General features: G+C 38.7%; 1 long non-coding RNA gene across 2 annotated transcripts; it reads right to left on the reverse strand.

Annotated features, from left to right (window-relative positions):
* Positions 1 to 10,814: 10,814 nt before the first annotated feature.
* LOC128206705 (uncharacterized) lies at positions 10,815 to 52,499 on the reverse strand. Of its 2 annotated transcripts, none has more exons than XR_008256551.1 (7): positions 52,468 to 52,499; positions 48,744 to 48,824; positions 44,333 to 44,456; positions 36,727 to 36,834; positions 34,747 to 34,850; positions 31,351 to 31,563; positions 10,815 to 13,380 (listed from the first exon to the last, which is right to left on the reverse strand). It is a non-coding gene; the product is annotated as an uncharacterized LOC128206705 (long non-coding RNA). The 2 variants fall into 2 exon arrangements; XR_008256550.1 differs by lacking the exon at positions 52,468 to 52,499 and adding an exon at positions 51,766 to 51,802.
* Between the last annotated feature and the right edge of the window lie 19,590 nt (positions 52,500 to 72,089).

The following is a 72,089-nucleotide window of genomic DNA, read 5'->3' on the forward strand; positions in this document are numbered from 1 at the left end:
GTGTATAGTGACAACGCAGTATCCGACACAGGGAGTGTGTATAACGACAAAGCAATATCTTACACAGGGAGTGTGTATAGTGACAACGCAATATCTGACACAGGGAGTGTGTATAGCGACAACGCAATATCTTACACAGGGAGTGTGTATAGTGACAACGCAATATCAGACACAGGGAGTGTGTATAGTGATAACGCAATACCTTACACAGGGAGTGTGTATAGTGACAACGCAATATCCGACATAGGGAGTGTGTATAGTGACAACGCAATATCTGACAAAGGGAGTGTGTATAGTGACAACGCAATATCCGACACAGGGAGTGTGTATAGTGACAACGCAATATCCAACACAGAATGTGTATAGTGACAACACAATATCCGACACAGGGAGTGTATATAGTGACAACGCAATATCCGACACAGGGAGTGTGTAAAGTGACAACGCAATATCCGACACAAGGAGTGTGTATAGTGACAACGCAATAACCGACAGAGGGAATGTGTATAGTGACAACGCAATATCCGACACAGGGAGTGTGTATAGTGACAACGCAATATCTGACAAATGGAGTGTGTATAGTGACAACGCAATATCCGACACAGGGAGTGTGTATAGTGACAACGCAATATCCGACACAGGGAGTGTGTATAGTGACAACGCAATATCCGACACAAGGAGTGTGTATAGTGACAACGCAATATCTTACACAGGGAGTGTGTATAGTGACAACGCAATATCTTACACAGGGAGTGTGTATAGTGACAACGTAATATCTTACACAGGGAGTGTGTATAGTGACAACGCAATATCCGACACAGGGAGTGTGTATAGTGACATCGCAATATCTTACACAGGAAGTGTGTATAGTGACAACGCAATATCCGACACAGGGAGTGTGTATAGTGACAACGCAATATTCGACACAGGGAGTTTGTATAGTGACCACGCAATATCCAACACAGGGAGTGTGTATAGTGACAACGCAATATCTGACACAGGGAGTGTGTATAGTGACAACGCCATATCCGACACAGGGAGTGGGTATAGTGACAACGCAATATCCGACACAGGGAGTGTGTATAGTGACAACGCAATATCCGACACAGGGAGTTTGTATAGTCACAACGCAATATCCGACACAGGGAGTGCTTTTACTGACAACGCAATATCCGACACAGGGTGTGTGTATAGTGACAACGCAATATCCGACACAGGGAGTGTGTATAGTGACAACGCAATATCTGACACAGGGAGTGTGTATAGTGACAACGCAATATCCGACACAGGGAGTGTGTATAGTGACAACGCAATATCTGACACAGGGAGTGTGTTTAGTGACATCGCAATATAGTGACAACGCAATATCTTACACAGGGAGTACGTATAGTGACAACGCAATATCTGACACAGGGAATGTGTATAGTGACAACGCAATATCCGACACAGAAAGTGTGTATAGTGACAACGCAATATTCGACACAGGGAGTGGTATAGTGACAACGCAATATCTGACACAGGGAGTGTGTATAGTGACAACGCAATATCCGACACAGGGAGTGTGTATAGTGACAACGCAATATCTGACACAGGGAGTGTGTATAGTGACATCGCAATATAGTGACAACGCAATATCTTACACAGGGAGTACGTATAGTGACAACGCAATATCTGACACAGGGAATGCGTACAGTGACAACGCAATATCTGACACAGGGAGTGCGTACAGTGACAACGCAATATCCGACACAAGGAGTGTGTATAGTGACAACGCAATATCCAACACAGAATGTGTATAGTGACAACACAATATCCGACACAGGGAGTGTGTATAGTGACAACGCAATATCCGACACAGGGAGTGTGTATAGTGACAACGCAATATCCGACACAAGGAGTAAGTATAGTGACAACGCAATATCCGACACGGAGTGTGTATAGTGACAACGCAATATCTGACAAAGGGAGTGCGTATAGTGACAACGCAATATCCGACACAGGGAGTGTGTATAGGGACAACGCAGTATTCGACACAGGGAGTGTGTATATAACAATGCAGTATCCGACACAGGGAGTGTGTATAGTGACAACGCAATATCTTACACAGGGAGTGTGTATAGTGACAACGCAATATCTGACACAGGGAGTGTGAATAGTGATAACGCAATATCTTACACAGGGAGTGTGTATAGTGACAACGCAATATCCGACACAGGGAGTGTGTATAGTGACAACGCAATATCCGACACAGGGAGTGTGTATAGTGACCACGCAATATCCGACACAGGGAGTGTGTATAGTGACAACGCAATATCCGACACAGAATGTGTATAGTGACAACGCAATATCCGACACAGGGAGTGTGTATAGTGACAACGCAATATCCGACACAGGGAGTGTGTATAGTGACAACGCAATATCTGACACAGGGAGTGTGTATAGTGACAACGCAATATCCGACACAGGGAGTGTGTATAGTGACAACGCAATATCCGACACAGGGAGTGTGTATAGTGACAACGCAATATCCGACACAGGAAGTGTGTATAGTGACAACGCAGAATCCGACACAGGGAGTGTGTATAGTGACAACGCAATATCCGACACAGAATGTGTAAAGTGACAACGCAATATCCGACACAGGGAGTGTGTATAGTGACAACGCAATGTAAAGTGACAACGCAATATCCAACACAGGGAGTGTGTATAGTGAAAACGCAATATCCGACACAGGGAGTGTGTATAGTGACAACGCAATATCTGACACAGGGAGTGTGTATAGTGACAACGCAATATCCGACACAGGGAGTGTGTATAGTGACAACGCAATATAGTGACAACGCAATATCTTACACAGGGAGTACGTATAGTGACAACGCAATATCTGACACAGGGAATGCGTACAGTGACAACGCAATATCTGACACAGGGAGTGCGTACAGTGACAACGCAATATCTGACACAGAGAGTGCGTACAGTGACAACGCAATATCTGACACAGGGAGTGCGTACAGTGACAACGCAATATCTGACACAGGGAGTGTGTACAGTGACAACGCAATATCAGACACAGCGAGTGTGTACAGTGACAACGCAATATCAGACCAGATGGAGTGGGTTTGAAATCATCCTCTTATAGAATGGCTTCATTATGTTTTTACATAACAAAGGACACGTGACTTCACAAGCTGTTAGTCGAATTCTGCAAAAAGCAATAAGAATCAGATACTACCCAGATAACGAGTATGCGCAAGTCAATTGTTACTAGCCCGGGGAATATCGGGGACTTTGATTTTCGGTCCTCCCGGATCGACGGGGCCAACTGGAAGGTAAAAACACGTCCGATTTCCCCGGATATCCTCTCGGACCTGTTGGGGGCATGGTAACGATTGACTGGTGCATTACGACCGCAGTACTTATAACTCTTTTTGGATAAAATTATTGTTTTTAATCACAATCGCAATATTGTCTTTTTATATGACCTGATAATAATAACGCTTGAAATATCACTTCATTAAAAAAACGCTATATGACCTGTCTGTGTTAAGATCGGAAACAGGATATGTCGTCATTATATATCATGCGCAGTCGCAACAGCTCGGCTAGTATCCAACAGAAGCTTGCCGGAATTGGTCGAGTTGTTACGAAGAATAGCATACGGTTTCATGACACAGCTTTCGTCCCGGCCAAGGATTTCTTGGTCGATATGACATGATATTTCACAGTTAATAATTGCATATTGAACTACACCGATTAAAATTCGGTAAAATTTATCAAAAACTAAGGAATACAGTGCATGGACGTCCAAATGCGTTCGTGTTCGTGCGCTTTGCGCGACTGATATGGAAGGCATAGAAATGATAACCTTATAAAGAAATGACTACATATGGGCTGTGACAGTTCCAGGTCAACCTGGTGCATAACCTTCAAACTCATTGGTGATACGGGTATTACCTTTCAGAAGAACTCTGTAAAATATAAGTCAACGTCTTTAAATCTGCAGATTCATTCCATACACCCAGATTCGTCTGTGCACATCAGGACTTCCGTTGAGGGAAGTTTGGAAGTATAATACTCCCTAGAAAAGTACATTCGAGAGACTTCAAACTTTCAGTATTCATACATCCAGTTTCAAATACAAACAAGAGGGCCATGATGGCCCTAAATCGCTCACCTGAGTAAAAGAGTTTAACCTTTGTAATCAATATAGCTTAATATTTGTTCTCAAAGAATATTGGCTGGTCACTTTTCATTAAGTTAAATGGATGTTGCACTAATTAGTACGCCATTCAATATCTCTGTACGGTTCCATCAATATGCAAATATGAAAATAAAAGAGACCACACAAAATTATTTTAATACATTTGAGAGAAGTCTATGCAAGGGTGCTTCAGACCAAATTTGGTAAATATCCATCAAGAGGTTCACAAGAATAATCGTTTTTTTACTCTATTTTTAGCTAAAAGGGGCCAAACAAAATTATGTGAACAAATTTAAGAGAGGTCCATGCAAGGACACTTCAAACCAAATTTGCTGAAGATCTATCAAGGGGTTCATGCGAAGAAAATGTTAAGTTTTTTTTTTACTAATTTTAGCTCTGGTGGCCCTTAAAAGGGGCCAAACAAAATTATTTGAAAAGACAGAGGCCCATGCTAGGATGCTTCAGACTTGAAGATCCATCAAGCAGTTAATAAGATCAAGTTGTTTAAAGGTTTTTCTATTTTTTGCTCTGGTGACCCCTAAAAGGGGCCAAACAAAACCATTTGAACAAAGTTGAGAGAGGACCATGTAAGGATGCTACATATCAAGTATGGAGTCATTCTGACCTTTACTTTCAGAGGAAAAGATGTTTAAGTGACAAGACAATGTAAAAACAAATGACCCCTGAGCAAGGCCAATTTGACCCCGGGACAATAATTTGAATACCTTTGGTGTAGGTCCACTAGGTAACACTATATACCAAATATGAAAGCTCTAGGTCTTGTATTTTGGAGAAGAGGATTTTTAAAGTTTTATTATATAAGACTATATAAAAATATTGAAAACCTAAGCCTATGAACACGGGGCGTGGCCAATTTTGACCCCAGGGCTAAAGTTTGAACAATCTTAATAGTGGTCCGATAAACAATGCTTCATACCAAATATCTAAGGCCTTTGCCTTTTGGTTTCGGAGAAGAAGATTTTATAAGTTTTCATCATATACATATATAAGGAAACCCATGATCGCCCGGGTGGGGCCATTTTTTTTACCCCAGGGCCAAAGATTGAACAATATTGGTACAAGTCAACTAGATGATATATCATGCCAAATATCTAAGCTCTTGTCACTACTTGATTTTACGTGTGTATCTATATATGTATATTTGTTATTAATTGTTGTATGTGGCCCATATTGAAAATTGGTATGTGTACTAAATATGTTATCCAGTTTAAATTAAGACGTTACTTGTCTTTGTGAGTTCAGAGGAGAAGATTTTTTAAGTTTTCACTATAACACATATAGAGAAGTCCCTACCCCCCCTGGGCGGGGCCAATTTTGACCCCAAGGCCATAATTTGAACAATCTTTGTAGAGGTCCACTAGACGATGAATCAAGCCAAATATCTAAGCTCTAAGCAATGTAAGTTCAGAGGAGATTTTTGATTTTCTTTTAATATAAACATATAGAGAAAACCCATGACCACCCAGGGGCGGGGCCAATTTTGACCACAGGGCCATAATTTGAACAATCTTTGTAGAGGTCCACTAGACGATGAATCATGCCAAATATCTAAGCTCTAAGCCACGTAAGTTCAAAGGAGATGATTTTTGAAGTTTTCACTATACACATATAGAGAAAACCCATGACCCCCGAAGGGGGTGGGGCCAATTTTGACCCCAAGGCCATAATTTGAACAATCTTTGTAGAGGTCCACTAGACGATGAATCATGCCAAATATCTAAGCTCTAGTCCAAGTAAGTTCAGAGGAGAAGATTTTTGAAGTTTTAACTATAAACATATAGAGAAGTCCCTACCCCCCCTGGGCGGGGCCAATTTTGACCCCAAGGCCATAATTTGAACAATCTTTGTAGAGGTCCACTAGACGATGAATCAAGCCAAATATCTAAGCTCTAAGCAATGTAAGTTCAGAGGAGATTTTTGATTTTTTTTAATATAAACATATAGAGAAAACCCATGACCACCCAGGGGCGGGGCCAATTTTGACCACAGGGCCATAATTTGAACAATCTTTGTAGAGGTCCACTAGACGATGAATCATGCCAAATATCTAAGCTCTAGTCCAAGTAAGTTAAGAGGAGAAGATTTTTGAAGTTTTAACTATAAACATATCAAGTATACCCATGAACCCCCGGGGCGGGGCCAATTTTGACCCCAAGGCCATAATTTGAACAATCTTTGTAGAGGTCCACTTGACGATAAATCATGCCAAATATTTAAGCTCTAGTCCAAGTAAGTTCAAAGGAGAAGATGTTTGAAGTTTTCACTATAAACATATAGAGAATACCCTAACCCCCCGGGGCGGGGCCAATTTTGACCCCAAGGCCATAATTTGAACAATCTTTGTAGAGGTCCACTAGACGATGAATCATGCCAAATATCTAAGCTCTAGTCCAAGTAAGTTAAGAGGAGAAGATTTTTGAAGTTTTAACTATAAACATATCAAGTATACCCATGACCCCCCGGGGCGGGGCCAATTTTGACCCCAAGGCCATAATTTGAACAATCTTTGTAGAGGTCCACTAGACGATGAATCATGCCAAATATCTAAGCTCTAGTCCAATTAAGTTGATAGGAGAAGATTTTTGAAGTTTTCACTACAAACATATAGAGAAAACCCATGACCCCCCGGGGCGGAGCCAATTTTGACCCAAGACCATAATTTGAACAATCTTTGTAAAGGTCAACTAGACGATGAATCATGCCAAATATCTAAGCTCTAGTCCAAGTAAGTTCAGAGGAGAAGATTTTTGAAGTTTTAACTATAAACATATAGAGCATACCCATGACCCCCGGGGCGGGGCCAATTTTGACCCCAGGGCCATAATTTAAACAAACTTTGTAGAGGTCCACTAGACGATGAATCATGACAAATATCTAAGCTCTAGGCCAAGTAAGTTCAGAGGAGAAGATTTTTGAAGTTTTCACTATAAACATATAGAGAAAACCCATAACCCCCCCGGGCAGGGCCAATTTTGACCCAAGGGCCATAATTTGAACAATCTTGGTAGAGGACCATTTGGTGATCCTACCTACCATATATCAACGGCCTAAGCCTTGTGGTTTGGGAGAAGAAGATTTTTAAAGTTTTTCCTTTCCATTGCCATGGCAATCAGAGTTCTGCATGGAATTCAATTCTTTGAACAATTTTCAAAGGGGACCACCCAAGGAACATTCCTGTGAAGTTTGGATGAAATTGGCTAAGCGGTTTATGAGGAGATGTCGTTTAAAGTAAAAGTTTACGGACGGACGGACGGACGGACGCCGGACAAATTGTGATCACAAAAGCTCACCTTGTCACTATGTGACAGGTTAGCTAAAAATGGAAGCTTTGCACATATTTCCCAAGCATTTCCTTGATAACAATTGGTCGTTTAAGTCTAGACTCGGACTCTTAATAATAAAAATACTTTTTTGAAGAATAAACAAATCTTTAATCCATTTTCTATTACATATTAATATGTAATTTATAATAACACATTCAAATAGCAACATAATTCAGCAGCCTTGAACATTAGAAAAATTATTGTTCAAGTAGCACTCAAAACACGTAACATAAGGAAAGGATAAGCTAGCTAAACAAACAACATTAGAATGTGGTGCTGACTCGCAATTGAGTTCAGTCGAGCCCCGTTTGCAAACATCGCGGTCTGTGATTCGAACCAAACTAGAACGCTTAAAGCACATGTACATCAGATTGGCACAAAAAAGTTTTTGTAGGGAATCTCAGGAGAATTATTAGATTAAATGTTTTACTCTTTGATATCATAATTGTAAAAAACACCAAACTGATAAAAATCAAGTCGGGGACCGGGTTCAAACCGGTGTCGCCGAAATTGAAGCAAAGAGCTGTATCCACTGTGCTACGAAGGCTTACCATAAACTGTTGGAATATTTAAGCCATATACCTAACTTGGTAATCTCACGTGATAACATCGACTAACAAATCACGCATACGATATGAATTCTACTAGGTAGACATACATAGTAATCATTTAAATGGAAAAAATATGAAAAAAACTGCGAAAAAAATAAAATAAATTATAAACCATGTGGTAGTTCAGTAAGTAAGTTTCAATGTATTGTAAACATCGATACCAAGATTATGTCAATTTTCGACAATTTTCTTTTTTTCGCTATTTCATCAGTATGAAGATATCGGTCCTTTACATCCACTTTGATGAAACGAGGAATTCGAGTCAAGCGAGTTCGAGCAATCGGGGTTCGACTGTATTTCAAAAGAAAATTGAAACAGTGACTGTCCCAATAGTTTCTCCAAGGCCGGTCCATACATATAAATAGTGCCGTGATGACGCGTTTTTAGAAACACTTAAAATGTTACATTAGTTAAATGTTTACCCCATACCGAATATTTCCTCACAGCACATTAAACTGAGCAAACCATTAAAGAAAGCCAGTTTCCCACATTTTTGCACAATCAAACAGGGTTGAAGTTTAGAACTTGAACGTATTGTTTTGAATAGGTCGACGTCTTTCCCATAATGCTATGTAACCTAAAAACTGTAATGCCACAGAAAGTCAATCATAGTACCGTTACTCTCAGTTAATGTTCACAGCAAAATTCTTGAACTATTTCCATGCCCACTTATAATGTATTTTAGGACACAGCAAAGGGAAGTAACGGCTATCACTACAGTATGCAGATTGCAAAGTAGTTACCTTCCTCAAATAACCACTAAATAGTTTTCACCTATTGACTAGAATTTTTAGGAAATATGTGTAATTATTGACAATAAATGTGGTATTAACATAGTCGGAGTCAAAATTAATCAGTTCATCCAGTTCTGATAAATATCTAAGCTTTATAATATCCAAAATATATCGGTACTCTGGTTAAGTAGGAGTCATAGTTTCCCCGCGATTTTAAACCTGGGCAGACTTACCTGCTTTGCGTGGCTATATGCACAGTATTAGCAGTTTACTTTATCCTGCAGAGCCGTCTTCAGTCTAAAGTAACGATTCTTAATAAATACGAAACATTTTAAAAATCTAGCCCCCTGATTGGCTGACAATGTTGGGTAAACACTATCTTTTGGCTATAAAACTAGTCTTAGCTATAATGCCCAAACACATTCTGACAAACTATGTATACTTGTTTAAAAAGCTACAAGGGGCCATAACTCCTACATTATTTAAGTTGGATTATATAACTTGTACAAAAGAGCACATTGTTACTGTTCAGAACTTGAATTAATCAAGTTTGAATTTGATATATTCAATGATTGTTAAACAATAAATGGATTGTATTTAAATTACATATGAAAAAACCTGTTTGATAAGTTTTTGACCTAAGGTGACCGTTATTGACAACCGTTCAGAACAACATATTGGCCCGGTTGTTGGAACATTCGTTAAATACATAACGATGAAATTTAGCGTTAAAATGACTAAAATTGCTAAAAATTCCTTAAATACCTTCGTTTAATTTATTTCGCTAAATTTCGGTTGTTGGAAATTTTAACGATAACGAAACCGTTAAATCAGTCGTTAAGTTAACGAATCAGTTAATGAAAACCAAAATGGCTGCAGTAATTGGCCGTTTAGTAAATAATATTTACACCTCAACTTCCATTCCTTAAATGAACTGCCTTTCGGCAATTGCGTTCATCAATCGATGAACGCAACATCTTCGGATATGTTCGGATCGCAATTCATCGCATAACAATATACATGGAAACTATTGATCTTGTTATTGTTTGTATCGTGTCAGCAGGCCCCGTAAAATATGAATCAACATTTTAGAAAATGTTAAGTTATTATATTTTAAACGTATTGTTGCCAAAAGTGTTTCAATTTTACGTTTAAAAGTGATTTAAAGTGGTTGATCTTTTCCCGTTATTGTGACGTCATTTAAAAAAATGTTTCCGGTAACAGTCGGGTCCTCCTATTTACAGAATGGGTAAGAAAGGATTACTGAAAGATAATCCGAAATGAAATGAAGTACATTTTTAACGTTTCTTGAATAAAATAATGAACTATTAGTGTAAATATAAGGAATTAATTGCGGGGTTGATGTCATTATCGGGGATATGAACGCAATTGGGCTGGTCAAATTACACGTGGAGTCATTCGGACTCCACACACACATCAACTCCGCAATCCGTTCCTTAATTGGACCACTTTTATCGAAATCTGGATAAGAACCACCCAAGGAACATTTCTGCGGAGTTTAATTGATCTTGTCGTAGTGGTAAAGTTGTTGTTACGATAAAATGTTGACGACGAACAATCCCTCTATCGCAAAAGCTTAAGCTCAAAGAACTTTGCCAGATTTGCATTATATGCAATCCAGAGTGAGCAAACTGTATAAGGTTTCAAAACAATACATGTATTAGATGTTAGATTGAATTTCATATGCTAACAAGCAAAACCGTAAGCAAAATTATGACTGTTAGGGCGTCTTTTTTATAAAGTGTAGTACATGATGTAATTGCTGAGCTATTGAATTAAATGTGATAACATGCAAAACCTAAACCAGACGGAAGAAATTGAATAAAAAAGGAACAAACACTACCTTAAAGACAGTATGGTACCTTTGTATTAAGTTTCAATGCAATTTATCAAGTATGCTATGTTTTCTTACATGCACAACTTAAACAATTTGTTTTGACGTACAAGCCATAATCAACCCAAAAGAACTATAAAATTGGCCTAATCAGAGGTTGGATAGTTAAGTACAAATGTCACAAATAAACTTGGTTATTTGATTGGGATGAACGGTTGAGTATCATTGTATAAAGTCGAAATACAATCAATGCATCAACTAATGGCTGATATGTGTGCTTACATGCAAAACCTTAATCAGAATGTCCATGTCAAAAGAAAAAGGTCCATAATTTGCTTTGTTTTCCTATACGTATAATCAAACAGAATCATTAATAATTATTAAATAATGTTGGGAACACATATATTTTTTTTCAATCAATACATGATATACTTGCTTAGATCTTGAATGCATTGTTGCTATTATGCAAATCCTTCAACAAACTGAGTCAACAACCGGCGCTAGGGAAACAAGTGTAGCATTCATTATTATTCTAATATTCCCTAAAACAGAGTTGTTAATTAAATTCCATCGAGTAGTATTTAAGTTTTCCGAACAAAAAAAGTGACAAAGGGCAGTAGCTCTGCACTGAGCTGAAATAGAGTTATGCTTTTCATACAGTGCATTTCCGCTCATTGTGCTTTAAAAAATGTTTCATAAAGTTTCATCAAGTAGTTATGTTCCGGACAGGGGAATAATGCCATCTTTATAAGGTATAATAGTGTTATGTATACTTTACTTCCTATCACTGTGCTTTACAATTGTATGTAGTTTAATTAAGTTCTAACCATCACTGTGCTTTACAATTGTATGTAAGTTCTAACAAGTATTTTTAAGTTATGGACAAGGAAAAATGTCATACATGGCAATAACTGCGAAAAGCTTAACTTGACTGATAGTTCTTATATAATATACTTACTCTCATTCAATTCTATCATTGAATGAAGCTCCACTGAATTTGATCTAGAAATGTTAAAGAAATGCTCTGGCCCCGAATTCTCGAATCTTTTGAAGTCCCTTTAAACAGGATTAAGCTAAGCTCACTATTTTTGGATTACAATAAATTGCGTAATGTTTACTTCTTTAAGATATTTTATACTTGAGAAAGGAATTATCATCATGATTATCAGAAGAGGTTTTTATGATTTATCAAAATCTAGTTAAGTATATATTTTGGCATTTTGAAATAAGCTACTTAAGCCTGTAAAGCTTAAGTAGTTTCGAGAAATCGGAGCCAGTTGGTTATGAAAAAGTTACAAAGGGCAAACGATCTGTTAGTAGCTTTAACAGTTTCTTGTACACTCTACTTATTCTCATTGTGCTTAACTGTGGTGTGTAGACAGTAGTTGAAATACATCCTGTAGTTTTCAAAAATGGTTCTGATCAAGAAACGTAACACAGGACAATAACTCAATTTGCTGAAAGGTCCTCAGGAATATGATATGGCTGTTTGTGTGTCACTAAATATTGAGATGTAAAGGTCTCCAGGAACATGATGTGGCTGTTTGTGTGTCCCTCTATGTTGAGATGTAAAGGTCCTCAGGAATTTGATGTGGCTGTTTGTGTGTCCCTCTACGTTGAGAGGTAAAGATCTTCAGGAAAACGAAGTGGCTGTTTGTGTGTCCCTCTATTTTGACCTGTAAAGGTCCTCAGGAATATGATGTGGCTGTTTATCTGTTCCTCTATGTTGAGATGTAAAGGTTTTCAGGAATATGATGTGGCTGTTTGTGTACCCCTCTATGTTGAGATGTAAAGGTTTTCAGGAATATGATGTGGCTGTTTGTGTGTCCCTCTATTTTGAGATGTAAAGATCCTCAGGAATATGATGTGGCCGTTTGTGTGTCCCTCCTTGTAGAGATGTAAAGGTCCTCAGGAATACGATGTGGCTGTTTGTGTGTCCCTCCTTGTAGAGATGTAAAGATCCTCAGGAATATGATGTGGCTGTTTCTGTGTCCCTCTATTTTGAGATGTAAAGGTCCTCAGGAATATGATGTGTCTGTTTGTGTGTCCCTCTATTTTGAGTTGTAAAGGTCCTCAGGAATATGATGTGATTGTTTCTGTGTCCCTCTATTTTGAGATGTAAAGGTCCTCAGGAATATGATGTGGCTGTTTGTGTGTCCCTCCTTGTAAAGATGTAAAGGTCCTCAGGAATATGATTTGGCTGTTTGTGTGACCCTTTAGGTTGAGAAGTAAAGGTCCTCAGGAATATGATGTGGCTGTTTGTGTGTTCCTCCGTGTAGAGATGTAAAGGTCCTCGGGAATATGATGCGTCTGTTTGTGTGTCCCTCTATATTGAGATGTAAAGGTCCTCAGGAATATGATGTGGCTGTTTGTGTGTCCCTCATTGTTGAGAAGTAAAGGTCCTCAGGAATATGATGTGGCTGTTTGTGTGACCCTTTATGTTGAGATGTAAAGGTCCTCAGGAATATGATGAGTCTGTTTATGTGTCCCTCCTAGTAGATATGTAAAGGTCCTCAGGAATATGATGTGTCTGTTTGTGTGTCCCTCCTTGTAGAGATGTAAAGGTCCTCAGGAATATGATGTGGCTGTTTGCGTGTCCCTCTATGTAGAGATGTAGGGGATCCTGAGGAATATGCTTATGAAAGTATAAAACAGATGTATTATTGAATCAAATTAAGTGTTCACTTCGAATATACATTTATCAACAATATTTAATTAATTACTTTTAGTTTGAAACAGAAGAAGACACAGTGTTTTTCTTTATATATAGAAGAAAAAACAACAACATATAAGTGAAGAAATTGTACCTTTTAATATTTTTTGTTAAACCAACCAAACGCCCACATTTTCCAAATGTAAGAATGAACAAGAAACGCCGCAATGCGACGAAATCAGGGTTTTAATGATTGACAGAAGAACTTCAGCCTGTGTCTGTTTTCCTATTTTTAATAACAGTGACCTTGACCCTAGGGGCCCAAAATGCAATCGATTGAAAGGTATCCATAAACGCTTCCTTTATACTAAGTTGGGTCAGGATATGTCAACCCTAACTTAAGTTATTCAGTTTCAACCATCTTTCTATTTTTAGTAACAGTGACCTTGACCTTGAATCAAGGGACCCCAAACGCAATCTCATGAAAGGTTTCCATAAACTCGTCCTTTATACCTGGTTTTGATTAAGATATGTTAACCCTTACTAAAGTTATTCAGTTTCAACTGTTTTTCTATTTTTAGTAACAGTGATCTTGACCTTGACTCTAAGGAACCAAAACGCAATCCCATGAAAGGTATCCAAAAACTCTTTCTATAGACCAAGTTTGATCAAGATATATCAACCCTTACTAAAATTATTCAGTTTCAAATGTGTTCCTATTTTTAGTAACAGTGACCTTGACCTTGAACCTAGGGAACCCAAACGCAATCCAATGAAAGGTTTCCATAAATTCTTCCTATAGACCAAGTTTGATCAAGATATGTCATCCCTTACTAAAGTTATTCGGTTTCAACCGTTTTTCTATTTTTATTCTATAACAGTGACCTTGACCTTGACCATAGGGACCCCAAACGCAATCCCATGAAAGGTCTTCATCAACTCTTCCTAAAGACCAAGTTTAGTCAAGATATATCATCCCTAACTGATGTTATTCAGTTTCAACCATTTTTCTATTTTAATAACAGTGACCTTGAACCTAGGGACCCCAATCGCAATTCCATGAATGGTCTCCATAAACTCTTCCTATAGACAAAGTTAAGTCAAGATATGTTATCCCTTACTAAAGTTATTCAGTTTCAACCGTTTTCTATTTTTAGTAACAGTGACCTTGACCTTGACCTTAGGGACCCCAAACGCAATCCCATGAAAGGTATCCATAAACTCTTCCCACAGACCAAGTTTAGTCAAGATAATTATGTCATCCCTAACTAAAGTTATTCAGTTTCAACCATTTTTCTATTTTTAGTAACAGTGACATTGACCTTGATCCTATGGACCCTAAACGCAATTTCATGAAAGGTACCCATAAACTCTTTTTATAGACTAAGTTTGGTCAAGATATGTCAACCCTTACTAAAGTTATTCAGTTTCATAGGTGAGTTTGACGCCGCCCGGATGCCGGCCCGAACAACGACGTTCGTCATTCTAATAACCAGGTTTCACTATGTAAAAGCCCTGGCTATGAGAACAGTGATACAGTACCTAGACATGTAAAAGCCCTGGCTATGACAACAGTGACACAGATTCTAGATACGTTGAAACCCAGGCTATGATAAAAGTGACACAGTACCTAGACATGTAAAAGCCTTGGCTATGATACCGGGGGTAACAGTGACACAATACCTAAGACATGTAAAAACCCATGCTATGGTAACAGTGAAACAGTACATGTCTAGTTAGTTATGTTGAAACCGAGGTTATGTTAACAGTGACACAGTAAATGTCTAGTTATAGGAAAAGAAGCTCAGAATTTGTTTATACAGATTTCAGATGCCATTCATGTTTTCAATGGCTACAACTCTGTATAAAAATGTTGCAATTAAAACAAATCTTTACTGATAATGATGCCTAAATTTATATTTGTGAAGGGTCATGCAATAAAGCTACCTGTATAGTTTATTAAATTTGGAGTATGATGCAATAAGGCTTCCTGTTAAGTTCCAGTGAATATGGCCCTGTAGTTTAAGAAGAAAGATTTCTTTTAAAGCAAAACAAGAAGTTTGCCAGAATGTTGTTTGTATTTAATAAATCTCGACACCTTAAATTTTTGTAGAAGGTTATCCAAAAAGGTTACCCTAGGAAGATTCCTGTATAGTTTCATTGAATTTGGACTGGTAGTTTTAAAAATGTTTTTTATAAAGCAAACAGGAAGTTGGTCATTTTGTAAATGTTGTTGGTGATCAATCGTGACTCTTTGTTGTATTGTTTGTAGAAGTTTTATTGAATTTGAAGTGTTAGTTTCAGGGGATATGCTTTTTTAAGCAAAACAGGAAATCAGCCATTTTGATGTTGTTGCTTTTGATGTTGTTGATAAATCATGATTCCTTGTGGTATTTTTGGGTCACCCAAGGAAACTTTCTGTAAGGTATAATTGAATTTGGAGTGTAAGTTTCAGAGGAGATGCTTTTAAAGTCAGTCATTTTGTTGTTGTTGTTGTTGTTGTTGTTTATCAATCGTGATCCCTTGTTGTATTTTTGTAGAGGGACACCCAAGGAAGCTTTTTGAAAATTTTAATAAATTTGGCCTGGAAATTTCAAAGGAGATTATTTTTTAAGCAATTGTTAATTTTGGACGGACAGACCACGGACAAAGACTGATATGTGATCACAATAGCTCACCTTGGGCACTTGTGAGCTAAAAGGATTGGTATATCAATGGTTTCTTTTGAAATAGGTCTATCAACACAGCAAGTTATATAAGTGTGTGACATTATGATCTAGGAATATGCATGCAATTACTTGAATAAAGCCACAGCAGCACAAAGAAAGGACATTTATATTTTAGGCTTTTCAGAGTGAAGTGGAAAAACATGAGTTCACTATATTGTGAACTAAATTCAGAAATTCACACGATTAAGTTTAAATATGTCGAAACTTTGTTTTGACATACATTTATTTTATAAAATGGCTCCAATCATCTAATGGATATTTTGGCTTTTCCCTACTCTCAACTCTAGTTGTGAAGATGTAGGTAGGATTGTTATTTCACTTCCTAACTTCTTTATTTCACAATGACCAACACAATTAATATAAGCATTGAACGTTATTTTCTGTTGGATGGTATAAGGCATACAACAAGAGCTGTCACAGAGACAGCGTGCTCGACAATTCCGCCGCTTTTCAGTGTAAGGATTGAAAAGTTTTGGCCAAACATGCATGGATCACTGTTAGATTAGATTTCAATGCAATTCATGATGTGCTGAGATAATAACATAAATGTGGTCACATGGAAAATTTCAACCACATTTTTAAGTCTAATAATAAAGGGCAATTATTTGCAAAATACAGTTATATATCTTGGTTATTCAATTAAGTTGAGTGGTTGAATACCATTCTATAAAGTCTCAATTCAATACATCGAGTAGTTGCTTAGAAATTAACCTATGTGTGCTTACACGCAAAACCTTAACCAGAATTTCTATGTCGAATAATAAAGGGCAATTATTTGCATAAAATAAAACTAGAGTTATCTTACATGGTCAATTGAGTAGGTTGGATGGTTGAGTACCATTGTATCGAGTCTCAATGCAATACATCAAGTGGTTGCTTTAATATTGAAATAATGTGTGCTTGCACACACAACCTTAACCAGAATTTCGAAGTCGAACAATAAAGGGCAATTATTTGCATTAAATGCAAAGTAGATTATCTAACTTGGTTAATTAATTAGGTTGGATGGTTGAGTACCATTGTATCAAGTCTCAATGCAATACCACAAGTAGTTGCAGAGATATTAACCTATGTGTGCTTGCACGCAAAACCTTAACCAGAATTTCTAAGTCGAATAATAAAGGGCAATTATTTGAATTAAATGCAATGTAGAGTTATCTAACTTGGTTAATTGAATAGGTTGGATGATTGAGTACCAATGTATCAAGTCTCAATGCAATAACTCATGTAGTTGCTGAGATATTAATCTATGTGTGCTTGCACGCAAAACCTTAACCAGATTTTCTAAGTCGAATAATAAAGGCCTATTATTTGCATTAAAGGCAAAGTAGAGTTATCTAACTTGGTTATTAAAGTAGGTTGGATGGTTGAGTACCATTGTATCAGGTCTCAATGCAATACCTCAACTAGTTGCTGAGATATTAACCTATGTGTGCTTGCACGCAAAACCTTAACCAAGGGGTGACGCCGACGCCGACACCTACGCCGACGCTTTGGTGAGTAGTATAGCTCTCCATATTCTTCGAATAGTCGAGCTAAAAATGAACTTTTTAGTAAGGATTATATCTTTTTCAAAACAGGGTACTTATATGTAGGCTTTTTTTCAAATGAAATATTTCGTTTTCTATTATGCTTTATGTAAAAAAGTTATTATCATTAGGTAGGAGTGTTCAAGTAACTTTAACGGTTTCAAACTATGTGTTTAAACACACTTATGAACAGGAGGCCAATAAAGGCCTATGCTCTAACGGCATGGCTCTTGTGATAATTTTTAATCCAGAGCATGTATGCATGGGTAAAAGGCAACATACATATAGTTCACGTTATGTGTTTTGGTTACATAAAAATGTTGCACGATCAACATCTGAGGTCAGTTAGTGTTGTTAGCAGATCTCTATTTTTCTCTCTGCATAAACTATTTGAATATGTGCCAAGTAAAGGTCATCTGACAAAAAAATGCTTAATATTACTGTATTCATGGTCAAATTTTCTGTAGTTTTAAAAATAAGAAGTTGGTCAAAAGGTCAATTATTAAGGGCATTCGAGGACAACATTGGTTCTCATTTGCAAAACTGTAGACATGGTCTAAATATCATTGCTGTAGCTTTAAAAATTAAAACATCAAAAGGGGTGGGTCCAGCTTTAGCTCAATGGGCATATTTTCAAATGCTTTGCTTGACAGTCATCATATGATGCTCCACAACAAATATCAAAGGTACGAGCTTTGTGGTTTGAAACAAGAGGATTTTGAAAATTTTCTTAAATAAGTTTCTAGAAAAATTGTGACCCCATGGGGCAGTGCCAGCTTTGACCCAATGTTCATAATTTGAACAACCCTGGTAGCAGATCACTAAATTGTGCCTTATTCAAAATAGCAAGTCCAAACCTTCGAACACGTTGGATGACCAGTTATAACCCCAGTGGCATAATTTGAACAAACATTCACAGGCAATTATGCTGAGATGGATGCGCGAAAACACGAACACTTTTTCAACATTTCCCAAATTAAGTGTACAAACTTGTGAACACTTGGTGTGGGCAGTACTGACCCCGGGTGCATAATTTGAACAATTTGCGCGAAATACAGACAATAGAGCTAATAAATTGGCCTTATGGCTTTCAGCAAGAACAAGGCGGAGTAATTGACAAAATCAACTGCAGAACCAAAAAGCAAGTTGTCTCCCTTTGATCCTAGACTTGACTTTACATGTTAACATGGCTACAAATAGAATTCGCTCATGCAGACCTGACTAAAACTAGGTTAGCTAAAATAGCATTTTTTAAACTATCAAGGGCAATAATCTTGGCATTGTTTTGAAAGGAACCAAGCTCAAATATATATTTAAACACTGTACAAGTTTCATAGAAATACAAGCAAAACTGAAGATTGTATCGTGTTCACAAGCAATTGTTTACAGACGCATATACTACGTACACATAACCATCTCATAAGCTCTTTGGCCAGTAGATCTAAAAACAACAAAGTATAAAAAGGGAAAGGTCAGTGCCTATTTGGTATGTTGGGTTGGGTAGGCAAAACTAATGGGTTGGGTTGCCAAAACTAAATGTTTTTTTTTGTTTTTTTTCCGAGGCCTAATTGGTCAGGAATTCTTGTGGGCTTATTTGTTTTTAAATAATAAGGAGGTTTTTTTTATATGTTTTGTGGCCAAGCTGACAGAGAATGTTCTAGTAGAAGAGAATGTGTAGTAGACATATATAGGACTGCAGGGACACACCCACTACATGGAAGACACACGTTTAATGCAATCCAATTACCTTTTAGTTCTTGAAAGAAAATCTAAATATATAAAGTGTTCTTTTCTAATGGAGAAATATAAGTTAAAGCAGAATGGTTGCAAAATCACTCAATATATGTTTCAAAACTAGGACAAAAAAACAAAAATATGGCAGTGATTAAAAATATATTAACAAATTACATAGACCATGGTTGCCAAAGACTATTAATATTAACTAATGCTTAAAAGTCACACAACTGCAAAAATGTAAATAGATTTATAGCTTGTTACCTATTACATAAAACAAACAAAACATTTTATTACATAAAACAAACAAAACAATGTCATATAAATCTCCAAACCAAATAATAAGAATAGCAAAAAGAACAGGCTTCAAACAAATAGCAGAACTACCAAAAAGAGCCAAAAACAAACCTTAAAACACTGACTTCACACATTTAACATGTCATACATAAAAGAGCGTAAACCAAACTAAAAATATACCAGACTTCATATTTACAGCATGGTTGCCATGGGGAGCCAAAAACAAACTAACAATACAACAGACTTCACATTTATAACAGGGCTGCCACGAAGAAACAATAGAATCTAACAATACAAATGGCTTTAAAACCATATGAATTTTACAACAAAAAGAGAAAAACAAACTAACAATACACAATAATCCATACATATAGCAAGACAACCATAACAAACAGCAACCAACAAACAATCTTACAATACACCAAACCATACATATAGCAATCGAGGCTACCAAAAAACCAAAACCAAACTAACAACACAACAGTCTTCATACATATAACAAGAATTAACTAAAACAATCAAATTACTTTAAACATATATAAAGTTAACAAGCAGACCATTAAAACACTCTAACAATACAACAGAACGTGTGTATAAAGCATGGATTCTGTAAAGAGCAAAAAGCAAAAACAAATACTTCATAAATTATATGGCATGGCTACTTTACAATTACAAACACAAATTGTGATGCATCAGCCTACAATTCCATAAAATGACAACCATAGAAAAATAACAAAGAAACAAACAAAAACAATACAGAGCCAAAAGAAGACAAAAAGTTCAACTACATACAAATAGAATTGCTATAATTAAAGACTTAATTTCCCAGATTTCATACAACTAGAATGGCGCACTACTCTAAAACAACACTTAAAAATAGTTACAATTTCAACACACTTCATACCCATCATGGGTACCATAACAGACAAAAACAAACTAATATTACTATATGCTCTAAGCAAGGAAGCTTACCATAAAAAAAAAACATAATAAAAGTACCAACACATTTTACCCGACACATGTGGCCATAACAGGGGAAAAAACAAACTAAAAAATCACAATACACATACATATAAAAAGACTTCTATTTCATGATCAGATTAACAATACAGTGTCACACACAATAAGGTACAACAAACCTTATGCATGAAACATGGTTTTAATAATGTTACACCAATTAACTAACAATAAATCAGACTTCATACTATTTGCATGGCTTCTTCAAAGAAAACAAACACTAAAATACATACAACTTCATATATAATTGTTTTAAACAAAACATGGCAATTTAACATATCAAATACATAATTATGGTTTTGCTACTAATAAACCCCAAAACAAACTTAGATTACACACACCTTTTACATATAGAAAAGCTATCATAAAAAGATAAAGAAGCATTTCTCAAGACTTCATTCAAATAGCATGGCTGAAATAAAGAGCCAAAACAAACTTACAACACAGCATACTTCATAAATACAGCATGGATATAATAATAAGAATAAACAATAACAATACAACACAAGTCATACACAGAGGAAGGCTTTCACAAAAATAGCAACACAACATATTAAATACATGTTACATGGCTACGAAAGACACTATAACAAACTAACACTACACCAAACTCCATACACAGAAAATGGCTTTCATAAAATACAAACAATATAAAAATACAACATATTTAACCCATGTTACTATGAAGCATGGCCACCATAAAGATAAAAAGATAACAATACATAAGCCTTCATACGTTTAACATGGCCACAATGAAGAGCCAATAAGAAAACAACAATACACATATTGCAAAAATAGGGCATCCAAGAAGGAGCCAAAAATAAACAAACAACAAAATCAATACATGTAGCCTGGTTATCATAAAAAATAAAAACCTAACAATGCATCATCCTCCATACATATAGCATGGCTGACATAAACTGACAATAATCAAACAGACAATACACCATATTTTATACATAAAGCATGTATACAATAAGAGCAAAAACAATTCTAACAGTATTCCAGACTTCATACATATAGCCATAAAAATCAAACTAACAATACACAGGCACTTATATAAATATATAAATGTTATTATATATTAAAACACAAAATAACTAACAACACAACAGATACCAAAGCATGGCTACCATAAAGAGCCAAAACAAGCTAACAAGGCTATAATAAAGAGATAAAAAACACGAACAATACACCATACTTCATACATTTGATGTAGCATGGCTACAGTGAAAGGTCAAGCACAACCTATCAATACACCATACTTCATATATATATATATATAACATGGTTATATATAAGAACCTAAAACAACCTAACAGTACACCAGACTTCATTCATTTAATATGGTTACAATACAGAACCAAATACATGTACAACCTAACAATACCTCAGACTTCATACAGGTAACATGGCTACCATGAAAAGCCAAACATAATCTATCAATACAACATATTTCATACTTAGAGGAAGGCTATAATAAAGAGCCCAAAACAATCTCATATTACCCCAGACTGAATACATGTTGCATGGCTTTAATAAAAAGCCAAAACAAACAATACACCAGGTTTAATAAATAAAAACGATAACATTCTAATAATACAATATTATAATACTTCATACATATAGCATGGCTGCAATAACATGACAATTGTAGTCAAACTTGCACTACAACAGACGTTATATGCATAGCATGGCTACAATTCATAGTTTTTAAAACTTAAAAAAAAACAATACACCATACTTTAAACATGTAGGATGGCTACCATATAAAGCCCAAACAACAAACAATATGCCAGAATCTATACATCGATATTGCATGGCTACAATGATAGTACAAAAGCAAACTTACAAGACAACATACTCCATCCATTTGATATGGTATTAAGGTAAAAATAAAAAAAACCTGGGAGGTAGTTTTAAATAATCAACATAAATCAAAACATATACCATAACATATAAAGATATAAAACAATCAGTATGGAGCCAAATCAAACGTAAGAATAATGTGTATAAGTTGTAATGGCCTATGAGAAGATACAAAGAAAAACTTACAGTACATCATACTCAATGCATAAAGCTTGGCTTTACAAAGAGTAAAAACAATACTTAAGAGTTCAACAGACTTCATACATATGGCATGGCTTCAACGAGTAAAGCCAAACTTACGATAAAACAGACTTCATACAAGCATCCGCTTAACAAAGAGTAAAAACAGACCGACAATACAATAGGATTCATAAATATACATGGCTAAACAAATGGAAAAAACAACAAATTTACAAAACAGCAGATTTCATAAACACAACATGGCTTTACAAAAAGGAAAAACAAACTAACAATACAACAGACTTAAACAAACAGCATGGCTTAACAAACAGTAAAAACAAACTACAATGCAAAAGATTTCATACATACAGCATGGCTTTACTAAACAAACTTACAATACAACAGACTACATACAAACAACATGGCTTTACAAACAGTAAAAACAAACTTACAATGCAAAAAAATCATACATACAGCATGGCTTAACAAAGAATAAAGAGAGTACATTACAATACAAAAGACTTACAATACAAGAGCCTTAATACATACTAAACATACAACATGGCTTTACAAAGAGTAAAAACAAACTTATAATACAACATACTTCATACATACAGCATGCCTTATCAAAGACTTTACAAGGAGTAAAAACAAACTCACAATACAACAGACTTTATACATACATCACTACATACATATATACTTCATTCATACTATTTACATTTATAATACACAATAAATTAAACGAGTACACTAAGCTTACATTACAGCATGGCATCACATACAGTAAAAACAAACTTACAATACAATAGGCTTCATAAATAAACATGGCTTTACAACAAGTAAAAACAAACTTACAATAAAACAATGTTCTAACATAGAGCATGGCTTAACAAAGAGTAAAAAACAATCTTACAAAAATACTACAAATGTTATACATACAGCATCGGTTAACAAAGAGTAAAAAACAATCTTACAAAAATACTACAAATGTTATACATACAGCATGGCTTAACAAAGAGTAAAAAAAACAATCTTCCAAAAATACTACAAATGTTATACATACAGCATGGCTTAACAAAGAGTAAAAAAAGCAATCTTCCAAAAATACTACAAATGTTATACATTCAGCATGGCTTAACAAAGAGTAAAAAACAATCTTACAAAAAAACTACAAATGTTATAAATACAGAATGGCTTAACAAAGAGTAAAAAACTTAACAAAGAGTAAAAAACAATCTTACAAAAATACTACAAATGTTATACATACAGCATGGCTTAACAAAGAGTATAAAAACAATCTTACAAAAATACTACAGATGTTATACATACAACATGGCTTAACAAAGAGTAACATACAATCTTACAAAAATACTACAAATGTTATACATACAGCATGGCTTAACAAAGAGTAAAAACAATCTTACAAAAATACTACAAATGTTATACATACAGCATGGGTTAACAAAGAGTAAAAACAATCTTCCAAAAATACTACAAATGTTATACATACAGCATGGCTTAACAAAGAATAAAAAACAATCTTCCAAAAATACTACAAATGTTATACATACAGCATGGGTTAACAAAGAGTAAAAAACAATCTTACAAAAATACTACAAATGTTATACATACAGCATGGGTTAACAAAGAGTAAAAAACAATCTTCCAAAAATACTACAAATGTTATACATACAGCATGGCTAAACAAAGAGTAAAAAACAATCTTCCAAAAATACTACAAATGTTATACATAGAGCATGGCTTAACAAAGAGTAAAAAAGCAATCTTCCAAAAATACTACAAATGTTATACATACAGCATTGGTTTAACAAAGAGTAAAAAACAATCTTACAAAAATACTACAAATGATATACATACAGCATGGGTTAACAAAGAGTAAAAAACAATCTTCCAAAAATACTACAAATGTTATACATACAGCATGGCTTAACAAAGAGTAAAAAACAATCTTCCAAAAATACTACAAATGTTATACATACATGCAGCATGGGTTAACAAAGAGTAAAAAACAATCTTACAAAAATACTACAAATGTTATACATACAGCATTGGTTTACAAAGAGTAAAAACAAACTTACAGTAAAAGTTATGCAAAGGACTTCTTACATATACCATGGCTTTAAATATAGGACAATACAACATTTTCTTTACTTACAGCATGGCTTTACTAACAGTAAAAACAAACTTACAATACAACATATTACATACATACAGCATTGCTTTACAAACAGTAAAAACAAATTACAATTCAATAAGCCTCATACATACAACATGGCTTTACAAAAAGTAAAAACAAACTTACAACACACCATACTTCATACATACAGCAGTTCTTTGAAACCAGTAAAAACAGACATCATACAAACATACATCATGCCTTTATAAACAATAAGGAACAACTTTACAATGCAACTGACTTCATATTTACAGCATGACTTCACAAACAATAAAAACATTTTACAATATAAAGGACTACATAAATATAGAATAGCTTCACAAACAGTAAAACAAACTTACAATACAACAAACAACATACATACAGCATGGCTTTTCAAAGAGTAAAAACAAACTTACAAACAATAGGTCTTATGCATACAGCATAGCTTCCAAACTGTAAACACAAACTTAACAATACAACAGACTCCTTAAATACAGCATGGCTTTACAGACAGTCAAAATAAACTTACAATACAACCAACTTCATAAATACAGCATTGATTCACAAACAGTGTATCATCCATGCAATACAACAGACAACATACATGAAACATGGATTCACAAACAGTAAAACAAACTTACAATACAAATGACTAACAATACAAAAGCCTTCATGCATACTTAACACACATCATGGCTTCACATGAGTAAAAACAAACTTACAATACAACAGACTTCTTACATACAGCATGGCTTTACAAACAGTAAAAACAAACGTACAACACAAAAGACGTATTTCATATAGCATGGCTTTACAAACAGAAACAAGAGGCCCAAAAGGGCCTATGCTCTACTGGCATGGCTTTTGTGGTCATATCAATCCAGAGCATGTATGTATGGGTAAAAGGCAACAGACATATAGTTTTTGTTTTGTGTTTGGGTTACCTGAAAACGTAGCACGTTCAACATCTGAGCCCAGAAAGTATTGTAAGCAGATTAGTTGCATGAACTATTTTAATATGTGCCAAGTAAGTCATCTGACAAAAAAAAAATGCTTTCAAAACTGTACTCATAGTAAAATTTTCTGTAGTTTTAAAAGTTACAAAAAGTTGGTCAAAAGCTCAAAGTCAAGGGCATCCTAGGACAACATTGATCAATTTGAACAAACATTCACAATCAATTGTGCTGAGATGGATGCACGAACACACAAAAAGATTTTCAAACCTTTCCAGATTTATGTTTACCAAACCTGTGAACCCTGGGTGTGGCCAGTAATGACACCAGGTGCATAACTTAAACATTCACAATCAATTTTGTTAAGATGAATGCGCAAACTACAGAACTTAAAGCTAAAAAATTGGCCTTTGGGCTTTCAACAAGAACAAGGCAGAGTGATTCACAAAATCAACTGCAGAAGCAAAAAGCAAATTGTCTCTCAAAATCCTAGACTTGCAAATTGTCTCCCTTAACTCTAGACTTGAATTAACATATACATGTAAACTTGGCTAAAAATAGAATTCGCTCATGCAGACCTGGTTTTCGAAAGGAACCAAGCTCTAATGGATATCTAGATACTGTACAAGTTTCATCGAGATATAATCAAAACTGAAGACTGTATCGTGTTCACAACCAATTGTTTACACAATAGCATTTTTTTATACTATCAAGGGCCATAATCTAGGCATGCATGGGCGGATCTGGCTGGTTTTCGAAAGGAACCGAGCTCTAATGGATATCTAGATACTGTACAAGTTTCATCGAGATACAATCAAAACTGAAGACTGTATCGTGTTCACAAGCAATTGTTTACAGACGCACGGACGCACGGATGCACATACTACGTACACATTACCATCGCATAAGCTCTTCTGGCCTTTGGCCAGTAGAGCTAAAAACAACAAATTACAATACAACATAATGCACACATGCAGCATGGCTTTACAAACAGAAAAAAACAAATAATGATACAACAGACTTCTTACATGGTTTACAAACTGAAAAACACTTACAATACAAAATAATTCATACATATAGCAGCGCTTTACAAACAGTAAAAACAAACTAGCATTATAACATACTTCATACCTACAGCATGGTTAAACAAACAGTAAAACCAAACTTACAATACAACAGACTTCTTACCCATAGCATGGCTTTACCAACTGTAAACAAGAAGCCCAAAAGGGCATATGCTCTACTGGCATGGCTCTTGTGGTCATTTCAATCCACAGCATGTATGTATGGGTAAAAGACAACAGACATATAGTTCACATTTTGTGTTTGGGTTACCTGAAAACGTTGCACATTCAACATCTGAGCCCAGAAAGAATTGTAAGCAGATTAGTTGCATGAACTATTTTAATATGTGCCAAGTAAAAGTCATCTGACAAAAAAAATGCTTTCAAAACTGTACTCATGGTATTTTTTTTTGTAGTTTTAAAAATTTAAATGAGTTGGTCAAAAGTCAAAGTCAAGGGCATCTGAGGACAACATTGATCAATTTGAACAAAGATTCACAAGCAATTCTGCTGAAATGGATGCAAAAACACACAAAAAGATTTTCAAACCTATCCCAATTTAATTTTACCAAAACTGTGAACCCTGGGTGCGGCCAGTAATGACCCCAGGTGCATAACTTGAACAAACATTCACAACCAATTTTGTTAAGATGAATGTGCAAACTACAGAGCTAAAAAAATGGCCTTTTGGCTTTCAACAAGAACAGGGCAGAGAAATCAACTGCAGTACAAAAAGCAAATTCTCTCCCTTAGTCCTAAACTTGAGTTTACACATGTAAACTTGGTTAAAAATAGAATTCGCTCATGCAGACCTGGCTAAAACTAGGTTAGCTAAAAATAGCATTTCTTTAATTTAAAACTTTCAAGGCCCTTTATCTAGGCATGCATATCCAGATATAGCCGATTTTCGAAAGAAACCAAGCTCTAATTGATATCTAAATACTGTACAAGTTTCATCGAGATACAATCAAAACTGAAGACTGTATCGCATTAACAAAAAATGTTTACAAGAAATTGTTTACAGACGCACTGACACACGGACGCACGCACGGATGCACATACTACGTACACATTACCATCACATAAGCTCTTCTTGCCTTTGGCCAGTAGAGCTAAAAGCTAACGTACAACAGACTTCATACATACAGCGAGGCTTTATAAACAGTTAAAAGAAACTTACAATACAACAGACTGCATACACACAGCACGGCTTCACAAACAGTTAAAACAAACTAACAATACAACAGACTTCATTCATACAGCGCGGCTTCTCACACAGTTAAAACAAACTAACAATACAACAGACTTCATTAACCAAGCTGATATTAAAATGCAATTCACTGCATAAGCCAAAAACAAATTTACAATATACTTCCTCAGATAATAGAACATAGACTATTGCTGCCTAAATGAGCCAAAGCATTCAATATCACTTGTTACATGGTTTCTTGATGCAGGAATTATGGCTTTAAAGAAACCAAAAACAAACCGACAACACTAACACAAAGATTTCAAGTTTAACACAAAACACTGGCAAAACAAGACAATATATGACACAAACTAACTTATATACACCGAAGTTCTATTTAGAGGAGCCAAAACAACCTGACGTAACATTAACAACATAAGCTTAAAGCTTCATTTAATGTGGCTATTATAAATAAATAAAGCCAAAACACCACACTAAAAATCATGATATAAAGAAACTGAGGCTTCCAAAACAGAACTTAGAATACATAAAAAACTTTAGACACTTGAGCACAATCATGTTATACATTAACCTTGGCTTCCATAAAAATAGCTAAAAACACAGCAAATATAAAACATTTTTTCCGATATAGATTCTGCTATAAAATGAGCATTAAAACACAATTAAGACAACATCATTCAAGTCACTCAATACAAGTACTGTGGCTACAATACAGACACAAGTTTAAAAATAAACAACACTACTCTAATATTATGCAATGCATAAACCAAAGTTGAGCAAAAATATTTTTCATCAAAGCATAATACATTTACCATGACTAACATTAAAATTACAATAAAATCCTGAAAAACATAGATCATGGCTCAAATCAGAAAGGCAAAGTAGTTCTAACAATACAAAGAAGAGTAGAATGTTACTTTGCATGTTTATGAATGTTGTTGCACCTACTTTTTGAACATACACATTCCCCATAAAAAAAGAATGTGAGTAAACAGTAATATATTTATAAGTCTGTTGATTGTGAAGTTTTTGGCCTTTGATAATGAAATATATTTAGATTTAGTTCCAAAGAACTTACTTTATACTTTGTAAGATTGAGATTTTCTGTACACCTTTTGAGAATACAAACAGGACGTTATGCACTAATAATGTACCTCGTAATAATATACCTCGTAATGAAAGATATTGTTTATGTTGTAATCGTAGGGACATAGAGGATGAATATCACCTCATAAGTATTTGTCCATGATATCATCAGTTACATGTAACTTATATAAAACAATGCAGTATATAATGTATATAATCCATCTGTATTCAAATTCCATCAGTTATTGGAATCATGTAATAAAAAGGATGCTATGAATGTTTGTAAATATATTAAAGAATCAAGTGTTATACTCAACTCACTTAATAATTTAACTTGATATAGTAGCTATGAAACATTCCCTCACTGCCAAAGTTAACATATTACTTATTTGGTATTCAATTTACATAGTATGTTTGCTTATATCATATTTCATTATATTATGTTTGTAAGTTTAGACATGTGGCATGTTTATATGTATAACTATATGTATTATGACATGTACACTTGTAAAAGTCAAATAAACTGTCTGTTCTATTTTCTTCTTCTAGGTCCTTTCGTTAACGAAGTTTATGGCTTCTTGTAGATCATTCTTTGAATAAAGTTTTAGACTTCTTGTAGATCCTTTCTTGAATTAAGATCTTTAATACTTTGAGGTCCTTTCAAAATAAAGATCTTTGCTTCTTAAAGGTTCTTTCTTGAATAAAGTTCTTGACTTCTTGTTATGGTTTCTTTCCTGAATGAAGTTAATCGTCTCTTGTACATGAAGTACCTTTCTTGATTAAAGTTCTTGACTACTTGAAAGTCTTTCCTTGAATTAAGTTCTTGACTTCTTGTATGTTTGTCCTTGAATAAAGTTCTTTCAAGAATTAGGTTATTACATACTTTAAATTCCTTTCTTGAAAGAAGGTAGTCACTACCTGCTTGTGATCTTTTGTTATTTTAATTGTTTCAACTCTAATCCCAACCAGGGGTTTGACTATGGTCTCAAAGAAATATTAAATTACTGCAAACATTAATGTATACACAAATTTATTAATACAGACTCACCTTAAGACCACAATAAACAATACGGTACACCAAAGGCTACCAATTAAAGAATAAGGTTTTAGTGGCAGGTTTGCGGTTTGGTACTGGGCTTGTCCATACAGTTTTCAGCATAAGAAGAAGAGAAGAAATGGTGCCGGAAGAAAGTGGATGATTGAAATATCCTTTGATTGATGTATAGTGACTGTGTAACATCGGGAAGGACACACACACACATATGTTGAATGTGGTTATATTTGGAAGGACAACGAAATAAAGTGGTTGCGGTTTTGTTTATAAGGACACAGTCATATTGAGACTGTGGATTTGTCTTGAAAGACACAGACATATGGTGACTGTGGTTATATCTTTAAGGACAAAGACATATGGTGACTATGGTCACATCTGGAAGGACACAGAACTATATATTCAAATGAAACCACTAATGGCCAGACATGATTTTTGCTAGAAAATTAAAATAGGGCTAAAACACTAACCCAAATAACTTTATATATGATATACTAATACATATAGTTTATGTATTGATCAGTTATCATCTATGATTCTTTTAAAATTACACCAAAATTACAAAAAGGTTTCACAACTTCAAATGATGATTATTGTAGCTTATTTGCGGGGTTTCTGAGCAATAGATACTAGTCATTATGTTCCATTTTTGTTAGTCTATTTTAGTTCTTAATACATTTCTATTGAATCTTATTTCAAATTCCATCAACTTAAGTTTTTCTGCAAAAAAACAACAACAGAGCCCTGAAGGCCCTGTATCGCTCACCTAATCCAGATTCGAACTTGGCCTAGAGCTAATCAATATAAACATTCAGACTAAGTTTTATGAACATACAGTCACGAATGTGACCTCTAGAGTGCTAACAAGCTTTTCCTATAATTTGACATAATGAACTAGTTTTTGACCACACATAATCCGGATTAAATATTGACTTAGAGATTATTAATATAAACATTCTGACCAACTTTCATAAAGATACAGTTATGAATGTGACCTCTAGAGTGTTAACAAGTTTTTCCTTTTCCTAATAACGTGACTGATGCCTCCTACCTTGAACTTTACTGCCTTTGGTCAATTCTTCAATTCTTTCACTGCCCATGGTAAGTTATGATATTGTCCAATGTTGGTTATATCGGCTTCTACAGTAGGTTCTATCAGCATCCATGGTTGTTTCTATCAACATCCAGGGTAGGTTTTACCAGTGTCCATGCTTGGTTCTATCAGCCTCCAGTATCCATGGTTAGTTTTCAGTACCGAGAAAGACTAAAAATATAACATTTTGGTCATGCCATCTAGTTTTCCATATACATGCTATGTCCTATCTAATCATACAAGTTCCTTTCTACATAATGCAACTCAAAGTCAACCTTTTAAGTTTAAACCACTTGTCCCCTAAGCACTTCTATGAAAGGCCAAGTTAAAAACAAAACACATGGCCTGAAAGAGTTTTATAAATCCATCTTTATAGGAGCACTTCTGTTAAACAATCTGGCCTGTTGTTAGTGGAGAGTAGATTCCATTGATTTATAGTTATATAGTAAACTAGCCGTGCATAATGTTGGCAAAGGTTAAAGCAATCCAACATAGCTTGAACAAAAAATATAAAGGACCTTTAAGTTGTAATTTATATTTATACTGTATACAATTACTACATTGATTCACCTTTATCTTTCACCTAAGTGTATGCTGACCATCCCTGACTGTCACTGCCACCTATGGCCATCCAACCACAAATATTCTAAACCTTTCAAAACCAAAGGTTATTCTAACTAGAGATTGCTTTTTTGAAAATGCGCTTGTCTCCCCTATTGTGTGTTGGTATTTGAGAAAAAATAAATGATGGACATGAAATTTGTAATTTTGGACTGGAGATGAACCAACAGTGAAGTTTATTCAACCGTATTAAATATTTAAGAGAAAAAAAGAGTTGTTGATTAATCCTGGAAAATGTAAACAAATTTTGCATTGTTTGAAGTTCCTGGGCGCAAGCGTTATTCAATTATTGAATGGAAACCATTTTATCAGCTCAATGTAATCATGACCTTGACCTTTGACCTACTGATCATAACATCAATAGGGATCATCTACATGACCAACTAGCATACCATGTATTAAGATCTTGGGTGCAAGTGTTCTCGAGTTACTGAGCGGTAATCGTTTCTTCACATTAATGTCACAGCAATCTTGACCTTTGGCCTATTGATCTCAAAATCAATAGAGGTCATCTACTAGTCATGACCGACTAGCATACCAAGTATGAATTTCCTGGGTGCAAGATTTTTTTATTTTTTGAGCGGAAACAAAGTGTGATTTCAGACTGACAGTATTAAGTCAAGTATTAATTTCCTGGGTACAAGAGTTCTTTAGTTATTGAGCAGAAATCATTTTTAAGCTAAAGGTCACCACCAAAATATCATTTTTTACTTGAAGGTAATCTTGAACTTTGACCTTTTGATCTCAATATATATGCAAAAAGCTACTCAAAATCACTAGGGGTCATCTTTTAGTCATGATCAACTAGCATACCAAGTATGAAATTCCTGGTTGCCAGTGTTCTTTAGTTATTGAGTGGGAACCGTTTTTTCAACTGAAGGTCATGGTGACCTTGACCTTTGACCTACAGATCTCAAAGTCAAAAGGAGTCATCTACTAGTCATGAACAACTAGCATACCAAGTAGGAAGTTCCTTGGTACAAGCTTTTTTTAGTTATTGAGCAGAAACCATGTTAAAGCTTAAGGTCACTGCCAACATATCTTTTTTTTCCTGGAAGTAACAGTGACCTTTGACAATAGGGGTTATTTATTAGTCATGAACAACTAGCATACCAAGAATGCATTTCCTTGACTCGAAGGATCTTAACTTATAGAGCGGAAACCATTTCTTCACCTCAAGGTCACGGAGACCTTAACCTTTGACTTTGTGACCCCAAAATATATAGTGGACGTCTTCTAGTCAGGACCAATTAGCATAACAAGTATGGGTCTCAGCGTTCTATAGTTCTTGAGTGGAAACAAAGTGTGATGTACTGACTGACTTACAGACCGATGGACTGACAGTCTGACTGATTGACAGGGCAAAAACAATTTGTCTCCACATGAATTGGGGAGACATAAATGTCAACTGTGAACTTGATGAGGTTATTTGGCACATTTTATTGTCACTGTTGAAATGGGAGGTCAATATGGGGGTTTCTCTCAAATGCACATAGATATAAAACCATTTAACTCTTGCAACGCCTTAAGAGCTAATGCTACATAAGGTCATTAATTGGTTCTATAACATTATTTATCTATCAGTTAACACATGCATTCAGGAAATTAAAGACACATTTGTGCTAAATGATGAAAAAATAATGTTGTTTTCCATTGGCAATCACATTTATGACAAATTTGCAAAAGTGGTATCAATCTGAAAAAAGGCTATATTTAAAACATTTTCTTAAATTGATATTAGCAGAGCATTTAAACTTTTAGGCTGATTTGGTATGTCCATTTTAAATTCAAACCTTTATAAGAGTTTGAAATGATACAGTCATATTACTGGCTATTTACCGACAATTCTATGTAACCGAGTAATTGCAATTATCACAATAAACTACAGTTCTGAAACACCAGAAACAATACAAATAATTATTGTCATATTGCCTTTTCTTCGACTTAACCATCTTTATTAATCCACTGACCATTTTCAAGCCATTCTCTACCAAATCAGCTAGATATGACCTGGTGATCTCTTTATTTCATATCGTGTTAGACTTGTATTGATCTTTATGCGCGTAGCTTTATTAAAAAAAACGATTATTAGGAAAATTGCTATCAAATATTCGCGATACCTTTGCCGTTTCTAGCCAGAATATTGGGTCGCGGTCGCCCCCGCTCCTACATGACTACAATGGCACGATGGTATATGTCGCAAATGTGCGATCATACATTTGAGGATGCCGTTGAAATCGCCGTTGAGGCAATAATTAATCATGTATTATTCATACAGTGCCGTTTTGCGTTTTATTTTAATTCCCTGATAAATTTGTGGAAGTCGTGCTATTTCCCGCCGTTCTTAACGGCGCCAGTATATAGTATTAAAAGAAGGCTAAACGGCACCTAGGGACTCAGTTTTTTAGATGTAACGTTTTAGATAACTTGTTCATTCTCTCTTTTAATGGAATTCATGAATATGTGTTGTAATTGAAATTCAAATGGAACATTAAAATTTAAAACTTACAAAGTGTTTCTCCAATGTAGCGATACAAAATTTTATACAGTCCTCTAATAAGTAAAAACAAAATCAAAATATGTTTGCTACACTAGTAAAAATGTCAACTTGCCTTGTCAACGTTTACCAAAGTACATCAGTTATTATTTTGGAAAAGTCTTGCATCCTTTTTTAAAACAAACAAAACAAAGCTTAGACAAAGGAAGTCTGGAAATTAATATGCAAAAGCTTACCATGCCGCTCAGGATAATTATTTCTGGCTAGAGATGTTGCATTCACAGTTCTGCTAGTAAATCAGACTGATGCTTCAGAAGTCCATGTACACCCACAGCAGTATCTGCAAGAGGAGCGTAAAAATCTAGATAACTGCATACAGGGTAATTTATTTAAGAAGGTTTTATCTAGCATTGAGACATTCACAGTTTTGGTAAAGAAGAGGCCGATAAGGGCCTATGCTCTACTGGCATGGCTCTTGTGGTCATTTTTAATCAAGAGCATGTATGTATGGGTAAAAGGCAACAGACATAAATATTACATTTTGTGTTTGGGTTACCTGAAAACGTTGCACGTTCAACATCTCAGGACAGAAAGTATTGTAAGCAGATCCCTCTGCATAAACTATTTTACTATGTGCCAAGTAAAGGTCATCTGACAATGCTTTAAAACTGCACTCATGGTCGAAATTTAGGTAGTTTAAAAAAAAGAAGTTGGTCAAAGACACGGGTATTAGAGGACAGCAATCAATATCAATGTTTAACATTGATGCTCATTTTGAACTGTGTTGCTTGTCATTGCATTTTAGTAACAGTTACTTTGACCTTCCTTCATACCAAGATTGATTAAGATATGTCAACCTTTTAATGTAGTACTAAAGTTATTCAGCTTAAACTTTTTTCTATTTTTAGAAACAGTGACCCTGACCTTGTATCTAGGGACCCCAAACGCAAACCTATGAAAGGTGTCCATAAACATTTCCTTAATACCAAGTTTGGTATGTCAACCTTAACTAATACTTCAGTTTCAACCGTTTTACAAGTTTAGTAACAGTGACCTTGACTTTAATTAGGACCCCAAACACAAGCCATGAAAGATAATTATCCATAAACTCTTCCTTAATATCAAACTGGTTCAAGATATGTCAACCTTAACTAAAGTTATTCAGTTAAAACTTTTTTTATTTTTAGAACCAGTGACCTTGACCCTTGAAACCCAAAACGCAATCCATTTAAAGGCATCTTTAAAGTCTTCCTTCATATCGAGTTTAGTCAAGGTATGTCAACCCTAACAAAAGTTAATCTGTTTTAACTGCTTTTTTTATGTAACAGTGACCTTGACCTTAACTAGATAGGAACACCAAATACAACCCCATGAAAGGTATCTATGAAATCTTCCTATAGGTCAAGATATGTTTTCTATTACTGAAATTGTTCAGTTTCATATGTGAGTTTGATGCCGCCTGTTTGCCCGCCCCAATACCGTCATCTGTCGTCACATAGTGTAACCTGGTTAAAACGGATATATTTTCATCCCTTACAATTTATTAATTTGATGTTTAATTATCAGTGCATGACAATATTCTGTATAACATCCATTTAAAATATATGTGTATTTAAATTGGCGAGCACACATGCATTTGAAATATAAATGCAGTAAAAAAACACTAACTTCGATGATTAGTTGAATGTTTCCATATTTAAGAACAAAGTTTAGTTATTATTCAAACCCGAATGATTTCATGCTAATTGTCTATTTTTATTGTAAGGTGATTAGACACTCATAAATGTTTGTGGCCAAATGAATCAGATATTATCATCACTTACAAAATATGCACAAAAGGGCATGTTTACCTAGATAAATGTCTTAGGCCTGGAAAATATGCAATGAAAACGGTAGAATTGTATATTTTTTGACATTATGCCGATATACAGATATGTTTGGGTTTTCAATACGGAATTTAAATTACTTTCACGTATTCAGACAATTCATTTTTTATGTGGCTGCCAAATACATGGACTTTTGCATTTAAATAGTATTGTTTCACATATCTTTGTTTTGAATATGAAATGCAAGAGTGATATTACCTGAAGGTGAATGTGAAATTTTAGCAAAATGTTGTTCTTGATATGCTTTTTTATTATGACTACGGTTACAATATTGAAAAGAAACCTCACTCAGGTAGAGATACATGTGAGTTGAATACATCTTCAATGTACCTTTAACATATCGAAGACTACCGCTGTTGAAATTTCTGTCTGTGTTATCATCTGTGTTTTAATAAATCAGTCTACCCTGTCAGCTCCTTTTGATTCCATATTGTGAATCTGCAATGAAGGACAGCATGCATGCTTAGAATATGCATAGAAGTGAAAGAACCATATACTCTAGGGGAACTAGCTTGTGCATCTTAAATCACACTGTCTTATGGGAGAGTGGGTACATCTATGCAGCATTATTGCAATTGTATTAGTATTGGAGGATAGATCATGCCAACTCGAGTATGTGGTTACCACCATTTTGCTGGTAGTTTTTGGATATTTGAAGCAAAATGAACACAACAGAACTACCAAGAAAGATTCATAATTATATGGATTGAAATTTTATGATACTGCCACAATTTAAGAAATATAGTGTTTCTTTTACGCTATATAAATGTATATAGAAATCTTGTTTTTGTTTAACAAAGGTTGTAAGGCTAATTTCTCCACGTGAAAGGAAGTGATCAACAATAGCCCTTTGAATACTCCCTTTTTTCATACTTATGAAGTGCTGTCCAGATTTTCTTTTTTCCTGAAATCACACCTTTCACCACGGTTTTTCTTATGGGTAAACTCAAACCGGAAGTATTTTAACTGAATTCCTGTTATTTGACCTTTTAAATTTACCCAGTTATTAAAAATAACAAGAGCTGTCACAGTATGTGACGAATGCCCCCGATTGTGACATTGACCTATGAACAAGGTCAGTACATGAAAAGTTGATCTTGCCTTTACATGTCAAATACATATGGCAAGTTATTTTAAATTGCCTCTAAACATAAAAAATACCACCCATACTTGACAACCGACACTGTTATGTCCTTATATATGCAGCATTCCATTGTGAATAAACACCCAAGTGTGACCCTGACCTTAGAGATAGGGACACGGGTCTGTCATGCGACACATCGTCTTGGTATGTGGAACACATGTGGCAAGTTATTTTAAAATCTGTCCATACAAGGGAAAGTTACAGCCCGGACACGACAACTTATACTCTATGTCCTTATATGCAGCACTCCATTGTGAATAAACACCCAAGCGTGACCATGACCTTAGAGGTAGGGACAAGGGTTGTGCACGCGACACGTCATCTTGGTATGTGGGACACATGTGGCAAGTTATTTTAAAATCTGTCCATACAAGGGAAAGTTACAGCCCGGACATGACAACCTATACACTATATCTTTATATGCAGCACTCCGTTGTGAATAAACTCTAAGTGTGACCTTGACCTAAGAGGTAGGAACACGGGTCGTGCACGCGACACGTCGTCTTGGTATGTGGAACACATGTGGCAAGTTATTTTAAAATCTGTCCATACAAGGGAAAGTTACAGCCCGGACACAACAACCTATACTCTATGTCCTTATATGCAGCACTCCATTGTGAATAAACACCCAAGCGTGACCATGACCTTAGAGGTAGGGACAAGGGTTGTGCACGCGACACGTTGTCTTGGTAGGTGGAAAACATGTGGCAAGTTATTTTAAAATCTGTCCATACATGGGAATGTTACAGCCCGGACACGACAACCTTTACTCTATGTCCTAAATGCAGCACTCCATTGTGAATAAACTCTAAGTGTGACCTTGACCTTAGAGGTAGAGGCATGGTTCTTGCACGCGAAACGTCGTCTTGGTATGTGGAACACATGTGGTAAGTTATTTTAAAATCTGTCCATACAAGGGAATGTTACAGCCCGGACACGACAACCTATACTCTATGTCCTCTATGCAGCACCCCATTGTGAATAAACACTAAGTGTGACCTTGACCTTTGAGGTAGGGACACGGGTCTTGCATGTGACACGTTGTCTTGGTATGTGGAACACATGTGGCAAGTTATTTTAAAATCTGTCAATACATGGGAAAGTAACAGCCCGGACACGACAACCTATACTCTATGTCCTTATATGCAGCACTCCATTGTGAATAAATACTAAGTGTGACATTGACCTTAGAGGTAGGGGCACGGGTCTTAAACGCGACACATCGTCTTTGTATGTGGAACACATGTGGCAAGTTATTTTAAAATCTGTCCATACAAGGGAAAGTTACAGCCCGGACACGAGTTATTGAGCCGGACACACGGACGGACGGACGGAAGGTGCGATTTTAATATGCCCACATTCGGGGGCATAAAAATGATTTTAAATAAACAAGAGGGCCCTGAAAGCCCTGTATCGCTCACCAGATCCAATAAAGATCATCAAGAAACATTCAGATCAAGTTCCATCAATATATGGTCATAAATGTGACCTTCAGAGTGTTAACATGCTTTTCCTTAATTTGGCCTGGTGACCTAGTTTTTGACCGCACATGACCCAGATTCGAACCTGAGCCAGAGATTATTAATTTTAACATTCTCACTAAGTTTACTGACAATACAGTCATAAATGTGACCTCTCTAGTGTTAACAAGCTTTTCCTTTAATTTGACCTGGTGATTTTAACCCCAGATGACCCCATATCAAACTCGTCCAAGATTTTATTGAGGGTAACATTCTGACAAAGTTTCATTAAGATTGTGCCAAAATTGTGACCTCTAGAGTGTTAACAGTTAAATTGTTGACGATGGACAATTGACGGCAGACGACGACGGACGGCGGACACAGGGCGATCACAATAGCTTACCTTAAGCACTTCGTGCTCAGGTGAGCTAACAATCATCCTGCACACTGAGAGGACTTGTCGATCGCCTGAGTACTCGCAGTATTTCATTCAGTTGCCTGCACACTGACAGGACTTGATGATTGACTGCACACTGACAGAATTTGATTCTCATATTTGCACACTGACGGGACTAAGGTTTGGAATCGTACAGAAGAAATACTATCGATAATCGTTCAATGATCGATTATAACAGTGCCCCCCCCCCCCAGCGGGCCGGCAAGTTATGTTTTTTGAGGGCACATATTTATTGAATTAACTGTACAAGCAAGTTGTTTTGCCACAATTTAAATTTTATGTAAGCATTTGAGCAAATAAACAGTATGATTATGGAGTGTATTATAGTATAGGAAACGACAAAGTCTTTTTAAAAATGACATCGGGGCCCGATCATTTTATAAAAAGAATCAGCGCCGCATTTTACACAGACAGCTGATCAAAAGTAGACAATTATTGCTGCAGTTATATGGGTAAGTTGCTTTTCATAATGTCATTGTGTGCCAATAAGATGTGTGTGCATGACGTGCATTTAACAAAGTTTAAATTCAAAAAGTTTCCGCTTTGAAACTTTCTATTTCGTCCTTTATTATCGTATAGTTATCTAAAAAATATGCTAGAGCCCTTGTTAATAAATACATAACAATTTATTTGAAACAACTTTTTTGAATTTGTTGTCAAGTTGTTTTTACTTCAGATAACTTAAATTTATAACAATGACATTCAAAGTACCTACAGTACCGTTGAGTGCAATCAATATACTTTGTGAAGGTTTATATAGCACTAATTTTAAAGCATAAGTATGGGTGTCTGAGGTGGACGAGTGGTTAATGACTTAGCCTGTTAGTCCGTCAACCCTGGTTCGATTCCCCAGAACGGTTAGATATCTTTGTTGTTTTTTGAAAGGTTTATCTCAGTAAATGATATTTTTTTAATTCAATTTATCTGCCAAACATCATTGACAGAGAAGACAAATGTTTATTCCATGTCATTATATGATTAAACTAATACATTCAAAAAAAGTTTGATATGTTTATAATTAATTGTGCCCCCCCCCCCCATTTAGAGAGACCTGGAGCCGCCCCTGTATTAATCGATTCAATTATAATTTGAATCTTCATATTTCAGGTCAATGTGAGGTCTTGGCTGCAAATTAACTTGTGCCTAACATAGCCTAAATCGCAGTGAGGATATAAACACCATGTGCAACAATAATGTTGTGACATACAACCATGTGCTTTAAAAGGTTTTCCATGTTTCGTTACAATGTTCGAGCATTGAAATACAAATGTAATATATATATATAATATAGCGTTTTAGGATACATTTTCTATATCGTTGTTCATAAGATGAGTCAAATCAATCTTTGTTTTCATATTATTATTTTACTTAAGTTCCCGAGTTAGTTTGGGTTTTCCATAGTTATATTTAGTTAATTAAGAGGTCAATCTCAGAACGAGGCTGCTCATCCTAAGTAAGGCCCTTCTTTGGTGCAAACACTATTTGACTAGTAATCCATCTAATTTCACATTGTTTAAAAATATAAAGGCTACGGAATTGAAATTATTCCGTATTTGTTTATAATGTATTGCTTTTTTTCTTCCTGATAATGAAAAACAAGAGGCCCAAAAGGGCCTATGCTCTACTGGCTGGTTTTGTGTGGTCAACATCACTGTTTTCGAAAAAGAACCAACCCCTTATGGGTAACTGAATACTCAAAAGTGAAGACTGTATCATGTTCGCAAGCATTGATTACACAATAGCATTTTTATACTATCAAGGTCCATAATCTAATCATTTCAAGGCCCATAATCTAGGCATACATGGGCAGATCCAGCTGGTTTTCAAAAGGAACCGAGCTCTAACGGATATGTAGATACTGTACAAGTTTCATTGAGATACAATCAAAACTGAAGTCTGAATTGTGTTAACGAGCAATTGTTAACAGAATTTTGATACTATCAAGGCCCATAATCTTGGCATGCATGGGCGGATCTGGCTGGTTTTCGAAAGGAACCAAGCTCTAATGGATATATGATCATGATCAGGTTTCATCAAGATACAATCAAATCTGAAGACTGTATCGTATGAACATGAATTGTTTACAGACGCACGGATGCACATACTACATACAAATAACTATCGCATAAGCTCTTCTGGCCTTTGGCCAATAAAGCTAAAAATCAAAGGCTCATTTGGGGAAAATCGGTATCCGCAGCGCTTACTCCGGGCTATGACAAAGTAGGGTAAAAATGTCCCAGCTAATACTTTAGCGAATAATCAAAGTAGTTTTAAAACAACATCTTCTAAAATATGTACTTTGGTAATCGAATATTCGATCGAAAGAATTACTGAATATTCGAATATCAGTTTTGCCATTCGTTTGCATCCCTTATAGATACACAAACAACAAACAATGTACCATCCAATCCAATCAATAAACTGCCTTAAACTCTAAATATCAAACATCAGAACACCTTCAGCACCTTCCACTAATATCATCACTTCTCTACAATCTAGATCAACATCACCTTCCTTCACATGTTCAAACTCAAATGTTTCTTTTAATAATTTCATAAAGGCTTATTCACTATCCACAAATAAGATAAGATTGTAGCTTAAAATAATCTACATGAAGTTCAATGGAAAAGTCTGATTATTTAATTTATCATTAATAAAAAGAAAAGAAAATTTCTTCTAAAGACTAAAGTATATTAGAATTATTTGAATCTATGAACCTAAAAAAAGAACAATAATAACCTTAAAGGGATTATGTTGAAGACTTAATTTGTTTAAATCTATTCCCTTGTTCCAAAAAATAGAAAGTAGAGAAATCTCCAACAAAAAGGGAGACCATGAAGCAATACTTGCTGCCCTTGCTTCAAGAGTTAATGTTACATAACATACAGATTTTAACATTTTATCAATTTTGTTGTTTTTGTTGTTGTTGTTGTTGATCAATCATGTTCTTTGGTGTATTTTTGTAGAGGGTCATCCAAAGAAGCTTACTGTAAAGTTTAATGGAAATTGGAGTAGTAGTTTTAGAGGAGAAAGCAAAATAGGAAGTTGGCCATTTTGTTGTTGTTGTTGTTGTTGATCAATCGTGACCCCTTAATGTATTTTTGTAGAGGGTCACCCAAAGGGGCTTCCTGTTAAGTATCATTGAATTGAGAGTGGTGGTTTCAGAGAAGATGTTTTTTTAAAGCAAAACAGGAAGTCAGCAATTTTGTTGTTGATTGTTTTAATATAAACCCAGTCTCAGGAGATAAATTAATTTTCTGTTTTATTTCAGGTTGTAATAGACAAGTTTATCTATAATGAATTTATTTCAGTGCTCTTATTTTATTTATTTGATCGTATATATATACTGTAAGTTTAGTTTTCTGAACATGTAATTGCATTCAATGGTGTTTAAAAAAAGATTCTTGTTTTGCGACTCAGATATGTGCACATGCATATATTTGTCACATTGTTTAGTATTTGTATGTTTCTTTCTTTTTGATGAGGCATTTAACATTTTATACGGTGCTAGGGAGACAACTCAAATAACATTTTTGATTGGTGTGATGAATATCGGATAACGGTACCTTAAATTTGTTTGATTAATATATTTTGCATAAATTATTCTCGTATTACATTTATTTTAGAATTGGAGGACAAACTTTCCCTTATGGGGGAAGTGTAATGGGGTGTTTTATTCATATGTTCATGTTAATTTATCATTGCCTGCTTGCGTTTAGATTGCGCGTACATTATTATATAGTGTGTGAGAGGGTGGTCAGTGTGTATGTATTTAAGTGGTCATTTTAACAACTATCATTTGGATAATATTAGAATTCATTCATACATGTAATTACCCGTAACATTCTATCTCTCAAGCATTGCTGTCCTGACACTTATTGAATTCGCATCTGAAAAATGTTTTCTACTTTTTTGCATTGTTGTTAAATAATACTTATTACACTGCTGGCCTTTTTCTTTTTTTAATTGGAAATAAAGAATATAAACGGACTGACCCATAATACTTGTATACCCAGACTACAGTTAAAATATACATCAGCTATTAAAGGAATCCTTTGGACTGAGTGGTGAAGGCATCAGTTTTCTTTTTTTCTTGCCTGTTCTGCAGTGGGTTTGCACCCCAATACAGCCAGCTTATTTTAAATACTTTAATTGTTGCTGTTTTTCTGCAATTTTGGTTTCAAAGAGTCAAATAATTATAAAATAAGTCTTCAGGTACATTTAAATTGATCCAAAAGCATAAGTGAGTCCCTTAAAGTACTTTAATACTACAAAAACTTTGTTTTATAAAAGTTTGAAAAAAAAAACAAATTAAGAAAATGTAATCAAATTGGAATTTTAAACATAACTTTAATGGACAAAATTTAAAATATTTCCCACACATTAAAGTTTTCTTGTCTTAATACAATAACCATACAGGCATATTTGCTACCAATAGACAGAGCTTCAACTAAGCAATAACTAACTATTCAATTATTTGTATGGTTGGTTTGATTTCTTCGGCACATTTGAGTTTGGTTGGCCCTCAACTACAGACTCTCTCTCAACATCATTCCAAGAGAGCAAACTTGTAACTACAGACTCTCTCTCAACATCATTCCAAGAGAGCAAACTTGTAACTACAGACTCTCTCTCAACATCATTCCAAGAAAGCGAACTTGTACAATTTAATAAAACTTCCTTCACAATTATTGTAGAATAATAAATTTTAACTTGAGCATGCTCAGTCTTCTAACATTGTGCACAAAACAGTTATTTCACCGAAAATCCTTGTTATTGAGATAATCTTCTGTGCAGTGTTTTATTTCAATAGCTCAGAGACAGGTTACAAACAGTGACAAAAAACCCGATAAGAATTATAAAACAAGAATGTACCTTGTTGTGTTTTTTGACTTTGGTCTTGCATGCTGGTCTCAATCTCAGTGGAAGTTTTGTGAAACTCAAGTAGGCCACTGCCATCATAATTTCCATTTTAATTTGCCGCAGCTGTAGCTCCAGCCTGTAATACATTTTAAAACAAATTAATAAAATCCTAAAACAAATAAAAATGGAGGTGCATTAAACCTAAAGGTAAGTGATCAAGAAGCTTGAGTGAAAAATACTCATTTTTAAAGCTGCAGTCTCACAGGTTGACAACATATTTCACTTTTTGTCTTGGAATGAGCCAATTTCGGCACATTGTCTGAAAACCAGTGATACAGAGCTGCTGACAAAAAAAAAGTTGGTACATTGTAAGTAGTGTAAGTATTATGTACAAGGAATGTCGTATAGTGTAAGTATTATGTACGAGGAATGTCGTATAGTGTAAGTATTATGTACGAGGAATGTCGTATAGTGTAAGTATTGTGTACCAGGAATGTCGGTACAGTGTAAGTATTATGTATGAGGAATGTCGGTACAGTGTAAGTATTATGTACCAGGTTTGTTGATTAACTGTGTAGACAATTTAGAAGTTTAAAAGCTGCACTCTCACAGATTGATTTTTTTGACAACTTTGATTATATTTGGTCATTAACATACATAGGGACATACATCAATATTGTCTAAGTTTAATATAGTTTTAAATTAGTTTTGTTCAACACAAAGAAAATGATTTACAATGAACAGACCCATGTGAGTGGGGCAGGTCATATTCATGCATCTGAAGAGGATGACCTTTTAAAATTTGGCAATTAAAGTGTCTGCTATTTAATAAAGCTAAAGTGACATCCCTCAAAAATTAAACATTCAAGACATGTTGTAAAAACTACACAAGCCTATAAGCCTTGCACTGGTGAACTGCTTTCTTGGTTTTATTAAATTCAAATTTTATATAGACAGGCTTGTTCAAATAATGTGATGCTAAGCACAGGTGTACACATAATAATTTGGTATTGTTTCATGAAGGAAAGAGCTTCTGGCATAAATCATTATCTGCATGTTTTGGAGAGTGTAAAGGCTTCCGTTAAAGTTTAAAGTATATTACTCCCTAGATTAGATATTGGCTCATACTTCCAAAATTGATTCTTTGGATGTACAGAAACTTCCATAATTTTGAAGAAAACTTCCACAGTTGAGAGCTTGGAATTTAAAAATATCAACACCTGGTGTCAATATTACTTTGATGGTCACAATTTGAATCAGGCTTCAAGAAGTATGTATTTTAATAATATAAATCTCTGATTATGGCAACTTGCAAATTATTTGATTTTTTACTACAAGCTGAAAACTGCGAGAGACCTAAACTTCCAAATTTCAGTAAAAACTTCAAGTAATGATTGACAGGAAGTTAATACTTCCACTTTCAAAGTCTTAAATATACACTCTTTAATACTCCCAAATTAGATTTACTACAATTAATTCTTTGTTTTAATATCCACAAAGGATGAATAAATGTTGAAAACAATTGTTCTTAAGAAGGATACGGAGTTTAATTTGTAATAAATGTGCATAAAATTAAAAGACTGTATTTCTACCCTATGCCACTATAGTAGATCACAGTAAATCTTTTAACTATCACCAATCATTTAATAGTTTTTGCAATTTTCTGTTATAAAATACAGGGTTACAAACTTACTTATCAGTATTAAATATTGTACATAAATGCATTTTTTAGTAAGTCGTTAAAGGTTTATCAGTAAAAATTTATGTTTGTTTACATGTGTATATATTGATTTTGATTAAGAGTGTCACTTTAATGAAAGCCCTGGAGCGTTATCTAGAGAAATCACAGGAGTGGTATGGATCATGCATGTCAGATAACAAAAACATAATTTAACAAGAGATGTTTGTCAAACATTATGCCCCCTCTGAGCGCCATGTTGTCAGGATTATATGGACAATTGAATGAAATATGCATGGACCGAAATGACAGCTGATTTGTTGCTGTTTTAAGATTATGACCATTAAAGTGTGAGGATAAGGTGTGTTATGACCGTCATGACCTTTGATTCTATGAACTCAAAATCAAGAGTCATCAGCTGGTCACCAGAAATCTAAATGTCAAGTTTGAGGGCCATGGGTGCAGGCATTGTCAAGTTATCACAAGACAAGTTTTTTTCGTTCAAGGTCACTGTGACCTTGACCTTTGACCCGATGACCCCTTAAATCATAAGGGGTCATCTACAAGTCAGATGCAACTCCAAGTCAAGTTTGAAGGCCATGGGTTCAGGCATTGTTGATTTATCACTCGGACAACCTTTTACCATTCAAGATCACTGTGACCTTGACCTTTGGCTCTATGAATCCTAAAATGAATAAGGGTGATCTACTGGTCAGGCTTAACATCCATGTCAAGTTTAATGATCATAGGTTCAGGCATTGTTGAGATATCAGTGGGGGAAGATTTGTTAACTTTTTTGCGTTAAAGGTTACTGTGACATTGACCTTGGCCTGATGACCCCCAAAGTTGATAGGGGTCATCTACTGGGCAGGCCCAACCTTCATGTCAAGTTTGATGACAATAGGTCCAAGAATTGTCGAGTTTGCTTTCAAGGTCACTGTGACCTTGACCTTTGACCCCTAAAATCAATAGGGGTCATCTACTGGTCAGGCCCAACCTCCATGTCAAGTTTGAGGGCCATGGGTGCAGGCATTGTTGAGTTATCACTTGGACAACCTTTTATCATTCAAGGTCACTGTGACCTTGACCTTTGGCCCAATGACCCCTAAAATTAAAAGGGACAATCTTCTGGCCAGGCCCAACCTCCAAATCACGTTTGAGGGCCATGGGTGCAGCCATTGTCAAGTTATCACTCGGATAACCTTTAACCATTCCAGGTCACTGTGACCTTGACCTTTGGTCTAATGACCCCTTAAATCAATAGGGACCATCTTCTGGCCAGGCCCAACCTCCAAGTCAAGTTTGAGGGCCATGGGTGCAGGCATTGTCGAGTTATCACTCGGACAACCTTTTACCATTCCAGGTCACTGTGACCTTGACCTTTGGCCAGATGACCCCCAAAAACCATAGGGGTCATCTCCTGGTCAGGCCAATTCTCCAAGTCAAGTTTGAGGGCCATGGGTGCAGGCATTGTTGAGTTATCAATCGGACAACCTTTTACCATTCAAGGTCACTGTGACCTTGACCTTTGGTCCAATGACCCCCAAAATTGATAGGGACGATCTTCTGGCCAGGCTCAACCTCCAAATCAAGTTTGAGGGCCATGGGTGCAGCCATTGTCAAGTTATCACTCGGATAACCTTTAACCATTCCAGGTCACTGTGACCTTGACCTTTGGCCTAATGACCCCTTAAATCAATAGGGACCATCTTCTGGCCAGGCCCAACCTCCAAGTCAAGTTTGAGGGCCATGGGTGCAGGCATTGTCGAGTTATCACTCGGACAACCTTTTACAATTCCAGGTCACTGTGACCTTGACCTTTGGCCAGATGACCCCCAAAAACCATTGGGGTCATCTCCTGGTCAGGCCAATTCTCCAAGTCAAGTTTGAGGGCCATGGGTGCAGGCATTGTCAAGTTATCAATCGGACAACCTTTTACCAGTCAAGGTCACTGTGACCTTGACCTTTGGCCCAATGACCCCCAAAAACCATAGGGGTCATCTACTGGTCAGGCCCAACCTCCAAGTCAAGTTTGAGGGCCATGGGTGCAGGCATTGTTGAGTTATCACTCGAACAACCTTTTACCATTCAAGGTCACTGTACCCTTAACCTTTGACCCATTGAGCCCAAAAAACAATAGGGGTCAGCTACTGGTCAGGCCCAACCTCCAAGTCAAGTTTGAGGGCCATGGGTGCAGGCATTGTCGAGTTATCACTCGGACAACCTTTTACCATTCAAGGTCACTGTGACCTTGACCTTTGGCCTGATGACCCCCAAAAACAATAGGGGTCATCTACTGGTCAGGCCCAACCTCCATGTCAAGTTTGAGGGCCATGGGTGCACGCATTGTTGAGTTATCACTCGGACAAGCTTTAAAATTATTTTACCATTAAAGATCACTGTGACCTTGACCTTTGACCGGATGACCCCCAAAATCAATAGGGGTCTTCTACTGGTCAGGCCCAACCTTCATGTAAAGTTTGATGACCATACGTCCAGGAATTGTTGAGTTATCACTCGGACAAGCTTTGGTCTACCGACGGACCGACGGACCGACCGACATACCGACATGCCTGTGCAAAGCAATATACCCCTCTTCTTCGAAGGGGGGCATAAAAATATTCAAAAGTGGGTGTTATTTACTTGGCACTTAATATCACTATTTTCAATTCTAGCTTATCAACATATACCGCAGAATGAAAAAGAGAAGATAAATCATAAAGAATCACAATAATCGTTACATACTTTTGAATATCGAGTTCTCTGCATCTGTATCCCAATAGGAGGGAGCATCAGTTTTCTCCTCCACCAATACAGGAAATGGTCCTGTTAAAAAGGAAAAAAAAGGGTTAACATAATCATATATCAAACTGACTGAAAAAAGTTGACTTAAAACAAGCACAGCACACAGGAGCTTGTAATGTTATACAGTCATTCGGTCTTAGTCAGCAATAAACAACCAGGTTTCTGTTACAAAATCAAGCTTCTTTATTGTGGTTTTGCTCTGAAAACACATATACAAGACAACTAGATTTAGCCACTCAGATATATTTTTTTACATTTAGTAAATATTTTCAATACCTTTTTTCAAATATAATTATGTGGAACGTGTCGGTCGGGTCAAGAAGCTTAAAATTGTAATGAAGTATGATGGCACAGGAAAAGTCCGGAAACAGACAGTGATATATCGGACAACTCATTTTTTATACAACGGCTGACATGGCGTTATTTGTACTTAACACTTAAATTTTGGTGTTGTTATAAATATTCCTTTTCAAAAAAAATCCGAAAAGAAAAATGCAAGAATCTGTTGATGGAGAATATATTGCGCCATATATATTTGACAGTTTTAATGCTTTCTACACAAGGATAGTCCATTTTGCAACCAAACACTCACAATTAATAAATATGACTTAATAAAAATGAAAAAAACCAATATACAGTTAAAAATGTCAATACGACAAAACAAACATGAATAATCCGATATACTCTTTAAAAATTGTCATCCAGCACCACATTCATGAACTCATTTCTACAATGAAAGCTTTGCTAACAATCAATCATTTTAAGCTTTAGGGCCATGGGTGCAGGCATTGTCAAGTTATCACACAGACAAGCTTTTTGCGTTCAAGGTAACTGTGACATTGACCTTTGACCCGATGACCCCTTCCACATATATTAAAAGGTGTCATCTACAGTTAAGGCCCAACCCCCAAGTCAAATGTGATGATCATAGGTCCAGGCTTTGTTGAGATATCTCTGGGAGAAGCTTTGTTAACCTTTTTGTGATCTTTGACCCAATGAAATCAAAATCAAGAGGAATCATGAGACTGCTGGTCAGGCCCAACCTTCATGCCAATTTGATGGTCCATGAATTGTTGTGTTTGACTTCAAGGTCACTGTGACCTTTGACCTTTGACTTGAAGACCCCCAAAATCAATAGGGGTCATCTACTGGTCAGACCCCACCTCCAAGTCAAGATTGAGGGCCATGGGTGCAGGCATTGTCAAATGGCCAATCGGACAACCATGTATCATTAAAGGTCACTGTGACCTTAACCTTTGACCCGATGACCCCAGCCTCCATGTAAATTTTGACGACCATAGGTCTAGGCATTGTTGATTAATCACTCGGACAAGCTTTAAAATCCTTTTACCATATAAGGTCACTGTGACCTTGACCTTTGACCCGATGACCTCATATTCCTCTACTGGTCATGCCCTATCTCCATGTCAAGTTTGATGACCATATGTCAAGGAATTGTTGAGTTATCACCCCGACAAGCTTTGGTCTACCGACGGACGGACGGATCGACCGACCGACCGACATGTTCAAAGCAATATATATATACCTCTCTTATTCGAAGGGGGGCATAAATATCAATGAGTAGGTGTGCAAACTAAATTGTTTGAAGTCAGTTATTAAGCTAAGTGTGAACTGACTTTAATATTGTGCAAACTTAATTATTTGAAGTCAGTAATTAAGCTAAGTGTGAACCCTTTGAAGTCAGTTATTAAGATAAGTATGAACCCACTTTAATCTTTCTACGAAGGATTATTGCACAATGTGATAATTTAGATGCCCTATCATCTCTAATTAATAAGTCTTTAATATGTGCAAATTATATTTTATATTTTAAAACATTTTAATTATCAACAAATGCTGTTGTTTGATTAGCAATTACTGGGTATGTAAATTTCATACAAATATCTTAAAAATATTATAACTTACCTTCAAATATACATTTAAATAAAAAGGAGTGGCTGCTATTTGACCAAATTGGGGCGTTTTGACCAAATTGGGGGCGTTTTAACCATTTTTTTCCAAGTGAGGGCTATTGACCAAAATGGGGCCTATTTGGCTCAATGGTCCAAGTAATTGTATGACGGAATTTTTTTACGATTTTTGATATGGCAAATCCTTCACGTACAAATTCTTTTGTATGTATGAAAAGTGGGTAGTTATTTGGGATTCCGGGTTAAGGCATATTGCGTCTATAAATTATCATAAAAACAAGAAATATTACCAGATAATGTTAATTTAAATTAGTTCCGTACACAAAAAATATCCAACGAATAATTATGAGTTTGAACGGTTTTCTTCATTTCATTCTGTCAAAACATAGCAATATATACATGAAGGGCACCTGCAAGGCTTTAGGGCACAATTTTAAAACAATCGGATTCCGATGGCCAAGTTGTTATGATTGTACATGTATTTGTGAGGTCTATTTGAAGCTTGTCGGTGGTGGCAGCGTTATTATGATTGGGTTAAGTTGTTCCGCTTGGCATCATTGTTGTGTGTGTCAGTCAACCTACGTTTTATTTGAAAGGTAAATAATGTGTTAAAATCATGACATTTGTGTTTTAATGCATTAAATGCTTGTTTTGTGCAAAATAACTCTTCACTTACATGGTAAAATATGAATATAAACCTTTATGATCAATTTCAGCCATAAAACTCCACTTAATACACTTTCAGTATTTTTCAAAACACCCTTGTTTTTTTTGTACCAACCAGTTTAGACGTACGGGATTGGAAGAATCCTGTATAACATGTCTATTATTTTAGACTATTTGCCTTAAAATGGCTAGTTGACCAGGTAGCTACAATAATGAGCGATCAGGGATACTTTTTTATTATTTTGACATTTCATGTGTATCCCTGTAACGCTACAACTCTCTACCATTTAACACTGGGCGAAACAATATATAGTAATATTATGCATCGATGTTGAATAATAATGATATAATTGTTCGAAATGTACCTGACAGTGATCTTAACTGGGTTGGATTTGTCGTTAGTCGTTATTTTCACATAAATATACTCTGGGTCACGATATGAGCTTAGCAGTCCACCATTTTTATACATGTTGATTTTTATCGAATAAATTTGTACCCATCCGTTAATGATTGTTAACCCTGTGCGCAGTCACAGTTATCCTCGCTTTTCTATGTATTGTGCAGAGCAACGCAACAGTGTTCAAAAATGGTGATACCTAATCATCATCATCATCATCAGCATCATCACGAACATCATCATCATCATCATCATCATTCTGCAGTAGCATCAACAATATAACCATGTACATGAAAATTTCCTATGCTATATGAACTCTTTCTTTTTAACGTGTCCTTATATATACTTCAACTATAACAATAACTTGAAAGATGTTTTAACAGTTATAAGATAAGTCTCAATGAAAAACGTACATACAAAAAAGTAATGGTTATCAGTCTGCCATAGTCTAAAAATCGTCAAAAATTGGTTGCCGGCCATTTAGGTGGACTAGTTGACCAGGTACCGTTTTAATACAATGATTTTAATTCAGTTAGGGTTAGGGTTGAGGTTTTTATTTTTACGCATGTATAGAATTGAGATGTCAATATATTGTTTTGCATTAATTTGAGACGCGACACTATCACAAGATCATGATATCCGAATCTTTGTTCATCCGATCTCTAGGTACCTCTGCTCATGGTGTTTAAATAGGCAAGGTTTGCTAAACATGATCATTGAACCGAATGTTTCGTTGATGCCTTTTAAATCACGTTCATCCACCCATGCGATATATTAGTAAGGGTTGCACACGCCAACAATTATTCTTCGTCTTTTGCTGTTTTTGTTGTGTTTGTCATTAGTTGCAGGCAACTACTTAGCAGTCCCGTGGTAGCAGTCAACAGTTTACGGCGTTGGAAATGATCGTTTTACAATAAAAATATTTTGCCCAGGTCGGGGATCCCAAATTTATTTATATACCATTTTCATACAAACTATTTTGACACCTGTGCTTCTTGAGTGACAATGTACTTACTTATGTAATAAACGCCAGAAAACGTTAACGATACAAACGGTTATAGAATACTACAAAACAAGATATGCCACCCCGCAGATCCTGATAAATCGGCGACCACTATCTTAGACATTCAATATGGAAGGCGACGTGCGCGTGACGTAGGGTATGGTGAGACGTAAATTTCAATACCAGAACCAAGCTCCTATCACTCTTGGTTCCGAAGATACCTTCGAGATTAGCTCCCCCTTAGTAGCTATATGGGAGCGCGTTTGTGTACGAAATGTCGCGAATTTGCGCGTACTTTGACGCTGTTGAAACCAGTCAAAAACTATCATCCCGCACACCCCAAGGGGTGCATCTTGAAGGGTTTAGCGTCCCCTACATGGAAAAAATTGGTCCCAGCCTGATCACGTGTAGGGATGCTGAGATATCTTCGAGATTGCCAACCCCATTTTACGGCATTTTGTGCTGCATTTTAGTGTATAAAATAACGTTATAGGCGAATGGAAACGGTCACGTAATAACGCCAGCGATGCACCGACGTGCGCGTGACGTAGGGTATGGTGAGACGTAAATTTCAATACCAGAACCAAGCTCCTATCACTCTTGGTTCCGAAGATACCTTCGAGATTAGCTCCCCCTTAGTAGCTATATGGGAGCGCGTTTTGTGTACGAAATGTCGCGAATTTGCGCGTACTTTGACGCTGTTGAAACCAGTCAAAAACTATCATCCCGCACACCCCAAGGGGTGCATCTTGAAGGGTTTAGCGTCCCCTACATGGAAAAATTGGTCCCAGCCTGATCACGTGTAGGGATGCTGAGATATCTTCGAGATTGCCAACCCCATTTTACGGCATTTTGTGCTGCATTTTAGTGTATAAAATAACGTTATAGGCGAATGGAAACGGTCACGTAATAACGCCAGCGATGCACCGACGTGCGCGTGACGTAGGGTATGGTGAGACGTAAATTTCAATACCAGAACCAAGCTCCTATCACTCTTGGTTCCGAAGATACCTTCGAGATTAGCTCCCCCTTAGTAGCTATATGGGAGCGCGTTTTGTGTACGAAATGTCGCGAATTTGCGCGTACTTTGACGCTGTTGAAACCAGTCAAAAACTATCATCCCGCACACCCCAAGGGGTGCATCTTGAAGGGTTTAGCGTCCCCTACATGGAAAAATTGGTCCCAGCCTGATCACGTGTAGGGATGCTGAGATATCTTCGAGATTGCCAACCCCATTTTACGGCATTTTGTGCTGCATTTTAGTGTATAAAATAACGTTATAGGCGAATGGAAACGGTCACGTAATAACGCCAGCGATGCACCGACGTGCGCGTGACGTAGGGTATGGTGAGACGTAAATTTCAATACCAGAACCAAGCTCCTATCACTCTTGGTTCCGAAGATACCTTCGAGATTAGCTCCCCCTTAGTAGCTATATGGGAGCGCGTTTTGTGTACGAAATGTCGCGAATTTGCGCGTACTTTGACGCTGTTGAAACCAGTCAAAAACTATCATCCCGCACACCCCAAGGGGTGCATCTTGAAGGGTTTAGCGTCCCCTACATGGAAAAATTGGTCCCAGCCTGATCACGTGTAGGGATGCTGAGATATCTTCGAGATTGCCAACCCCATTTTACGGCATTTTGTGCTGCATTTTAGTGTATAAAATAACGTTATAGGCGAATGGAAACGGTCACGTAATAACGCCAGCGATGCACCGACGTGCGCGTGACGTAGGGTATGGTGAGACGTAAATTTCAATACCAGAACCAAGCTCCTATCACTCTTGGTTCCGAAGATACCTTCGAGATTAGCTCCCCCTTAGTAGCTATATGGGAGCGCGTTTTGTGTACGAAATGTCGCGAATTTGCGCGTACTTTGACGCTGTTGAAACCAGTCAAAAACTATCATCCCGCACACCCCAAGGGGTGCATCTTGAAGGGTTTAGCGTCCCCTACATGGAAAAATTGGTCCCAGCCTGATCACGTGTAGGGATGCTGAGATATCTTCGAGATTGCCAACCCCATTTTACGGCATTTTGTGCTGCATTTTAGTGTATAAAATAACGTTATAGGCGAATGGAAACGGTCACGTAATAACGCCAGCGATGCACCGACGTGCGCGTGACGTAGGGTATGGTGAGACGTAAATTTCAATACCAGAACCAAGCTCCTATCACTCTTGGTTCCGAAGATACCTTCGAGATTAGCTCCCCCTTAGTAGCTATATGGGAGCGCGTTTTGTGTACGAAATGTCGCGAATTTGCGCGTACTTTGACGCTGTTGAAACCAGTCAAAAACTATCATCCCGCACACCCCAAGGGGTGCATCTTGAAGGGTTTAGCGTCCCCTACATGGAAAAATTGGTCCCAGCCTGATCACGTGTAGGGATGCTGAGATATCTTCGAGATTGCCAACCCCATTTTACGGCATTTTGTGCTGCATTTTAGTGTATAAAATAACGTTATAGGCGAATGGAAACGGTCACGTAATAACGCCAGCGATGCACCGACGTGCGCGTGACGTAGGGTATGGTGAGACGTAAATTTCAATACCAGAACCAAGCTCCTATCACTCTTGGTTCCGAAGATACCTTCGAGATTAGCTCCCCCTTAGTAGCTATATGGGAGCGCGTTTTGTGTACGAAATGTCGCGAATTTGCGCGTACTTTGACGCTGTTGAAACCAGTCAAAAACTATCATCCCGCACACCCCAAGGGGTGCATCTTGAAGGGTTTAGCGTCCCCTACATGGAAAAATTGGTCCCAGCCTGATCACGTGTAGGGATGCTGAGATATCTTCGAGATTGCCAACCCCATTTTACGGCATTTTGTGCTGCATTTTAGTGTATAAAATAACGTTATAGGCGAATGGAAACGGTCACGTAATAACGACAGCGACGCACCGACGTGCGCGTGACGTAGGGTATGGTGAGACGTAAATTTCAATACCAGAACCAAGCTCCTATCACTCTTGGTTCCGAAGATACCTTCGAGATTAGCTCCCCCTTAGTAGCTATATGGGAGCGCGTTTTGTGTACGAAATGTCGCGAATTTGCGCATACTTTGACGCTGTTGAAACCAGTCAAAAACTATCATCCCGCACACCCCAAGGGGTGCATCTTGAAGGGTTTAGCGTCCCCTACATGGAAAAATTGGTCCCAGCCTGATCACGTGTAGGGATGCTGAGATATCTTCGAGATTGCCAACCCCATTTTACGGCATTTTGTGCTGCATTTTAGTGTATAAAATAACGTTATAGGCGAATGGAAACGGTCACGTAATAACGACAGCGATGCACCGACGTGCGCGTGACGTAGGGTATGGTGAGACGTAAATTTCAATACCAGAACCAAGCTCCTATCACTCTTGGTTCCGAAGATACCTTCGAGATTAGCTCCCCCTTAGTAGCTATATGGGAGCGCGTTTTGTGTACGAAATGTCGCTAATTTGCGCATACTTTGACGCTGTTGAAACCAGTCAAAAACTATCATCCCGCACACCCCAAGGGGTGCATCTTGAAGGGTTTAGCGTCCCCTACATGGAAAAATTGGTCCCAGCCTGATCACGTGTAGGGATGCTGAGATATCTTCGAGATTGCCAACCCCATTTTACGGCATTTTGTGCTGCATTTTAGTGTATAAAATAACGTTATAGGCGAATGGAAACGGTCACGTAATAACGACAGCGACGCACCGACGTGCGCGTGACGTAGGGTATGGTGAGACGTAAATTTCAATACCAGAACCAAGCTCCTATCACTCTTGGTTCCGAAGATACCTTCGAGATTAGCTCCCCCTTAGTAGCTATATGGGAGCGCGTTTTGTGTACGAAATGTCGCGAATTTGCGCGTACTTTGACGCTGTTGAAACCAGTCAAAAACTATCATCCCGCACACCCCAAGGGGTGCATCTTGAAGGGTTTAGCGTCCCCTACATGGAAAAATTGGTCCCAGCCTGATCACGTGTAGGGATGCTGAGATATCTTCGAGATTGCCAACCCCATTTTACGGCATTTTGTGCTGCATTTTAGTGTATAAAATAACGTTATAGGCGAATGGAAACGGTCACGTAATAACGACAGCGATGCACCGACGTGCGCGTGACGTAGGGTATGGTGAGACGTAAATTTCAATACCAGAACCAAGCTCCTATCACTCTTGGTTCCGAAGATACCTTCGAGATTAGCTCCCCCTTAGTAGCTATATGGGAGCGCGTTTTGTGTACGAAATGTCGCGAATTTGCGCGTACTTTGACGCTGTTGAAACCAGTCAAAAACTATCATCCCGCACACCCCAAGGGGTGCATCTTGAAGGGTTTAGCGTCCCCTACATGGAAAAATTGGTCCCAGCCTGATCACGTGTAGGGATGCTGAGATATCTTCGAGATTGCCAACCCCATTTTACGGCATTTTGTGCTGCATTTTAGTGTATAAAATAACGTTATAGGCGAATGGAAACGGTCACGTAATAACGACAGCGACGCACCGACGTGCGCGTGACGTAGGGTATGGTGAGACGTAAATTTCAATACCAGAACCAAGCTCCTATCACTCTTGGTTCCGAAGATACCTTCGAGATTAGCTCCCCCTTAGTAGCTATATGGGAGCGCGTTTTGTGTACGAAATGTCGCGAATTTGCGCGTACTTTGACGCTGTTGAAACCAGTCAAAAACTATCATCCCGCACACCCCAAGGGGTGCATCTTGAAGGGTTTAGCGTCCCCTACATGGAAAAATTGGTCCCAGCCTGATCACGTGTAGGGATGCTGAGATATCTTCGAGATTGCCAACCCCATTTTACGGCATTTTGTGCTGCATTTTAGTGTATAAAATAACGTTATAGGCGAATGGAAACGGTCACGTAATAACGCCAGCGATGCACCGACGTGCGCGTGACGTAGGGTATGGTGAGACGTAAATTTCAATACCAGAACCAAGCTCCTATCACTCTTGGTTCCGAAGATACCTTCGAGATTAGCTCCCCCTTAGTAGCTATATGGGAGCGCGTTTTGTGTACGAAATGTCGCGAATTTGCGCGTACTTTGACGCTGTTGAAACCAGTCAAAAACTATCATCCCGCACACCCCAAGGGGTGCATCTTGAAGGGTTTAGCGTCCCCTACATGGAAAAATTGGTCCCAGCCTGATCACGTGTAGGGATGCTGAGATATCTTCGAGATTGCCAACCCCATTTTACGGCATTTTGTGCTGCATTTTAGTGTATAAAATAACGTTATAGGCGAATGGAAACGGTCACGTAATAACGACAGCGATGCACCGACGTGCGCGTGACGTAGGGTATGGTGAGACGTAAATTTCAATACCAGAACCAAGCTCCTATCACTCTTGGTTCCGAAGATACCTTCGAGATTAGCTCCCCCTTAGTAGCTATATGGGAGCGCGTTTTGTGTACGAAATGTCGCGAATTTGCGCGTACTTTGACGCTGTTGAAACCAGTCAAAAACTATCATCCCGCACACCCCAAGGGGTGCATCTTGAAGGGTTTAGCGTCCCCTACATGGAAAAATTGGTCCCAGCCTGATCACGTGTAGGGATGCTGAGATATCTTCGAGATTGCCAACCCCATTTTACGGCATTTTGTGCTGCATTTTAGTGTATAAAATAACGTTATAGGCGAATGGAAACGGTCACGTAATAACGACAGCGACGCACCGACGTGCGCGTGACGTAGGGTATGGTGAGACGTAAATTTCAATACCAGAACCAAGCTCCTATCACTCTTGGTTCCGAAGATACCTTCGAGATTAGCTCCCCCTTAGTAGCTATATGGGAGCGCGTTTTGTGTACGAAATGTCGCGAATTTGCGCGTACTTTGACGCTGTTGAAACCAGTCAAAAACTATCATCCCGCACACCCCAAGGGGTGCATCTTGAAGGGTTTAGCGTCCCCTACATGGAAAAATTGGTCCCAGCCTGATCACGTGTAGGGATGCTGAGATATCTTCGAGATTGCCAACCCCATTTTACGGCATTTTGTGCTGCATTTTAGTGTATAAAATAACGTTATAGGCGAATGGAAACGGTCACGTAATAACGACAGCGACGCACCGACGTGCGCGTGACGTAGGGTATGGTGAGACGTAAATTTCAATACCAGAACCAAGCTCCTATCACTCTTGGTTCCGAAGATACCTTCGAGATTAGCTCCCCCTTAGTAGCTATATGGGAGCGCGTTTTGTGTACGAAATGTCGCGAATTTGCGCGTACTTTGACGCTGTTGAAACCAGTCAAAAACTATCATCCCGCACACCCCAAGGGGTGCATCTTGAAGGGTTTAGCGTCCCCTACATGGAAAAATTGGTCCCAGCCTGATCACGTGTAGGGATGCTGAGATATCTTCGAGATTGCCAACCCCATTTTACGGCATTTTGTGCTGCATTTTAGTGTATAAAATAACGTTATAGGCGAATGGAAACGGTCACGTAATAACGACAGCGACGCACCGACGTGCGCGTGACGTAGGGTATGGTGAGACGTAAATTTCAATACCAGAACCAAGCTCCTATCACTCTTGGTTCCGAAGATACCTTCGAGATTAGCTCCCCCTTAGTAGCTATATGGGAGCGCGTTTTGTGTACGAAATGTCGCGAATTTGCGCGTACTTTGACGCTGTTGAAACCAGTCAAAAACTATCATCCCGCACACCCCCCCAGGGGTGCATCTTGAAGGGTTTAGCGTCCCCTACATGGAAAAATTGGTCCCAGCCTGATCACGTGTAGGGATGCTGAGATATCTTCGAGATTGCCAACCCCATTTTACGGCATTTTGTGCTGCATTTTAGTGTATAAAATAACGTTATAGGCGAATGGAAACGGTCACGTAATAACGACAGCGACGCACCGACGTGCGCGTGACGTAGGGTATGGTGAGACGTAAATTTCAATACCAGAACCAAGCTCCTATCACTCTTGGTTCCGAAGATACCTTCGAGATTAGCTCCCCCTTAGTAGCTATATGGGAGCGCGTTTTGTGTACGAAATGTCGCGAATTTGCGCATACTTTGACGCTGTTGAAACCAGTCAAAAACTATCATCCCGCACACCCCAAGGGGTGCATCTTGAAGGGTTTAGCGTCCCCTACATGGAAAAATTGGTCCCAGCCTGATCACGTGTAGGGATGCTGAGATATCTTCGAGATTGCCAACCCCATTTTACGGCATTTTGTGCTGCATTTTAGTGTATAAAATAACGTTATAGGCGAATGGAAACGGTCACGTAATAACGACAGCGACGCACCGACGTGCGCGTGACGTAGGGTATGGTGAGACGTAAATTTCAATACCAGAACCAAGCTCCTATCACTCTTGGTTCCGAAGATACCTTCGAGATTAGCTCCCCCTTAGTAGCTATATGGGAGCGCGTTTTGTGTACGAAATGTCGCGAATTTGCGCGTACTTTGACGCTGTTGAAACCAGTCAAAAACTATCATCCCGCACACCCCAAGGGGTGCATCTTGAAGGGTTTAGCGTCCCCTACATGGAAAAATTGGTCCCAGTCTAATCACGTGTAGGGATGCTGAGATATCTTGGAGATTGCCAACCCCACTTTACGGCATTTTGTGCTGCATTTTAGTGTATAAAATAACGTTATAGGCGAATGGAAACGGTCACGTAATAACGACAGCGACGCACCGACGTGCGCGTGACGTAGGGTATGGTGAGACGTAAATTTCAATACCAGAACCAAGCTCCTATCACTCTTGGTTCCGAAGATACCTTCGAGATTAGCTCCCCCTTAGTAGCTATATGGGAGCGCGTTTTGTGTACGAAATGTCGCGAATTTGCGCGTACTTTGACGCTGTTGAAACCAGTCAAAAACTATCATCCCGCACACCCCAAGGGGTGCATCTTGAAGGGTTTAGCGTCCCCTACATGGAAAAATTGGTCCCAGCCTGATCACGTGTAGGGATGCTGAGATATCTTCGAGATTGCCAACCCCATTTTACGGCATTTTGTGCTGCATTTTAGTGTATAAAATAACGTTATAGGCGAATGGAAACGGTCACGTAATAACGACAGCGACGCACCGACGTGCGCGTGACGTAGGGTATGGTGAGACGTAAATTTCAATACCAGAACCAAGCTCCTATCACTCTTGGTTCCGAAGATACCTTCGAGATTAGCTCCCCCTTAGTAGCTATATGGGAGCGCGTTTTGTGTACGAAATGTCGCGAATTTGCGCGTACTTTGACGCTGTTGAAACCAGTCAAAAACTATCATCCCGCACACCCCAAGGGGTGCATCTTGAAGGGTTTAGCGTCCCCTACATGGAAAAATTGGTCCCAGCCTGATCACGTGTAGGGATGCTGAGATATCTTCGAGATTGCCAACCCCATTTTACGGCATTTTGTGCTGCATTTTAGTGTATAAAATAACGTTATAGGCGAATGGAAACGGTCACGTAATAACGCCAGCGATGCACCGACGTGCGCGTGACGTAGGGTATGGTGAGACGTAAATTTCAATACCAGAACCAAGCTCCTATCACTCTTGGTTCCGAAGATACCTTCGAGATTAGCTCCCCCTTAGTAGCTATATGGGAGCGCGTTTTGTGTACGAAATGTCGCGAATTTGCGCGTACTTTGACGCTGTTGAAACCAGTCAAAAACTATCATCCCGCACACCCCAAGGGGTGCATCTTGAAGGGTTTAGCGTCCCCTACATGGAAAAATTGGTCCCAGCCTGATCACGTGTAGGGATGCTGAGATATCTTCGAGATTGCCAACCCCATTTTACGGCATTTTGTGCTGCATTTTAGTGTATAAAATAACGTTATAGGCGAATGGAAACGGTCACGTAATAACGACAGCGACGCACCGACGTGCGCGTGACGTAGGGTATGGTGAGACGTAAATTTCAATACCAGAACCAAGCTCCTATCACTCTTGGTTCCGAAGATACCTTCGAGATTAGCTCCCCCTTAGTAGCTATATGGGAGCGCGTTTTGTGTACGAAATGTCGCGAATTTGCGCGTACTTTGACGCTGTTGAAACCAGTCAAAAACTATCATCCCGCACACCCCAAGGGGTGCATCTTGAAGGGTTTAGCGTCCCCTACATGGAAAAATTGGTCCCAGCCTGATCACGTGTAGGGATGCTGAGATATCTTCGAGATTGCCAACCCCATTTTACGGCATTTTGTGCTGCATTTTAGTGTATAAAATAACGTTATAGGCGAATGGAAACGGTCACGTAATAACGACAGCGACGCACCGACGTGCGCGTGACGTAGGGTATGGTGAGACGTAAATTTCAATACCAGAACCAAGCTCCTATCACTCTTGGTTCCGAAGATACCTTCGAGATTAGCTCCCCCTTAGTAGCTATATGGGAGCGCGTTTTGTGTACGAAATGTCGCGAATTTGCGCGTACTTTGACGCTGTTGAAACCAGTCAAAAACTATCATCCCGCACACCCCAAGGGGTGCATCTTGAAGGGTTTAGCGTCCCCTACATGGAAAAATTGGTCCCAGCCTGATCACGTGTAGGGATGCTGAGATATCTTCGAGATTGCCAACCCCATTTTACGGCATTTTGTGCTGCATTTTAGTGTATAAAATAACGTTATAGGCGAATGGAAACGGTCACGTAATAACGACAGCGACGCACCGACGTGCGCGTGACGTAGGGTATGGTGAGACGTAAATTTCAATACCAGAACCAAGCTCCTATCACTCTTGGTTCCGAAGATACCTTCGAGATTAGCTCCCCCTCAGTAGCTATATGGGAGCGCGTTTTGTGTACGAAATGTCGCGAATTTGCGCGTACTTTGACGCTGTTGAAACCAGTCAAAAACTATCATCCCGCACACCCCAAGGGGTGCATCTTGAAGGGTTTAGCGTCCCCTACATGGAAAAATTGGTCCCAGCCTGATCACGTGTAGGGATGCTGAGATATCTTCGAGATTGCCAACCCCATTTTACGGCATTTTGTGCTGCATTTTAGTGTATAAAATAACGTTATAGGCGAATGGAAACGGTCACGTAATAACGACAGCGACGCACCGACGTGCGCGTGACGTAGGGTATGGTGAGACGTAAATTTCAATACCAGAACCAAGCTCCTATCACTCTTGGTTCCGAAGATACCTTCGAGATTAGCTCCCCCTTAGTAGCTATATGGGAGCGCGTTTTGTGTACGAAATGTCGCGAATTTGCGCGTACTTTGACGCTGTTGAAACCAGTCAAAAACTATCATCCCGCACACCCCAAGGGGTGCATCTTGAAGGGTTTAGCGTCCCCTACATGGAAAAATTGGTCCCAGCCTGATCACGTGTAGGGATGCTGAGATATCTTCGAGATTGCCAACCCCATTTTACGGCATTTTGTGCTGCATTTTAGTGTATAAAATAACGTTATAGGCGAATGGAAACGGTCACGTAATAACGACAGCGATGCACCGACGTGCGCGTGACGTAGGGTATGGTGAGACGTAAATTTCAATACCAGAACCAAGCTCCTATCACTCTTGGTTCCGAAGATACCTTCGAGATTAGCTCCCCCTTAGTAGCTATATGGGAGCGCGTTTTGTGTACGAAATGTCGCGAATTTGCGCGTACTTTGACGCTGTTGAAACCAGTCAAAAACTATCATCCCGCACACCCCAAGGGGTGCATCTTGAAGGGTTTAGCGTCCCCTACATGGAAAAATTGGTCCCAGCCTGATCACGTGTAGGGATGCTGAGATATCTTCGAGATTGCCAACCCCATTTTACGGCATTTTGTGCTGCATTTTAGTGTATAAAATAACGTTATAGGCGAATGGAAACGGTCACGTAATAACGACAGCGACGCACCGACGTGCGCGTGACGTAGGGTATGGTGAGACGTAAATTTCAATACCAGAACCAAGCTCCTATCACTCTTGGTTCCGAAGATACCTTCGAGATTAGCTCCCCCTTAGTAGCTATATGGGAGCGCGTTTTGTGTACGAAATGTCGCGAATTTGCGCGTACTTTGACGCTGTTGAAACCAGTCAAAAACTATCATCCCGCACACCCCAAGGGGTGCATCTTGAAGGGTTTAGCGTCCCCTACATGGAAAAATTGGTCCCAGCCTGATCACGTGTAGGGATGCTGAGATATCTTCGAGATTGCCAACCCCATTTTACGGCATTTTGTGCTGCATTTTAGTGTATAAAATAACGTTATAGGCGAATGGAAACGGTCACGTAATAACGCCAGCGATGCACCGACGTGCGCGTGACGTAGGGTATGGTGAGACGTAAATTTCAATACCAGAACCAAGCTCCTATCACTCTTGGTTCCGAAGATACCTTCGAGATTAGCTCCCCCTTAGTAGCTATATGGGAGCGCGTTTTGTGTACGAAATGTCGCGAATTTGCGCGTACTTTGACGCTGTTGAAACCAGTCAAAAACTATCATCCCGCACACCCCCAAGGGGTGCATCTTGAAGGGTTTAGCGTCCCCTACATGGAAAAATTGGTCCCAGCCTGATCACGTGTAGGGATGCTGAGATATCTTCGAGATTGCCAACCCCATTTTACGGCATTTTGTGCTGCATTTTAGTGTATAAAATAACGTTATAGGCGAATGGAAACGGTCACGTAATAACGACAGCGATGCACCGACGTGCGCGTGACGTAGGGTATGGTGAGACGTAAATTTCAATACCAGAACCAAGCTCCTATCACTCTTGGTTCCGAAGATACCTTCGAGATTAGCTCCCCCTTAGTAGCTATATGGGAGCGCGTTTTGTGTACGAAATGTCGCGAATTTGCGCGTACTTTGACGCTGTTGAAACCAGTCAAAAACTATCATCCCGCACACCCCAAGGGGTGCATCTTGAAGGGTTTAGCGTCCCCTACATGGAAAAATTGGTCCCAGCCTGATCACGTGTAGGGATGCTGAGATATCTTCGAGATTGCCAACCCCATTTTACGGCATTTTGTGCTGCATTTTAGTGTATAAAATAACGTTATAGGCGAATGGAAACGGTCACGTAATAACGCCAGCGATGCACCGACGTGCGCGTGACGTAGGGTATGGTGAGACGTAAATTTCAATACCAGAACCAAGCTCCTATCACTCTTGGTTCCGAAGATACCTTCGAGATTAGCTCCCCCTTAGTAGCTATATGGGAGCGCGTTTTGTGTACGAAATGTCGCGAATTTGCGCGTACTTTGACGCTGTTGAAACCAGTCAAAAACTATCATCCCGCACACCCCAAGGGGTGCATCTTGAAGGGTTTAGCGTCCCCTACATGGAAAAATTGGTCCCAGCCTGATCACGTGTAGGGATGCTGAGATATCTTCGAGATTGCCAACCCCATTTTACGGCATTTTGTGCTGCATTTTAGTGTATAAAATAACGTTATAGGCGAATGGAAACGGTCACGTAATAACGACAGCGACGCACCGACGTGCGCGTGACGTAGGGTATGGTGAGACGTAAATTTCAATACCAGAACCAAGCTCCTATCACTCTTGGTTCCGAAGATACCTTCGAGATTAGCTCCCCCTTAGTAGCTATATGGGAGCGCGTTTTGTGTACGAAATGTCGCGAATTTGCGCGTACTTTGACGCTGTTGAAACCAGTCAAAAACTATCATCCCGCACACCCCAAGGGGTGCATCTTGAAGGGTTTAGCGTCCCCTACATGGAAAAATTGGTCCCAGCCTGATCACGTGTAGGGATGCTGAGATATCTTCGAGATTGCCAACCCCATTTTACGGCATTTTGTGCTGCATTTTAGTGTATAAAATAACGTTATAGGCGAATGGAAACGGTCACGTAATAACGACAGCGACGCACCGACGTGCGCGTGACGTAGGGTATGGTGAGACGTAAATTTCAATACCAGAACCAAGCTCCTATCACTCTTGGTTCCGAAGATACCTTCGAGATTAGCTCCCCCTTAGTAGCTATATGGGAGCGCGTTTTGTGTACGAAATGTCGCGAATTTGCGCGTACTTTGACGCTGTTGAAACCAGTCAAAAACTATCATCCCGCACACCCCAAGGGGTGCATCTTGAAGGGTTTAGCGTCCCCTACATGGAAAAATTGGTCCCAGCCTGATCACGTGTAGGGATGCTGAGATATCTTCGAGATTGCCAACCCCATTTTACGGCATTTTGTGCTGCATTTTAGTGTATAAAATAACGTTATAGGCGAATGGAAACGGTCACGTAATAACGACAGCGACGCACCGACGTGCGCGTGACGTAGGGTATGGTGAGACGTAAATTTCAATACCAGAACCAAGCTCCTATCACTCTTGGTTCCGAAGATACCTTCGAGATTAGCTCCCCCTTAGTAGCTATATGGGAGCGCGTTTTGTGTACGAAATGTCGCGAATTTGCGCGTACTTTGACGCTGTTGAAACCAGTCAAAAACTATCATCCCGCACACCCCAAGGGGTGCATCTTGAAGGGTTTAGCGTCCCCTACATGGAAAAATTGGTCCCAGCCTGATCACGTGTAGGGATGCTGAGATATCTTCGAGATTGCCAACCCCATTTTACGGCATTTTGTGCTGCATTTTAGTGTATAAAATAACGTTATAGGCGAATGGAAACGGTCACGTAATAACGACAGCGACGCACCGACGTGCGCGTGACGTAGGGTATGGTGAGACGTAAATTTCAATACCAGAACCAAGCTCCTATCACTCTTGGTTCCGAAGATACCTTCGAGATTAGCTCCCCCTTAGTAGCTATATGGGAGCGCGTTTTGTGTACGAAATGTCGCGAATTTGCGCGTACTTTGACGCTGTTGAAACCAGTCAAAAATCATATCATCCCGCACCCACTGCATCTTGAAGGGTTTAGCGTCCCCTACATGGAAAAATTGGTCCCAGCCTGATCACGTGTAGGGATGCTGAGATATCTTCGAGATTGCCAACCCCATTTTACGGCATTTTGTGCTGCATTTTAGTGTATAAAATAACGTTATAGGCGAATGGAAACGGTCACGTAATAACGACAGCGACGCACCGACGTGCGCGTGACGTAGGGTATGGTGAGACGTAAATTTCAATACCAGAACCAAGCTCCTATCACTCTTGGTTCCGAAGATACCTTCGAGATTAGCTCCCCCTTAGTAGCTATATGGGAGCGCGTTTTGTGTACGAAATGTCGCGAATTTGCGCGTACTTTGACGCTGTTGAAACCAGTCAAAAACTATCATCCCGCACACCCCAAGGGGTGCATCTTGAAGGGTTTAGCGTCCCCTACATGGAAAAATTGGTCCCAGCCTGATCACGTGTAGGGATGCTGAGATATCTTCGAGATTGCCAACCCCATTTTACGGCATTTTGTGCTGCATTTTAGTGTATAAAATAACGTTATAGGCGAATGGAAACGGTCACGTAATAACGACAGCGACGCACCGACGTGCGCGTGACGTAGGGTATGGTGAGACGTAAATTTCAATACCAGAACCAAGCTCCTATCACTCTTGGTTCCGAAGATACCTTCGAGATTAGCTCCCCCTTAGTAGCTATATGGGAGCGCGTTTTGTGTACGAAATGTCGCGAATTTGCGCGTACTTTGACGCTGTTGAAACCAGTCAAAAACTATCATCCCGCACACCCCACGGGGTGCATCTTGAAGGGTTTAGCGTCCCCTACATGGAAAAATTGGTCCCAGCCTGATCACGTGTAGGGATGCTGAGATATCTTCGAGATTGCCAACCCCATTTTACGGCATTTTGTGCTGCATTTTAGTGTATAAAATAACGTTATAGGCGAATGGAAACGGTCACGTAATAACGACAGCGATGCACCGACGTGCGCGTGACGTAGGGTATGGTGAGACGTAAATTTCAATACCAGAACCAAGCTCCTATCACTCTTGGTTCCGAAGATACCTTCGAGATTAGCTCCCCCTTAGTAGCTATATGGGAGCGCGTTTTGTGTACGAAATGTCGCGAATTTGCGCGTACTTTGACGCTGTTGAAACCAGTCAAAAACTATCATCCCGCACACCACAGGGGTGCATCTTGAAGGGTTTAGCGTCCCCTACATGGAAAAATTGGTCCCAGCCTGATCACGTGTAGGGATGCTGAGATATCTTCGAGATTGCCAACCCCATTTTACGGCATTTTGTGCTGCATTTTAGTGTATAAAATAACGTTATAGGCGAATGGAAACGGTCACGTAATAACGACAGCGACGCACCGACGTGCGCGTGACGTAGGGTATGGTGAGACGTAAATTTCAATACCAGAACCAAGCTCCTATCACTCTTGGTTCCGAAGATACCTTCGAGATTAGCTCCCCCTTAGTAGCTATATGGGAGCGCGTTTTGTGTACGAAATGTCGCGAATTTGCGCGTACTTTGACGCTGTTGAAACCAGTCAAAAACTATCATCCCGCACACCCCAAGGGGTGCATCTTGAAGGGTTTAGCGTCCCCTACATGGAAAAATTGGTCCCAGCCTGATCACGTGTAGGGATGCTGAGATATCTTCGAGATTGCCAACCCCATTTTACGGCATTTTGTGCTGCATTTTAGTGTATAAAATAACGTTATAGGCGAATGGAAACGGTCACGTAATAACGACAGCGACGCACCGACGTGCGCGTGACGTAGGGTATGGTGAGACGTAAATTTCAATACCAGAACCAAGCTCCTATCACTCTTGGTTCCGAAGATACCTTCGAGATTAGCTCCCCCTTAGTAGCTATATGGGAGCGCGTTTTGTGTACGAAATGTCGCGAATTTGCGCGTACTTTGACGCTGTTGAAACCAGTCAAAAACTATCATCCCGCACACCCCAAGGGGTGCATCTTGAAGGGTTTAGCGTCCCCTACATGGAAAAATTGGTCCCAGCCTGATCACGTGTAGGGATGCTGAGATATCTTCGAGATTGCCAACCCCATTTTACGGCATTTTGTGCTGCATTTTAGTGTATAAAATAACGTTATAGGCGAATGGAAACGGTCACGTAATAACGACAGCGACGCACCGACGTGCGCGTGACGTAGGGTATGGTGAGACGTAAATTTCAATACCAGAACCAAGCTCCTATCACTCTTGGTTCCGAAGATACCTTCGAGATTAGCTCCCCCTTAGTAGCTATATGGGAGCGCGTTTTGTGTACGAAATGTCGCGAATTTGCGCGTACTTTGACGCTGTTGAAACCAGTCAAAAACTATCATCCCGCACACCCCAAGGGGTGCATCTTGAAGGGTTTAGCGTCCCCTACATGGAAAAATTGGTCCCAGCCTGATCACGTGTAGGGATGCTGAGATATCTTCGAGATTGCCAACCCCATTTTACGGCATTTTGTGCTGCATTTTAGTGTATAAAATAACGTTATAGGCGAATGGAAACGGTCACGTAATAACGACAGCGACGCACCGACGTGCGCGTGACGTAGGGTATGGTGAGACGTAAATTTCAATACCAGAACCAAGCTCCTATCACTCTTGGTTCCGAAGATACCTTCGAGATTAGCTCCCCCTTAGTAGCTATATGGGAGCGCGTTTTGTGTACGAAATGTCGCGAATTTGCGCGTACTTTGACGCTGTTGAAACCAGTCAAAAACTATCATCCCGCACACCCCAAGGGGTGCATCTTGAAGGGTTTAGCGTCCCCTACATGGAAAAATTGGTCCCAGCCTGATCACGTGTAGGGATGCTGAGATATCTTCGAGATTGCCAACCCCATTTTACGGCATTTTGTGCTGCATTTTAGTGTATAAAATAACGTTATAGGCGAATGGAAACGGTCACGTAATAACGACAGCGACGCACCGACGTGCGCGTGACGTAGGGTATGGTGAGACGTAAATTTCAATACCAGAACCAAGCTCCTATCACTCTTGGTTCCGAAGATACCTTCGAGATTAGCTCCCCCTTAGTAGCTATATGGGAGCGCGTTTTGTGTACGAAATGTCGCGAATTTGCGCGTACTTTGACGCTGTTGAAACCAGTCAAAAACTATCATCCCGCACACCCCAAGGGGTGCATCTTGAAGGGTTTAGCGTCCCCTACATGGAAAAATTGGTCCCAGCCTGATCACGTGTAGGGATGCTGAGATATCTTCGAGATTGCCAACCCCATTTTACGGCATTTTGTGCTGCATTTTAGTGTATAAAATAACGTTATAGGCGAATGGAAACGGTCACGTAATAACGACAGCGACGCACCGACGTGCGCGTGACGTAGGGTATGGTGAGACGTAAATTTCAATACCAGAACCAAGCTCCTATCACTCTTGGTTCCGAAGATACCTTCGAGATTAGCTCCCCCTTAGTAGCTATATGGGAGCGCGTTTTGTGTACGAAATGTCGCGAATTTGCGCGTACTTTGACGCTGTTGAAACCAGTCAAAAACTATCATCCCGCACACCCCAAGGGGTGCATCTTGAAGGGTTTAGCGTCCCCTACATGGAAAAATTGGTCCCAGCCTGATCACGTGTAGGGATGCTGAGATATCTTCGAGATTGCCAACCCCATTTTACGGCATTTTGTGCTGCATTTTAGTGTATAAAATAACGTTATAGGCGAATGGAAACGGTCACGTAATAACGACAGCGACGCACCGACGTGCGCGTGACGTAGGGTATGGTGAGACGTAAATTTCAATACCAGAACCAAGCTCCTATCACTCTTGGTTCCGAAGATACCTTCGAGATTAGCTCCCCCTTAGTAGCTATATGGGAGCGCGTTTTGTGTACGAAATGTCGCGAATTTGCGCGTACTTTGACGCTGTTGAAACCAGTCAAAAACTATCATCCCGCACACCCCAAGGGGTGCATCTTGAAGGGTTTAGCGTCCCCTACATGGAAAAATTGGTCCCAGCCTGATCACGTGTAGGGATGCTGAGATATCTTCGAGATTGCCAACCCCATTTTACGGCATTTTGTGCTGCATTTTAGTGTATAAAATAACGTTATAGGCGAATGGAAACGGTCACGTAATAACGACAGCGACGCACCGACGTGCGCGTGACGTAGGGTATGGTGAGACGTAAATTTCAATACCAGAACCAAGCTCCTATCACTCTTGGTTCCGAAGATACCTTCGAGATTAGCTCCCCCTTAGTAGCTATATGGGAGCGCGTTTTGTGTACGAAATGTCGCGAATTTGCGCGTACTTTGACGCTGTTGAAACCAGTCAAAAACTATCATCCCGCACACCCCAAGGGGTGCATCTTGAAGGGTTTAGCGTCCCCTACATGGAAAAATTGGTCCCAGCCTGATCACGTGTAGGGATGCTGAGATATCTTCGAGATTGCCAACCCCATTTTACGGCATTTTGTGCTGCATTTTAGTGTATAAAATAACGTTATAGGCGAATGGAAACGGTCACGTAATAACGACAGCGACGCACCGACGTGCGCGTGACGTAGGGTATGGTGAGACGTAAATTTCAATACCAGAACCAAGCTCCTATCACTCTTGGTTCCGAAGATACCTTCGAGATTAGCTCCCCCTTAGTAGCTATATGGGAGCGCGTTTTGTGTACGAAATGTCGCGAATTTGCGCGTACTTTGACGCTGTTGAAACCAGTCAAAAACTATCATCCCGCACACCCCAAGGGGTGCATCTTGAAGGGTTTAGCGTCCCCTACATGGAAAAATTGGTCCCAGCCTGATCACGTGTAGGGATGCTGAGATATCTTCGAGATTGCCAACCCCATTTTACGGCATTTTGTGCTGCATTTTAGTGTATAAAATAACGTTATAGGCGAATGGAAACGGTCACGTAATAACGACAGCGACGCACCGACGTGCGCGTGACGTAGGGTATGGTGAGACGTAAATTTCAATACCAGAACCAAGCTCCTATCACTCTTGGTTCCGAAGATACCTTCGAGATTAGCTCCCCCTTAGTAGCTATATGGGAGCGCGTTTTGTGTACGAAATGTCGCGAATTTGCGCGTACTTTGACGCTGTTGAAACCAGTCAAAAACTATCATCCCGCACACCCCAAGGGGTGCATCTTGAAGGGTTTAGCGTCCCCTACATGGAAAAATTGGTCCCAGCCTGATCACGTGTAGGGATGCTGAGATATCTTCGAGATTGCCAACCCCATTTTACGGCATTTTGTGCTGCATTTTAGTGTATAAAATAACGTTATAGGCGAATGGAAACGGTCACGTAATAACGACAGCGACGCACCGACGTGCGCGTGACGTAGGGTATGGTGAGACGTAAATTTCAATACCAGAACCAAGCTCCTATCACTCTTGGTTCCGAAGATACCTTCGAGATTAGCTCCCCCTTAGTAGCTATATGGGAGCGCGTTTTGTGTACGAAATGTCGCGAATTTGCGCGTACTTTGACGCTGTTGAAACCAGTCAAAAACTATCATCC

The sequence above is a fragment of the Mya arenaria genome, chromosome 2 (assembly GCF_026914265.1).
Source record: "Mya arenaria isolate MELC-2E11 chromosome 2, ASM2691426v1".
Taxonomy (NCBI): Eukaryota; Metazoa; Mollusca; class Bivalvia; order Myida; family Myidae; genus Mya; species Mya arenaria.